The sequence below is a fragment of the Lepisosteus oculatus genome, chromosome 21 (genome assembly GCF_040954835.1).
Source record: "Lepisosteus oculatus isolate fLepOcu1 chromosome 21, fLepOcu1.hap2, whole genome shotgun sequence".
In the NCBI taxonomy this organism is placed as follows: Eukaryota; Metazoa; Chordata; class Actinopteri; order Semionotiformes; family Lepisosteidae; genus Lepisosteus; species Lepisosteus oculatus.
In genome coordinates this window covers 7,793,103-7,855,880 of record NC_090716.1, presented here as the reverse complement: position 1 = coordinate 7,855,880, position 62,778 = coordinate 7,793,103, and the positions used below count along the sequence as shown (strand labels likewise).

At 36.5% G+C, this 62,778-nt stretch overlaps 1 protein-coding gene across 4 annotated transcripts; it reads left to right on the top strand.

The window, feature by feature from the left end:
• The first annotated feature begins 24,134 nt into the window (after window positions 1–24,134).
• On the top strand, window positions 24,135–42,404 carry LOC102696228 (WT1 transcription factor). 4 transcript variants are annotated; one of them, XM_006642518.3, is made up of 9 exons: window positions 24,135–24,985; window positions 29,433–29,555; window positions 30,999–31,101; window positions 33,813–33,893; window positions 36,946–37,045; window positions 38,359–38,509; window positions 39,718–39,807; window positions 40,613–40,696; window positions 41,257–42,404. In XM_006642518.3, exons 1-9 carry the CDS (start codon window positions 24,592–24,594, stop codon window positions 41,376–41,378), a joined length of 1,248 nt encoding a protein of 415 aa, XP_006642581.1. In that variant the 5' UTR covers window positions 24,135–24,591; the 3' UTR covers window positions 41,379–42,404. The 4 variants fall into 4 exon arrangements, with proteins under 4 accessions (XP_006642581.1, XP_006642580.1, XP_015193975.1 ...); XM_006642517.3 differs by having other exon boundaries at window positions 40,613–40,705; XM_015338489.2 differs by lacking the exon at window positions 33,813–33,893.
• The last annotated feature ends 20,374 nt before the right edge of the window (window positions 42,405–62,778 follow it).

Sequence of the window (62,778 nt, the reverse complement as noted above, 5' to 3'; positions counted from 1 at the left end):
AGATAGCTTTTACTGTGGTACAGTAGTTCTACAGAACATACTAACTATTAAATGCAATTCACACTACATGTTTCACACTGCCATTAAATTAACACATTTCGATTTACATGTGAATACCATGTACTAAAATACATGTATTAATTCAATGGCAGAACACACCACGGCTCTTCTTGAGTTTTAAAGGCTGGTAATTCAGAAGTGGTTCTTAAAAATGTTGGGGTAAAAAAAGCCAAAATGTGAGTAAAGCCCTCTCCTGGAAGATAAACTCTTTGAAATAATGCAATGTTATGAAGAGCTCTGGGGCTTAAGGTAACTTTTGAGGAAGACCATTGGACAATGTAAATGTAAAAAAAGTGATGAACAAGAATAGGTTAAGTAACTACATACATTATAGATTGTAGCTTATTCTAGAAGACAATAATGGGAATATGCAGATAACATACATTACCCCTAATGTTTATTCAGCTTTTATTGAATGTTTTGTTTTGTATTAAGATAGTGTTGGGACCATTAGCTGATATTGTTTTATTCCTCACAGTAGTACACCCTGAAGCAAGAGACATTAGTTAGTATCCAGAGAATGTAACGGAGATGAACAGTGAGTCAGCTAAAAACTGTGCTGATGTATCGCACGCATTTGTTTTTGTCAAATCAAAAATGGCCAAAATGGAAGAACAAAGAAAGAAGAATTGGCGCTTTCCAGAGACATTTTTTTTCCTTTCGTTCATGAGAAAATATTAAGTTTTTGCAAATGTTCATAGAATGTCAGATGCATTTCCTGGGGTTATAGGAAACTCATTTTGTCAAATAATGCCTCTTTACTTCAAACGCTGTCATGATGTTATATGCCAGGAAGTCTTATTAAATTGAGGGGAAAATTCACTGTAAGAGGTTGACTGCAATCTGACTGTTGAAACTCTCTCCATCTTTTGCTGAAATACTGCAGCTGCTGCACCAGAAGACATGATTCAATCCTAACATTGTGGCTAAAATGCTATCAGCTCTTCAAAAGCCTAGTAGCAAGAAAAGGTTTCTGAAAAAAGTGTATCTTCCAGAGTTTTCAGGGTTGTGAGGGTATTCTGCATATACAGTATATATTTAATTGAACGTGATTTTGAACTTTGAAATCATTAGACATTTTTTTTCTTAGAGTAACAAAAGCATTTGCCTAAACTGTAATATACCACATGCCAGGTTAGACAAAAACCTGAAATTTATATAGGTTTACTGGGTTATTTGCTTAAAGGATTATGCCAAACCATGTACTTTATTTTACAGTCCCTATTACTATTACTATTACCTGAGGCATGATTTATGTCTTTTATGGAATAGTTTGACTGTCATAAGAACATAAGGTTAGAACTGCTGCCTTAGAGCACCCTGGTGCTGGGCTCAGTTCTAGTATGGAGTGCTTGTCTGTGTGGAGTTTGTGTGTTCCCCCAAGCATCTGTGTGGGTTTTCACCAGGTACTCTGGCTTCTTCTCATCTCCAAAAGAAATAAAGACCTCTGTCCATTGTACCTTTCCATTGCAGTGTTTGTGGCGATTTCACATTGGTGGAGCTGTTCCCATTACAGTATCAACTGGCTAAGTGAGTTTAGAGCAACAGACTCAAATAGTTTCTGCTTCTCTGTGGCCTTTCTGATGTTCTGTTGAGAAAAGGTCTCTGAAAGAGGAGGCCAGGTGTTGTCAAAGTACAAAATACACATTCATGATTCTGTTTGTAGTGTCTTATAAATTCTTCCCAGGAACTGTTATTTCTGTTTTTGGGTTCTTACTGTATAGTGGTCTGGTAAACACAGGGTAGATACAGTATGTGCTTTGTTGAATTCTAACAGGCTTTGAGAGTATGTATGATTGTGTCCAGAAACTGTCATTTTGCTTCCAAATAAAACTATAATAGTAACTGATTTCACAATTGCACATTACAGAGCCTTTTTTCCTTTAAGATTACATAATTCATTTTTTTATTGACTCTCCATGGACCATTGGGAAAATCCTTTGTACTTGCAGAAATCTGGCAATTCAAACTCTTATACAAGGTCACATACTAAAAAAGAGAGAACAGGAGATGTTGAATCAAACTTATACTTCTGAAGTTTTCCTGAAGAATGCCTACAGTTTATTACCTAACCGATGCGTTTTTGCTACGTTCTGTGACTGTGAGTCATCTCTCTCTGGTCTCTTGCTCAGATTACATCTTGCAGCACAGCGAATAAATAACTTCAACCGGTTCACCACAACTAGAGGTCATAGGGGGTTTAAAGTTTACAGGTCGCTTCATTTATCTGGTCTTAAAAAAGTTCCATTTCGCTATTCTGTAATTCTGTCTTTAGTTCAGTTATCAATCTTTTAATTATGAGATAACAGTGTGTGATGCCTTCTGCAGAAAATATTAAAGTAACAGTGATACATCAAGGAAGGTTTTATTGAATTATACTCTGTGAGGACCACCATGTCTGTCCCATACGTTTTTAATTTCTGTGAGGATGTGAACATCACATGGGTACATGATACTCCCACTGCCATGAAATCTGTCACTGCAGCCTATATATCTCAAGGAATAAGTGAGCTCCATAAAGGATGAACCTTTCCAGCAATGATTGAGGGAGCACTGGAGTTAGGTTTTAAGATAGAAGCCTCCTTGCATTACAGCCACCCTGTTGAGGTGTCAGCCCATAACTCTCCCTCCAAGAAGCACAACACCCAACTGATGAGAAGCACTTCTTCACTCAATGAAAACTTGTAAAGCAACAATTTGTTCAGTCATCTTCTCAAAATAGACTTCAATGTCAGTTTGAATTTACTGTACCTGAATCGCGAAAACAGACCTGTCTATGTCTGGCTCCATAAAAATTAAAAGAAAACAAACGTCTTTAGTTATTAGATTTGCCAGTGAACCCGAAGCTTACCACAGGCTTCCACGTGGTCTGCATTCCTATATTGAGGAATGTAGCCTGGCGAAGTTTAAGTTCGTTCACTGCTGAAGGAGTAGGTGTTAAAATCGTCATGGAACTATTTTAAAATGGATGAAAGTAAAAGTTATTCTTTGGTGCTAAAGAGGCTTTTATTTGACCCTGCAAGGTAATCCTTTTCTCATTTTGAAATACCATTTACTATTTTAACAAGTGTAATTTGTTTTGTTCTACAAACCTTCTAGTTAAAGTTTTTCAATTCCCCCAGTTTTGTTCAGTTTATTACAGTGATTGTTTTGGTGCTATACTCTTGACACAATTTTTAATGATTCCTGCTCAAGTCTGCTAAAGAATTAAAAAGAGTTAAGCCACATAATGCTGTTTATTATTTTCAGAAAAGGGGCTTACTCCAATGATGCCAGATAAACAGTCCTTCACATATTTCAGTACTTTTCCTTCAGTGCTTTCTGACATTTCTGCAATCTGCAATACCTCCACAATTTATGTTTTGGAAGGTTATAATTTCTTAAAGCTAAGGAGTCATCAGTAGTCTTCCCCATTTGAGTGGTTCACATAGGGAAGACACTCTCTCAATGTGCAAGTTGAGTCTTATGGTTCAAATCTCACAAGTTCAATACTGGGTTATTTCACTAGTCAGCTGCGACTGGGGTTTCCCAAACTCAGTGCTCTCTGGTGGATGAGTTGGGATTAGTTGGCCAGTCTGAGCCCTCAGAGAAACTGCTACTTCTCGGGTGTCTGTAGGCACCTCTTACAATTGTCATTAAACCTCATAGAGTGTGCATCAGAGAAACCTCTCTGGACCTCCTTGTTCTCTCTGTGTGGGTACAAAAGGGTGTCATTGCTGTTATTCCAGGTTACGTACATGATCCAAACTGGGTAGATATAAACAATTTATCAAAGAAAATAAAACTGTAAGACATGGCAAAGTATTATATTAATTGACTGTTGTTACAGTTCCAGAAATTGCTTTATGCTTACCAACTAAAAATTATATAAGGGCATTCAGAAGGTGATAGATAAAAATAGAAAAAAAACCCTCTTTTTTCCCTTATAGGTTCACATCTCAACAACGAGTGATTTTAGGTAACACTTAAGTTAGTCATGTTTTGTGCTGGAGGTACAAGTGCTTCTAGTGAAGTTTTGAAAATTTAGTGTAACTCAGTCATTATAATTAACAGCAGTGAACAAAGTTTTGGCAGGATTCCAATATGACATCCGCTCCAGGATTTGGAAATAAGGTTCCATAGAGTTAAGTGCAGCTAAAAGTACACTAAGCTTGTTCTTTTTTCTGTTTTAGACAAAAGATAATCAGACCACTCCACAATCATTTCTGTTTATTCTATTCTCTTAGTTAAACATTTCACAGCGCTACAAGAAAAAAGAAAATAAAGATCAAACAAAGATTAAAAATGAATGAAAAAAATAACCATATGTTTGTGGAGGTCAGGGTCATTTATCAAAGAGACAGCAGATGATGAATAAGTGATGTGCTGAACTAGAGGAGTGTCATGGACAGAAAATCTCCAGGAAAGGATATCTCTTCATAGAAAACCAAAGGGCTTGAAAGGAAATGCTAATATGTTCTTTTTTTCGGAGATCTTGAATTGTGATGACCTCTATTATGAAGACACAGATCTCAAACATTGTCCCTTGCTCAGAGCTGCTTAAAGTTTCCTGCTCTTCTTATTTGGGGAAAAAAACACTTGTAAATAGAACAACACATGGCTTTTAAAAGCATAAATAAAATAGACAGTGATTTTTGACACAGAAAATAGATTGTCTTGACAAGGACATACACTCATTCTATATGTTCTCTCACATTTACAAACAATATACAAAAATATACATGACAGGCACATTGTATGATTGTTGTTATTGTTAATAATCAACACATTTTCTGTGTGACTGGAAGACAAGAAACAACAGTTAAAATATTTAAAAGTGTAAACAGATAGAGCGCACTTCAGACTATATTTCAAGATTGTATTAAATAAGCTAACGTGCCTGGTACCGGGACTGGAATTTCTGTACTGCTGTTGCCAGCACTGTTACAGGATGTCATTTGAAGAAATTTATTGGTATTTCTCAGATAATTTGCTCACATAAACCTACATAACGGTTTATAAACAGAAAGGCAAACATCAGTTGTGAAATATTAATTGGATTTAGCCCTTTTGATATATTAAAACTTTAATATATTCTTGTCACATTGTTTCATTTTGAATATTTGATATATACTGTATATGTGCGAAAACATAAGCTATTGCTTTTTACATTCTTAGATGTATTATTGATTTACATGGCTTATACATAGAACTTATATTTGTATGCATTCATAGAGAAGGGATTTTTCCAACCTTGTGTTATCCACTGACAATTATTTAAAATACGGTTGCAGTATGTCAAAGAGACTTTTTGATGTCACATTGTTTAAAGTCTTTTATTTCTTTTTACTATCAAGCTCCTAAAAGTTGCCAATTTATTTGCATTGGACTGCAGCCATGTCTAACCATCTCCCCTCCTACTCGTGCATTTCCAGCAAGATAACAAAAAACTGCCCATGCCATATCAAAAAATGAGGCTAGAGCTGGAAAAGAATGACTCATCCTGGTAGTAGCTTCTTCACCATTTGCATACAGATCACACCAGTGTGCCTGCCATTGTGGCCGTTACCTCAACAGATGGACTGGTGAAAGGCACCTATAATGTAAGAAAACCTAAACGGAAAACCAACAAAGTGTGTGATTTTTAAAATGATGGTAAAAGCAAGAAGTTAGAGGTGTCTGCAGCAGGGACTCACCATTCAGAGACTGTACTTCACTATACTGTACCTTTAATGATGATTCTGTCTTATCTTATAAATTACTGAATGAAAACAACAATATGGATTATTCTGAAAGTATTAGTATTGAGAGCACAGTAGACTGTAGGGCAGTTAACTATATGCATGACACATAAAGCTAAAATGAGTATGTTGCAGTTGTGGACTTTGGAAATCTTACTTTTTGTAAGTGTTTGAAAGTGTTACTTTCTGTGAAATGCTCGTGCATTTTACCTATGTTTTATGTGCTTCTCTATGATTTGTATGATGGTTTCATTCCACGCTTTACCATGTTTGTAACACATTTTTGTAGTGTTTCACTGCTCTGTACTCTGGTTTTACTATAATGCATAATACAATGAACATTTTTAGGACTCGACAAGAGGAAAGCATCTGATATAAGCTGAGGAGCACGTGTTTTACAACTGTGTTGTCTTTTGTAATAATGTTGTGTGTCGAGATGAATGTCATGGATGTTTCTAAATACTCTAGGCTGCTGTTTCAAAGCAGTCTGTCGACTGCCTTACACTGAATCATGGTGGAGCTCTCACATTCCTGCATTGCTGACACAAATAACGTTATGTACCGCATGTACAGTACCACTCTGTGCACAGACGCCGCTTTGTTTGTAACTAATATCTTCCCCCAATGTCGTTATGGCTTGTAACATCACACTGATAACAGTAATCCTGCTTTTTACCAAGTCAATCTGGACAGATAAGAGCTGTGAAAACCAGCTTTACATGTGGCTCAATGGATGTGCATCATTAGTTTAACCCAGTGACCCCCAGACCATGCTGCTGTGATTAATGAACTCCCTGGTTTGTATGCTGTCGCCAGGGTGCCGCTGTTTCTGTATTTTCTTGCTGAACTCTGGAAGATAGCCTATGATATCATTGAAGAGATCTGCAGCTTGACTGATTTAACAAGCCGTGTTATACTGTACATTGCTAACTTCGAATCGAAACAGATAACGCTGTTTGCAAATCGTGGAACTGAAAAGTTTTGGTTTGAATTGGGGTTCAACATTGTTAAACCTCAGAATTTCTTTATACATACTGCATTGTCACCTGACCATGCACCCTGAAGCACTACTGTATGTATATGTGCTTCTAGTTGTTCCGTGATTCATAATGCTGTCACAAAACAAAATGTGTGTATGTTAAATTTATTTACTCAAGAACTTTGTTTCACATGCTGGGCACTATGTACTCGTATTGTTGAGTCTGTGTTGTTACTTCCCCTTTTGGTGAAGAGGAGAGAGCTGGAGAGAGGACAGTAGGAAGGAAGATCAACCAGCTGTGCTGTTGCTGTTGGTGTCTTGCTATATGAATATTTGCAATATTCCTTGCATAATAAAAACATGTTTGCTGTTACATGTGGATCTCTCCTTCATTAACACCTTACACTATGGTTAAGGGAATACAGACGTTCAAAGGCAAAAGGAGGCCATATTACTTACTGAGGTGATACAATATTTGACAAAAATGACTACAGGCTCCGACTAAGACAAAGTGTGAGGCAGGAGACCTATCTTTTGGTGTCAGGCATGTGCAGGCATTCTGCCCATTCATTGTGATAGTAAAGGCCTCCGAGGTCTCGGTGTACCATTGGTTTGATCCATCATGTTCAAGAAGAGCAGCCATGCCAGGCTGTTCATTCAGAACACCTTGACAAATGTTGTATCAGGATTCCTGCAGCCTGTTTGCAGGGTCCAGAATCTAGCCAGAATTCTTTGTCTTTTTGAAACTTGGACGGTTTCATGTTTCAGAGAAAAGAGTGAATATAAGTTAAAATGGGATATCGGCTAACTTAACAAAAAATAGAAAACCAGTTGGACTCCAGATCCTACAGTCCTGGGCAGCCTTGGATATGAAAGTGAAGCTTGTATTCCATTCCATTGCTGAGCATAGGATGAAGACTGCTTGAGCTCCTTTGTTTATTTTTTTTATTGGTAAGGCTTGCCCCCACACCAATGTGATAAGAGCTTCATCAAAGGTGCCACTTTCACTTCCAGATCTTCCTTTTCCCACATTCCCCTCACCCTGTGCTGTTTCATCCCGATTAGCAAGAGCAGGCTCATTTTTCAACGCGGTGCCCCAGGTCTCCAGTTCCCATCATGCAGCCTGGGTTGCAGTAGACAGCTGCACGTCTGAATGAGCCAGTGGTATGCTGGTGGTGGACATCCTAAGATCAAAACTACCAGTGGATGCATCTTCTTGAGGCCCTAGTGAGAATTTAATGAGGGGAAAATGTAGGGCAATGTAGGTGCTCTCCAGTTCACTCTCTGTTTCTGCACTGAGATCCTCATCCACCATATTTTATTGACCTTCATAGCCCTTTTAAAGTGCTAGGAGGCTTAGTGGATGGTCCAGCATTCAAAAAACATTTTTTTAACTGCAAGTGACTCAAATGTGTTTGCACTCAGCTTCTCCCCAGAAGGGTAGAATGGATTCCTGTTGAAATGAAAAGCTCTGGCACAACCATCAATTTCAGAAGTTCCCAGAAAAGCGATGGAAGTCTGTTCCACTGTTGCGAAATGTGTTCTGTGCGGATTTGATTTCTATTCAATGAATGAGTTATGGACAAAAATACTTGCATGCCTCATGCTACTGGCACATTACTGGAGGGCATTGATGAATTTATAAACTGTACTCTGAAAAGAAATTAATTTTAAAATATTGAGGAAGAACATTGTTCTAATTGCTTCATTCACAGCTGCGTGACGGATTACACACAGGTCAACCTTTTATGACCTGCCAGATTATGAGAAAAATGAGGTCAAAGGTTTGCAGATTAAAATCATTGCAGTTCCTGGTCTATCAATGACACAGGATATTTTTTTTTCTCCCCTCTGTACTGTAATGATAAGATTTGTTTAGTTTTCTGATGGTTATGGTAATGGTGAAAATGTATGCTTTAATCACATAGGTGTGAATCACATAATCATTTGTTTTAATTTCTTTACCTTTTAATGAAATAAGTAGTCAGAACCTTTGAGCATTTGTTTTTGAAATAGGTTTCAAAGCTTTTTGTATTGGAAACAGAAGTAGTCTATGTATGCCTATTCCTAGTGTAAAAGCATGCTAAACATATTTTTTAAATTAAAAATGTATCTGAAATGTCTTTTTCTGTACATTTCTGTACACTTATAAGTAGCAATACATCAGCGACATTTCCAAATGTAGAGAGAATTACAAGTAGAGAATTCTACTTAATTAAGTGGCAAAAGAGCTACATTTAATATTAGTTGAACCATTAATTCAGGAAGAAAGGAATGTGCATTACTCTGTTTCACTCTAATCTGTGGAGACAAAGAGCTACAACATTCCAGGAATGTGGATGATTTAGCTTTGAATGGGCCAATCAGTCTTAAATGCATTTACAATGGACTTTTGGCATGATTGATTAGTTTTTTGTCATTTGAGTGTGTTTACATAATGACCATTAACAGACTTTAAGGCCTATGATACTAAAATAAGGAACATAGACATTGATTTGCAAAGATTTATAGCTGGGATTTAATATTTGATCGAAGAATTTGAATTGGAGGCTTTATATTGTAAATATAAAATAAAGCACAGAATTCAGCATGATAACTGTAAGTGGTATAAGCTTATGGAATTACCACAGTTAAAAGCTGAAATCCTTGTATGACAGGAACACGTCCTGTGATCCTTAGCAGTAAGCTCTTTAACAGTAATTTATATTATAAATGATTCATTCACATTTTAGGTATGGATTCTCTGTCATTGGGCACTACAACTCTGCTTTTGGTGTGGTCAGTCTCTATTTTACATTCATAAGAGTAAATGAGTATGTTAATCAGTCACAGTTAGAGATCATTGATTTATTCTACAGAGTCAACAATCAGAACAGCTTTAGTTTTTTATCATGTTGTGTTTTCCTTTTCCTTTATGCTATAAGTCCTGCCATTGAAATTAACCATTTTATTCCCAGAGCTAAACACAAAAATTTAACCACCTGTTGGACACAAATTTAAAGCCCAGGATGTGTTTCAGATTCCCATTAGGTAAAAGTATTAGGACTGATTAACAAGAAGATGCCATCAAACATGCCATCAAAAAGACTCGTAATTTGTGACTAGCTAGGTCACAGGGCTGATGGAACATGGACACATGTACATGGAAATTGATAGATAAGGACACATTGTCTCCTCTTGATTGTGAACAGAAAAAATGACAGGAATTATTCTGTTTGCAATTCTGTGATAAATCCTTGCCTCCCAGCTTCATTACCCTACTCTAAGATATCTGATGGACGTTCTGCTGTTTTGAGCTTGGCTCAGTCGTCAGGCCACTGTTACAGAAAACACAGGGCCTTAGAGGAAGAGCCAGCTGAGGGGAGGTGTGATTGGGGAAGTTCAGATTTTGCTTGAATGTTTGCATTTGTCATGTCAAGCTACAGTTCATCTAAGCAGAAACAACAACAGGGAATTATTAACTGCATACACAATTGGACTCGAAGCAAGGAAGTCAGGAAACAAAGTGAAAACACACATGATGCGAAAAGTTTTCTCTTTGGGGAAAAAGGCAGCATTACTAGAAACGCAGGGCATGGAACTAACTCCAGTGGTTGGGCCATTGCACTGTGCAGATGGACAGATGTTTAACATCTCCGCCTCTGTATTTGCAATAGTAAAATAGGACCAATACTTTCTAGCAGAAAGAAAGTCACACATGAATGAGATTCTGTCTTCAGAAGTAATAAATCTAATTGAATTGTGTTTTTTTTATCAAAAGCAAGACCCACCTCCTTTATTGTTCCCATATTTTGATCCTTCATCTGAAAACAAGCTTGACGTGTTTCTCTGCACAGAGTTCAGGACTTTCTATCTGGCAAGAGATAAGCAGTTTGTAATGATTTGTAGGCCTGGATATTTGATTCCTGCTAAACCGATCCCATATCATTCTAATGCGGAGATGCTATCTTAGAAGAAATGTTCTGACCAAACATAATTTCTGATGTCTGTTTGGAATGAAGCCATCCTCAATGGATTTTCATCCTCATAAACTAAACTCAAGACGGAGGTATTTTCCTTCAAAAGATTAATTGTGTGTTCTAAGTATATATATACGTTACTGCTTACTGATATTGATGGGATTTTTTAAAACATTTTTTTATTGTCGTTCCACATATCTCAAGCTACAAAATAATTCAAAATGATCTTAACTGGCTCAGATTGTAAACGGCTTCTAAAAGGAGATCTTTTCTCTTATAGAAATTACAGCAATGCTTTTTTGTCAAGGACATATGCTGTACTTTTATCCTAATATGTTTTAATTTGCTTGTTTATTTATTGTGTTGACAATGAAGACGCTAATATGAAAAATAGATATACTGTATAGATAATGGTGTACTAATAATTAGATGTTTGTCATACTTCTTTATATAGTTTCTTGTCACTTTATAAGCCACTTTGGGCTTATTGGGCTAAATCCTTATACTGAAATTATTACATTTATTTAGTGCTTATTTTGTACAAGCCCATATTGAAAGTAACCCACAACACTGCCTATCAAGTCCCTATTCTTCTGATTTTTTTACCAAATCAGGACCTCGGTTTAATAACTCATGCTCTGGATAGGATCTCCTACAGCTGGTGTCTGTAATCAGCTTTCAGAGGATATGTGGAACCCCATATCACACCAAAACATATGGTATTTTGTTTGTAAATGTTAGTCTAGATGGAGAAGTACAGTCTGCTGGTCCACCAGCATCTTCTACACAGCATTAAGCTGCTTTAAAGACCAGCTCTATCCTTGCCTAGCTTCTGAGATGTAATGGGATCAGGCTTGAAGGCTACTTTCTCAAATATGGCAAATCCAACCTCTTGAATCACTTGTAAATCTCTATCATCCGAATAGTAGTATTAATTGGATAGTAGTATATAGTGATTTGTTTTGTTATTTTGATATAATAATAATAATAATAATAAACTTGATTTTATATAGTGCCTTTAAAAGTAGCATCTCAAAGAGCTTTATGGTAGGTATAAAAAAGGTTATATGAACAAGCAAATTACAAAATACGTGGATGAACAATAAACTGTGCAAAAGAAGAAATATTTCTGCTTTATAACTTCATAATAAACCTTATGGGTGTATGTTAGAATCTACAGTGAGACGGTTTATCCGATGTTGTTTTAGACATTACAGAACTCTGTGCTGTCAGTACAAGACCGTACTGCAGTAAAGCGTTTGCACTGAAGATTCCTGCAGCATTTGTAAAAAAATAGAGTTTAAACAAATGTCTAAATCCAAAATCACCACTCTCTCAGCAATCCAGCATTCACATATGATTTAAAACACTGCACTGAATTCCTGGATATGTCCTTGGGATAAGATGAGATTCTATGAAGTGTCCCAGCAATTAGGTTTAATTTACAGCCAAAAGTTAAGCAAATCCTACAAGATACATTTTAGATGTCCATGGGAATCACACACTTTCCTTTAAAGATTATCTTTTTTATTTTTAACAAGTATCCAAGGTCATTCATACTGCGGCATACCAAGGTACATTAATTAATGGGTTTGCAGCTGGTGGTACCAAGCTGGCTGATATTCCACAACCTCTTCTCCCATTTCTTGACTGTCTGTTTAGGTAATGTTGGACTTGTTCCCATACATAGTTAAATAAAGAATCTCTAAGAGTTTAGCCGTTTGAAGAGCTGCCAGTGTTTTAAATACTTCAGAAAATCTCTTACAAAACATTTAGTCTCTTTTTAATGTACTGTTCTGTCCAGCATTGTTATAAAACTTAAAATGCAGTATTTTGAATTGTGCTTCTTAGTTTTCTTTTCAGCCATCGACTACTTGAGATCATTAAAGTAATAACAATCTCTCATGAAATCTGTAGAACCTAAAAATATTCATGCATTCCTGTTACATACTTTTGATATATCACATGCAAATAGATTATACAATGCTTTAATATGTACTTGTGGGGTTGTTTAATCATTCCTAGGTAAGTGTGATTTCTTTATTGCGCTTCAGTAAATGCTGCATATGTAGTTATGCAAGTTTGTAATTATGGTACCTTTTCTTATTAGTGCAAGAGAACAATATATACACATTTAGAAGTTGGTTACAGATCTGTTACCTCTAGTCAGTAAGGTAGGAAAGGCTGTTGCTGTTTGCTGTCATTTGCTCATATACACTGTCCTCCAAAAGTATTGGGACAGCAAAGCAAAAATTGTTATTTTTAACTTTGAGCTAAGTAATTGCCTTTTGTGATCATGAGATTTATACAAATGCTAATTGCACTTTCATGTATGTTTTATTTTGGGATAATTCCTTGCAAAAATGTAATTATATTAGAACAAAAGTATGTTCCAGTCACTCCATGATCGTAAGATTTGGGAAGCATTTCAGTGAGTAAAATTCAGTGTGTGGTTGTATATCCCTTTGAGGCAATAACTACACCAACACCTCTGTGACCCACCCAGCTCATCAAACTCTTTTTAGGCTAATTTGAGATTTCTTGAGCAGCCACTTTGAGCCCTTGCTTATCGCTGAGGTGTTCTGACTTTTGTTCATGGCACTTTGTTCCTGACCTTATCTCTCCCATGCTTTAAATGTACTCTGAAGTACAAAGATGAGTTTAGTGAAGAGAAGGTTCTGTTTAGAGGATAAACTGACTTGTCACCTGTTTCAGAGCTAATACTGAGATGGTTACTCTCATTGAAAGAATGCATGAGGAGATGATGCTGTATGTGCTGTACATTATGTCACTGGTGAAGTTTCAGTTTGTGAGACTTAATCTTGGTTTTGCAGTTGTCCCCAAAGATAGTTATTTTTTAGACTTTCTAGGATCAAAATCATGTGGGTGTGGAGTGTTTTTTCTTCGGCCTCCTGCATGGCATTTTTACATTTTCACTTATTTAAGCCCAAACCGTGTTATTCTGGACTTTCACTCATATCACGAGATAACCAAAGGGAGTGAATAAAGAGTCTTTGACAGGCTCCAACATCTTTTTAGCTCGAACAAAAAGAGGCTTCATTCCACCCGACTGTGTTTTTTTATCTTTTATTTCCATTTGGAGCTGCTCTCAGATAAATGGGGTGCATAATATAGCAAGGAATCATCAGCAGACTTTTTTCAACATTATGTGTGAGTTTGTTTTAAAGAAATAATATCTCTGCTGTGGAAAATGAGCACAGTAAAACATTGTTCTGCTGCATCCATAATGATGATGCCTAAAATGAATACACTGGACATACTGTACCCTGTTGCAGCCAGAGCTCATGGAAAGACTTGGCTTATCTGTTTGAATAAATGTTCTTTTTACTCAAGTAGTTCTTTAAAAGAGTGTTTAGCCCATGAAGGCATCAGTGTAATTGTTCCATTTTGCTGGCTGAATAATGTCTACTAGCTCCCAAGCATTGTTTAGATTCCTAAAAATTGATAAGAAAATAAAAAAATGTTCATAATAAATTAATGAAAAGAAAAAAAAATGAATGTTTAGCAATCAGTTTTTGTTCCTGAGACTAAGATATTCTCTGATAACACTTTTTTAGTGTGTGTATAATATGTTTTTAGGGTCATCTAGATTGCATTTGGTGCCGGAGTTCTCCTGGGCTAACGAAGTCAATTGTCTTTTGATAATTTGTTGTTTGTGCACAAAAAATGCATTATAATGGCCAAGGGAGTCATTACTTTTCTTTGCTATTATTTAAAATGCTTCAGTGGACATGTACAAAATGCCTTTGAGTTCCTTGGGGAGGATAAAGAACCTTTTCCCATTTTTTTTTCTGCTACAAGCAAGACATGGTGCACCATTTCTTTTTTTTTTCTCACACCCACTCTTTACATGTCAATGTGCTCGTTACATGTTGTAGGAATATCCTGCAGTATGTAGTGTACTGTAGGAAGGTAGGAGAGGACAGTGGCTATAAGGTGAGACACTCTTTCAAAATGTTGACAAATGTGTGTGGGCAAACTTGAGTATCTGTGTATACAGACATAAAGTTTGTATATAAAAAGGCATGTTTTAATAATCTGCTTTAAATATTCGTGGAGAATCCTAGTTTTTTTACTGTAACACTCGGAAAAGCTATATCTCAGGAAATTCATGTTCCGTCAAATGAAACTTTAGACTATGTATAGATCATTGCATTGTCCCATTCACACTTCTTTCCTTATTGCATTTTATGGACTAAATCTACATTAGCATAGATTAGCATATCGCTTCATAGATACCTTTCAGCAACGCTTTGCAGAAATATGTTGATATTTCCAGTTTCTGTTTCGGTTATAAATGCATCACCAAGCTTGATTTACCTTTAAGTGGTGGGTTCCTCATCGTGACTTTATCTGCGGTCTATTTGTGGGCTACTGATATTACTTTCTTATGATACACATTCATGAAATCGGATTTCATGTAATTCATGAAATCTCGTCCACATGCGATTCTTTCGTTAGAGCTGGAAGAGGGAGGTAGGGGAGGAAGGGTTTTTGTAAGGAACCAAACTGCACATTCATCAACAATCTCATACTTAATGCCGAGATTATATGTTTACACTCTGCTTTATCTGTAGATGCAACAACATGAATCATTGAAGATTTAGCAATGGCTGAAACTGAGGTTCGCATCAAGGAAGCTGGGCACGTCTTAAAATAGGCCATGGTTAGATTTAGCCACTCTGATTCATGTCATATTTCCGCCTCTCTTATCTTGTTTTACTAGTGTATATAAATAGAGATAAATACCATAGATGGCACCATTTTACATGTCTATCTGGAAAAGAACATTGTGGAGAAAGTCTGCTAATATGCCCTATTTTTTGGAGTGCAGGAACTTTTGTTTGTCTTTTTAAAGGCTGGTAAAGAGTTTGTTTTGAACTTTATAACTTTGCACCCGAATCATGCCAGGAAATAGAGTCTCTCAAAGTTGTTTTTTTCTTCTTTCCCAGATAATAGCAAGATAAAGGACTTTGACACAGTGGCTTTTCTTACATGATGAGGCTTTTTTTTCCCCAAGTTAAAAGTTGAATCTAGGGTCAGAAGCTTTCTGCATAACCCCAGACTAGAATTCCAGATGGTGTAGTCAGAACTACCAGCAGGTCTCAGTTCATCAATTTCATGAGCACTGGATATCTGCTCTCCGTATGGCCTGGTCTCCCATTTACAGTGTGCCCTTAATGCAGAACAAATTGAGACCTATCCTCTATAATTGGTTCCAGAATTACCACAATTTACAGGTTGGATGATGTCGTGTTTGTGTGAATTAATTGAAATCTATAACCAAAACCATGAATGAGAACACGCATAACATTAAATTTCACTGGTAGCGATATTGATTCTTTGACATAACATATTCTAGGGAAATCGATATAACTTGGATTCTTCCAGGTTTAAAATGACCACCTACAATATCTAGATGGACGGTCAGACAGATCAATAAATGGATAGATTTGTATAAGCTATGCTATGAATTATAGGCTATATGAATACAAATGAACTCAGTTACACAACCCTAGAAAGCAGAAATGTCTAAAGATACTTCTAATTCTAGTTTGCGTCTATCAGGTCAAGGTTACCGTAGTTCTGAATCTTTCACAAATCTAGAAGACAAATCCATAAAGAGCTTTCTACTTGTTTCTACGGCTGCATGTGTGGATTAAAATACTGTAAATGAATCATACAAAAGTTATTTTTATTAAGTCTGCATGTAAGATAGTTTTGCTGGTTAACGAATACCAGTACTGCTCTCATGAGTTCTAACAAGGATGAAACAGCTCTCCGTGGCTGCTACAGTATTTAATATAATACACTTGGAGACATATTTCCTTCAATCTTTTTTTAACAGATATTATAAATTAAAACAAAACAAATTACAACATAACATCAGGCAGTCTTCATTTCATATTTGCATTTATTAAAAATGAATTAATTACAGTGACAAATAATGTAGACCTCCATATTGTAGAATTACTTCTCATGAAGGAATCCTTTTTTCTCCACATTCTACAGGTACAGAATAACCTTAGAACGATGCTTTTCATTTGCTCTGTGTTAGAACTGTATTTGAAGGAAAAGGCTTTTCCAGAGGTATTTAAAGCAGATGTCTTGCTTTGCTTTTTTATAGCCTGTGTAGTGTGTAAAGCATACTGGGCAAGACCAGAAGCTGAAATAACCTTAAATGAATGCAAAGATGAACAAATTAGAAGGGCAGACAGTATCACTGCTCAAGGACAAAGAATTCAACGTTGAAGCTGCAAATGGAACATGGAACAACATTAGGCTGATGTTAGAAAAAGCCCAAGGTGCTGCGCCTGACTTTAAGGAAATTAAGTTATCTGTTAATATGCATTGTTCCGGATATGAATAAATAAAAAAATGTGCATATTGTGAATAGCTTCCAATTTTCATTTTTACTGTGTATGTGGAAGTTATCTTTTTTCCAGAAAAGAGCACTTAACTTTGAGTTTAAAGCAATTGTATTGAATCAGTAAGTTGCCATAAATTGATAGTTCTATCAGTAATTCCTTAAGGTTAACAGCCATTAAGTGTGTCTTAAATTATGCACACAAAAGCTTCCTATTATTCCTAAAAGAAACATCTTGTGAATATTAGATAACACATAATATTACATAATATATAAATGTTATATATAGTGTAAAGAGAGAGGTGAGTGCTGAATTGGAATGTTTCCAGATTTTTTTTAGAGTTTTAATTTTGCATTGCCGTCTTTCTTCATTTGGATTGAGACTATGAAACATTGTGATAAAAATTTAAGATCATATTTAAGGAATCAAAAACCACTGTGTTAGACCGATGCACGTTTATTTGGACTGTTTCTGACTTGGTGACGTACATATTTAAATGAAATATTAAAAGGTGAGCTGGGCATCTACATGGTCACAGCCCATTAACAACTCAAATGACTTTACATTTCACACTCAGCAGCCAGTTTTGAAAGAGTGAAGCAACACTTCCTTTTTCATTTTTTGCAAGCAAATGAATCTAAAAAAGGGTGAAAGCAGCCAGGAGCCGTATGTTTTCCAGTGCAACTTGATGAAAATCCAGTTTAGCATTCTTCTGTCCTGCTTCAGGCCAAAGACAGGTCACTTCCACTATTTATTACTTTGCTAAGTTAACTCACTGAGGAGTACATGATTCCTGACAGATTGCTGGGCCTTTGCCTGTTTTTACAGTTGTACATTGGTTGTAAGGTTACAAAGGAAACGGAGAGAGGGCTAACTTAAAGTGTTTCTAAATCCCCAGCGAAGATGAGCTAACAGACTCCAACCTTGCTTTCTCTTAGATGTGCATGACAGTGAGCCAAAGTTTAAAGAAGGAGTTGTGGGGCAGTGAGATTCCCTGTCCCTGTGGGTACACCCTTTCTGATCTCTAAATAATGAATTGTTTGGTAAATGTGAAATTCATGCCATGGTTTATCTATACTCTTTGTGCTGTTTACCAGGCACATGTTAAATTTTTTACTTACTTATTGTAATATTTTTACTTTTGCACTTTGTTAGCAACCAGTTTGGGTCATCCAAAATATGTCTGTTTTTTAACAAAATCTGATTTTCTCAGCAGTAGAAACCTTACATGAGTCTGTGCCCATCATCATTCAATCTGTGCAACATTTTATAACAAGGTGTTTGCTGGCTCCTAGCCTCCGGAACAAGAAATATACCAAGTTGAATATGGCACCGTGGTAGTTTTCGTAGCTGAGACATCAGTATAGCTGATATATCAGTTTCATATTTTATATTCCGCCCCACCTTTGTGCCTGTAAATCAGGGAGCATGGATATAATTTGTGTCCAAGAACTCAACATGAAGAAGGAATATGATAAATAAGACATGCCAGAACATATTGAAGGTAATAACTCTAACATGCATCTCTATGGATGCTCATACACTAAAGAGAAGAAAAAAGACACAAAAATAGAAGAAATAGGGGGTGAGATAAGTAAGTTCTTTCAGCTCAAAAAGACATCTGTCCGAGCTCACACAAGTTTACTAGTACAAGGAAAATTGGACGTGCTTTGCACAATTTCAGTAAATGAATGCAACTTTAGAAGTTGAACTTAGAGGTATCTACTCCACCCAGCCCCATGAAACAAGATTCTTTTGGCTGGTGCTAGACCTACCAGTAAAATATGTCTTGTTTTAAGATTAACAGTAAACTCTGAGTTGTCAGTACGCATGAGCAGTCTGGGCTCTTTGGCAGAGTCATACCATTTACTTCAGAGAACATATTAGTCACATGCGCACCAAATCCCAAACACATAGGGCACTCCCAAAACATAGTTCAGGTGGGTAGCTGCGTCAGCATGCGTAGGCTGCAAAGGAACAGATAATAGGTTAATTCCATGCTGAAAAGAGCAGAAAGAAAACACAAGTTGTGTTTTCTTTCTTCTCTTTTCAGCATGGAATTAACCTATTACTTGTTTCTTTGACTCCCAAAACATACGGAGGTACCTGGTGATCATACCCTGGATGCTCTTACACAAAAAAAAGTTTCATCTATGATCACTGGTCAGCAGAGTTTTCATTATATAAGCTCCACATTAAATAAAAACGAAATAATTTACTCATTAGACATTTTTAATCATTTTCAGCTCCTTGACTGTAAGAGGTTTTAAATTTGCTGAGAAATATTAGTAACTGACATGTTTTAGGAGCAGACCAACAATTTAAAATGTCAGCTCTAGTTTGTGATAGTTCATCGAAGAATTGAACCCAGGGCCAAAAGACTAGCTTGGATGCAAACTTGCAAACCCTGAGGTTATGTGCACCAGGATTAGAAAGCTTCAGCTGGAAGAGTGACATCACATTCACAACACCACTAGCTCACAGGTACCTGGCACATTGCTGGACTGATTGCAGGGCACCTACTGTAGCTCTGATTGCAGTCAGCCAATTGTGTTCCTTGGGAATTTTGTTGCTTGGGAAATTGTGTTGCTTGGGAAATCCTGGATGAAGTTGACTAATGATATAGTCGAGTCTCAAACCAGTTGCATCTCAACGTGTGCTCTAAGTGAGAACCGTTACTGAACCTCAGTAGTATATTACACCTGCATTATACTAAAGAAGCACATACTGAAGCCATTGTCATTTGACTTTATCTACACATATTTTACGTGTTTTTTTAAAAGAGCTCACAAATAATCTTTTTGACTCATTTGCAGGTGGCTGTCATTTACAAACTGCACGTAGCGTAGCGGTTAACCATTTTCCCTTATTATTTTAGTTTTGAATAATATTTTTTTTAAAGATAAGCAACTGCCTGAGGTCATTGTAGAGTCAGCACCTGCTGGTGAGCTGTCTTTTTATTAAACAGATAAAAATGTTCCCTTGATATTCAAAACACAATTCGTAGCCCCTCGCCAAAAAGAAAAGAAAAAAGACATCAATCAGGAACATCTCCATTCTTTGCAGGAGTTTGGTTATTTTTAATTTCAACTATGCCATAAAGACAATTAATTTCAACTCCACTACCAATATGGTATTTCATATAAAAATAAATTAAAACCCATTTTACTGGATAAGGTGGAACAGCGTCTTATAACTTTTAATTTTAAACACCAATACTAGGATTTATTATTTTATTTCAATTCTACTTCAATATCAAATCTTTAGAAACATTGCCCGTTTATAGAAAACCACGATTATTCACTAAAGTTTCAATGCATGATCACTGTATATTTACGCTTAATGTAAGATTATGTTTTGTTTATGTTTGAGGTGAAGAGTCTCGTTTATTTTAGAATACAATATTTATATATAGTCAGACGTTCCTGGTAGTGCGGTGAATATGTTGTGGTTCTTAATAAGGAATATTGCAAAATGCACATCTAGAGAGAGTATTTATTTGACCTGCACATTCCTAAATATTCACTAGTGCACTAAATTCATATATAGTTTTGTGATAATTGTGATGTTTATTGTTAGAACGGTGGGTATCTGATTAAAACAATTATTAAATACCGGAGGTGCATTACAAGCTCCTAACCCAAGTGTTACTAAACATGTTTAAAGAAAAATACCGGCTGGATGCTTTTATGTAACGGCTTCATAGGAGCGGTGCGTAAAGTGTCTTTCCGGTGGTTACATCTCAGCAGCTTCAAGGACAAGTACAGTACGAAACTATAGTTTGCATATTGTACTACAGGACGAAACTATAGTTTGCACAAATTGTATATGGGTCTACTTCCAGGAGCACTTAAAAATCACGACTACGACAACAACAACATCAACAACAACAGTAATATTAATACTACTACTACTAATAATAAATGTAAATGACCAAACACAAAGAGAGGAAATGTTCATGTTCGATGTGTTTTTAATGTTTTTTTTATAGTTCTCTGGTATAGACTGTTTAAGAACAACGCGTTCCCATTGTCTAATTTGACAAGGCTTTATCCTCGTGAAATTCATTTGAACAATTTAACACAAGAAGAAGTTTATTCCCTCTATCTTCATGAGTGCTAAAAGCCTAGATCAGAGCAAACAACATCGTGACAGGTGGATTTCATTTTGCGTAAAGCAGTGTTCTTTAAACCTAAAAGGTTGAAAATACTATCGTCTATAGTCACAATCAGAATGACTCAGAAACCAGACCTCAGTCTAGATTCCCAGTTCTATTTTCAAATCCAAATTTGAGATTTTTTCTTTATTTTCTAAACATTTCTATTTATTCTGGATGTTGTTAGATAAATATATGGTTTATAAATGTGCTAGTCAAAGATGTCACTATCAACACCTGCGTAAATTTAAGATCAGTTCGACAATTTAATCCTCATGCATTTTTTATTTTTTGTCATAAAGATGTGTGTATTTAGGATAAATCTTACGCTGTCAAAGATCTGAATAGCGAAGTACCCCTTGTCTTAATATTCGTTCCAAGAAAACGTTAATTTAAATTAAAAGACAATTTTTAGTTGTTTTTTATTCAAGAAAATCGTTTGTTATTTGCCTCTGTGATCATAACAATAATTGTCATTATTAGAGTAGTTGTTACGTTACCATCTTCCTAGACTCAGTGTAAAATACCTAAGACTTTTCTCTCTTGCCTTTTTCATATTAAATATTTAAAAATGAATTTTATTTTTTGATTTCGGCACAAATCTTGTCGTACATCTTCACCGCAATTTTCATTTTTTAAAACTTTCATAAAATTAAGAGCAAATTCTGTTCAGGAGAAAAAGGTTTGAAAACGTCCATTTTGTAACTTGTCACTGATGATGAGGCGGATCTGATAGAAATCATGACCTGAAATTTAGAACTTTCGATAACATTTTATTATTCACCCATTTTCTACTGTTTTTTTGTGTTTGTTAGGTTGATTATCCTTTTTAATTTTGATCTATGTTATTATATCTAATTAGATATTTTTGCAGAAGCAGTCTTTCGGATTTAATAAAGGCTTTTTAAAATTAAAAGGCAATTACCTCGTCTCCATAGCATATTTAGAAATTCATTTTGATGACACGAATAGAAAATCTAAGATGACTGATTTTAAACAATTTCCACCCACATTTTTTTCTTGAAATAATCTGAATTTGCAAATTTTTCAGTTAAAGTTTTAGTATTTTAAGAAAGTATTACTGTATATTTCTTCAAGTATAATTATCTTGCTTGGCTTTACAGTAGATATTCTGTAGATTCATAATAAGGTCTTAAGTAAGACCACATACAATACTGTATGTGATACATATAGTCAAGTAGCATATTTAGTATCCAAGATGTTTTAATATGTAAGATGTATCGTCTTGAAGGATTTAGAGAAATAAATACTGAAATGATTTTGTTCTTTAATTTAAAAAATAATTGAAAGCTCGTTACATCCATTTAAAAATAATTTTGGTATAATATGTCCTAGTCTGTATTAGTCTCTTTTCCTCCACAAAAGTTTGAAAATACTGGAAACATACGAAGTCTGTCAAACCACTGGAGAAAGATAATTCCGTTGAACACGTAAATTGATTTTTGTGCAATGGTTTCGTACATTCTACCTTTTTTAACTGTTAAATGTTAAACACGAAATGCAATAGTACTGGTAAAATAATGTAAGTAATTACGGGTATAATTGATATATAACCATAATAAGCAATCATTTGAAGTCCGTCATGCAGCTTTCTTTTAAACACACAGTAAGAAACCTGGTAATCCTAAATTAAACTTCCTAAATTAATTGCCTTCCACCCGTAAATTATTATACGCACATGTAGAAGTACGTTTTTCGACGTGACAGTAATGTTAATCCTATCTTAATTGAAAGTAATCTTGGGCTACGAAGTAAAATTTAGCAACATACTGTATGTACAGCTGTTATCACTTATAACTTACAGTAACGATAGCTTGTCCCGATTGTTTATCTATTCGGTTGAATGCTTTCACACATTAACACGATGTTTGTATGTAACTTTCAAACGGTTAAATGAAGACCTGTACGAACTCAATGGAGCGTGTGAACTGCAGCGAATATGGTCTGGTACTGTAGGAATGTTCATTATGGGTTTAATATCGGTTTGAAGGTGTCACCTCAAGGAATGCATTGTCATGTTTTTCTTTGCGTTTGACTCTGAAATTTATTATTGAAGATGTCTTGCAACTGCCGTGTGGTTTACTTTAGGTAAAGCTCTTCGCTTGTTGCTGTATACAGTATAGCATGTGATTAATTTATACCTGAATATCCTGTTATTCTATTTTTTTTAAACTAGAGACACACAAACACAGCATCCTATACTCTATCCCAAAGATGCGTCACTAATAATAAGCAATTTTAGCCATACTTAACACGCAACGACTTTGCTTGAAACAAATACAATACTTGCAACACTCTAGCTGTCTAGGTTCTCTAGCGAATTATAAAAATGTAGTGATTTTTGGTTATTTTCCAGTTTCGTTTTACATCTGTATTTTGCCTGAATGATAAATGGCAGCATATTAAACGAAAACACAAATAGCAGATTTCCTGTGTATTTATAGAATAAACAGCACAGACTTCCAAAAAACCAAACCTAAAAAAAAAATCAGCACTCACAAGTGCATTCGCCAAGCCAAGAAATAAATATTATGCGATGTACTTACAAGCCACAGTCTCCTTTTGCACAGTCAGTTTAAAAGTAGGTTTTAGTTGTGCTAGGAGTAAGTGAAAAGATGTAACTGCTGGGGATGAATTATTATTGCCCCTCCAGCTCCCCACACCCCCCCCCGCCCCCCCCACACACACACATACTCACACACACACACTTGCAAGCGCTTTGTGTAGCACGGGCAGGAGATAGTGAAAGCTGTGGTAAGGTTAGTCAGTGAATGGCTCATCCTGGTTGCTCATTGGCCCTGACTCCTCCTACCCCAGAGTAATGCTGTATTTGAGCTTTCGGAACTCCAAAGCAAATAGACACACAGCACCAGAGCCCTGGGCAGCTCCTCTACTCCCCTTACTCCCCAGTTTGGTCCCCTGCCTTGGCAGCCTCGAGCACACACCAGCCACTGCTCACCCATTTGGATCAGCAAGGATTTCAGCGCTCAAGAGCTCCTCCAACCTGTATGGACTATTAGATTAGTGGACAGCGGTTTTCTCATTTTCTTTTTTTGGGGGGGGGGGGTCTGAAGAGAAAGACCTGAATTGAGAGCGTTTCTGCACCGCAGAGTCATGAATCCCTGGAACAGCGACTTAACCCTTTCCTGAATCTTATTCTACGGAGTGAGGAGGCTTTCCCGAGAAGTAAATATATTTGTACGTGCAAATATATACTGTAGACTTCGCACCCTCACCTCCCTGCTTTCTTCGCTTCGTGAACCCAAGTGCGCAGCAGCAGAAATTAGCTCCCAGGTGGTGGGTGCAGATGGGTTCGGACGTTCGAGATCTCAATGCTTTGCTCCCGGCAGTGTCTTCCCTGCCAGCGGGGAATGGGAACTGTGCCTTGCCAGTCAGCAGTGCTCCTCAGTGGGGGCCGGTTCTGGACTTTCATACTGGGACGCCCTACAGCTCCCTCGCCCCTCATTCCTTCATCAAGCAGGAGCCCAACTGGAACTCCGCTGACCCACACGACGACCACTGTGGCCTCAGTGCCTTCACGGTTCACTTTTCTGGTCAGTTCACGGGGACAGGAGCCTGTAGGTATGGGGCTTTTGGGGCCCCAACACCCAGCCAGCCCCCTCCCAATCAAGCCCGGATGTTCACAAATGGACCTTACCTGCCCAATTGTATGGAGACCCAGCCAGCCGCCAGAAACCAGGGTAAGATATCTTGTGTCAGTCCTGCTGAGCATTCTGGAACCTGTCACTGCTTCTCAGTGGACATTCTGACAGATGCAATTTCTGTATTAATTTTCCCTCAAAACACTATTATGAAATAAGATTGAGCACTATGTATTCATTTAATGAGACATTTGATTTTTGAATGAAGTCTGGAAACACTCACTGTCTTAATTTAAGTAAAAGTTGAGCGCATTCTTCAAGTACAGTTTTGTTTTCTTTCTTTATTTGACATTTTCATTCAGAATTTTTTTTTTTCCCTGGCACTCACTTTTGATGAAAAACATCAAAGGCATTTTTTAATTGTTAAATTAAACCAAAAATGTTTTAATACCAATAGGGCTTCAGATTTAACATTCCAAGCATCCGATCTGAGGTTTAAACATGATCAAAATCGTCTACACATTTAGCATTTCCTTTTTCTGGTGACATGAAGAGAATATATATGTTATTGACATACCTTGCAGATTTACTTGGCTGTTTTAAAAATGATAAATAAATATGTTTGCACTATGGTGGCTTCAGTTCTGAAGCTTATATAGGAATCGTAATAATTCTAATAATAAAGGAGTATGCTGGAACCATAAGTGCTTTGCTAGCCAGAAAATAATCTGAAGGAAAGATGTTATGCACTTTCAAACATTACTTCATAGAGATATCAAATGTAGAATATAATACAATTACTTATTTTTTAATAATAGATCTTTTAAGTAGAATTCTAAATATTAAAAAGACAGTTTAATATGATTTCTAACCTAATAAAAAGCATTTACTTAAATGGAATGAATTTTTAAATATTTGCTTGCTGATGCTATAAAACAGAATGTCTGGTGTGTAACATTTATCTGAATTGCATAGCTTGCAAAAATATGTGACACAGCACAATGATACACAATGATAATTCATGTATTAGGAACTATTGTACTGTTGAACTATTGTAGTTTAATCTTAGAAATAAAAGGTTACAGTAAGATACAGTTCTAAGTATTCCAACATACAAGTAACCAGAAACATAATCATTTATTTTACATTAATTTTACAGGTGTTGTTGATAATGTAATAAAGGATTAAACATTTCTTGACTAATCTGGCAGTCTTTATAGTACCTTAAATCCATGTGCAAAAAAGTATTAATTTAATGACTTTAGGAATATTATGCACTGTAAGATACTTTATAATATTAGTACGTCATTTTCAAACCATTCAACTATATGACAAAAAAAGTTATACTGAACTATGCTCAGATTTTATAATTAAAACATAAGTCTGTTGCTGTTCATTAAAAATAGAATTCTGAAAAACTACATTTGACACAAAAGTAAATTTCCTTAAAATTACAATATTTAAAAATACCTTTTTGGAGCAAATACTTGAAATGTAAAGTTTTGGTTAATAGATTACATTGGCGGTGTTAGCACTGTGGTAGGGTAATAAAACACAAGAAACATTTTTAACTTTTCTGACATTTTCATATTTCATCTTTTTTCCCATTTTGAACACGTTTATCATTATGTGTGAGCCATCATTTTTAAAAACAGCACTCTGGTTTGACTATTTTCTACATGCGATAAGTGATAAGGGTCAAAGTTTTTTTCTCTCAAAGCTGTACAGTTTTGCATATCCTTAAATGCTGCATCTGTGCATAAATGATAATGAAAGGCTCAAAAAATGTTTCTTTTGAGCTACCGTCAAGGTTGGATTTAGCATTAAAAACTCTTTCAGAGCGTGGGAATGATTTTACCTTGGCTTATAGACTGGTTTTGGCAGTGTTGGAAAATAAAACTGTCGAAATGTTGCCCATTTCTTTTTCATCTCCCACTCATCTGGGTTTTCCCAATAACTGGATTCTTTCTGAAGATCACAGTGTGCAGCAGATAGACAAATTTCAATTATTTTCAGCACATTTTAATCAAGCCCAACTTTGATAAAGTCCTAATTAAAGAAACCTTGCTATCAAAAGCTTTGCTCTGTGCTCCAGACTCCTTATCACATTCCTTAGGTTTGGACCAGGCAAACACCGGAAAACATGGCCAAAAATCATTCCGCTTGGTGCATTGTTTTGAAGGTCATGAAAAGTCTGTACCAAGCCAGTCAAAAAAGAATGTTGTGCAAATGAAAAAAATAAATCAAAAGACAACTACTATTTCCTGAGTAGCTGAGCTGGTAAGAGCAGGCAGATCAGACTATGAAAATTACAAGGGAAATGTTGAGATGATCCAGAAAGTCCTTAAAAAATGTACTCCTCCCAAATTTGAAAGCCACATTAAAAATATATCCTATTGTGACACTTCCAAAGATTTAGATTATGGTAAGCATTGGGAGAAAAGTATAATAATTATCAGAATATAGAAATAATTCACAGTGTGAATGTATGTATACAGTATATGATGTTATCTTGGTTGTTTAATTTTGCAAAGCAAAGCCCAGAAGATGGGATGAGGTCTCTATGCCTACTGTATCCTTACAGTTCAATTCATAGCTTGTTTCCCAGTACTGTAAACATGTATTTAATTGTCAAACGGCTGAAGTTACAAACATATTGACATATTGCATATTGGTTCATATGACAATATCTTCTTGATACAGCAATCATATGTAACGCTATACTACATTTTTTCAAAAGCAGACAGTACCCTTTATATCTACATATTTCACATATGAATGACTGTGTGTTCTTATTCAAATTTGTAAAGCATTTGATCAGCTCACTTTTGCTAAAAGTCCTTCTTACATGTAGACTCCTAAAATCCTTGACATTTGATTTGCCTAAAATGCAACGATAAGTCCTCAAATGCAACGATAGAGCGATGTTAGAGAATTATTGCAGTATATAAAGATAAAATTCCAGTTTACTAAATAAAAAAGGACCTGAAACTTAATGATACACTGAAGAGCTAACAGATAATTAAGAGAATTAAGGAAAACTAAGAGAATTTAAGGAAACTGTTAAGACACTAAGTAGAATAGTATATGTTTTAGGGAAATTTATGATTCTTAAAAACTTATTTTTACATTTGTTTAGTAATTGCAGTGCTTTTGATTACCAAGAGACATTAATATGGGAGCAAACATTCAATAATCTCTGGATTTTTTTCATGGAATAAAAATATTGATTCTAAGAATATTATTGTGATTTGAGATATAGTCGAGCCCTTAAAAAGAAAAAAAAAGTCATTTGGTCTGTCACGTAATTGTAATATCAAGAAAGTCAGAAATATAATAAATGTGATTTACAGATACAATAAGAAATGCAAAATAAATTTTGGCCAGATAATTGGTTTTACAGAAACCTACTGAATTAGCTCATTTCCATTGATAAAGATCAAGGATTCATGAGTCAAGAACCCATATAAGAAAATATGACCTTTTAATTAGTTTTGTGCCTAAGCTGTTGTGAAAGTGGTCTGGTGTAATTAATGAAGCTGGTGTTGAAATGGCTGATTTACGATGCAGAGTCAGTGTGGGGTCAGGAAAAGACATGATTCACTCCAATTCGGTGGCACCTCTCCTCTTTTCCAAAACTTGTTTGTTTTCACCAAAGTAATTTTCACTCTCCAGTGGGAGGTGATGTTTGTGCTTGAACAGCAATGCAGACTCTTTACATCTCAGTTATTAATAAAATCAGATGACCAGATGGAATCTGTAAAACGGCAGAATTGCATGTTTTACTTTAGAGTGAAACTCTTAGAGGCTACTTGATTTAAAAGGTGTGCCCAACATTTTTTATTTTCTAATAACTTCTCTTTTTTTAAAAACAAGTCATTGAAAATATAAAAAATGTTGCATTGAAGTAGATTTTTACAGCTCCAAAAAAATTGTCTTTGAAAAAGGGTGGACCTAACACAGTGATTATAAACGTTGCTTTTTAAAACAGGATTTTGGTCCTTTTTCATTTGTTTGATATAACTATATGTACTGAAAAGTAAAAAGAAGTAAAAAGTTCCATGTTTAACTAAAATGCTATTTGAATGTGGGTGCAAGTGCCTCTACTGTCTATACAGGCTGCTTTAATCAAATAGTAGGATTGACAATTGTTTAATATTTATGTGTGTTTGTATGTGAGATTTTTACAATGAAAATAGAGGTTTAGAAAGAAATGATCTAGTTTGCTGTAGGCAATGATCAAAATAATTATGGAAAAAACATTTCATAATTTATAATGTACTCAGATTTGTAAAGATTTGGCTTTTTTCTGTTCTATCCATTTACTGTACTGTACAATATGTAGATTTTTGAGAAGTTTATTTTTATACCTTTCATTTCAAGATAAGTATACACCTAAAAAATCAATCCCAAGATGTACTTTTATTCAGTCGTGATGTGCAGAATGTGAATTCATAAAAATTCTATTCTCAGCAAACTTGATCACTGAAACTGCACTGGCTGATGATAAGGATGTTTTTTGAATCACTCCACTGTCTCTTAACAGGTTACAGCACGGTGGCTTTTGATGGAGCTACAAATTACGGTCACACTCCTTCTCATCACACATCTCAGTTCTCCAACCACTCTTTTAAGCACGAAGACCCCATCAGTCAACAGACCAACATAGGTAACAGTCAAAATGTTCCGTCGATCTCTACGATAGCTTTGTAGTGCTCAGGCTGAGCTCAGAACAATTAGTTATATTATCCTGAGAACACTTAAAAATAACAATTATCTCTTTGCATCAGTCATGGAGTAAAAAATCATATTTGCATGATTAGTTTACAGGTATTCCAGGGTATGTTTATAGATTGCTTTGCGTTTCAGCATGTCAGTCTGTTTCTGCAATGCGTCTGATTAATAGATTATATTTTACACTCTTGACTCTCTGGTAAAGAGAGGTTTTTCTCTTTCAGAATGGCATACTGATCCTTTTGTCAATTATGAGTGCATTGATTCCAATCAGAAATAGATTTTATTTGTTTTATATAGTTTCATCTCATAAACAGATGCATACCTGAGTTTGACTTGCTTAAAGTGGTCACACTTTTTCATGTTTCTCAGCCTTAGTCAGTTATAGATTAAGGCTAACTTGGAATAAATAAGACTTTATAGATGCAGACGCGAAGCTACATTATGGGTGTGTTTCAAGTGTCACAGTCTGCCTTGCTGTAAATTCTAAAAACATGAAGCGTGTTCTCCTTCTTCTGGATCTATCAGTGTGGGGAAACCACCATTCACTTTAGGTTTTAGGAATGTTTAGAATCACCCAGGGACCAATTCACAGGAAAAGAAAAGCAAGGAACCTTCATTTGCACTTCGAATGAGAACCAAATGGATTATTTTACCACTTCAAAGAGAGCTCGATTGTTTTCATAGGTTGTTTCATAGTACATGGGATTTTGTTTGCTTTTAATAACTACTTTTCCTTTTGTTGTTTTTAAAACATTTTTTTTCTGAAATGTCAAAAGTAAAAGTCATAATCTTTGCAAGTTAAGGCATTTGAAAGACTATGTTAAAATGGCTCAGAAAAAAACACTCCAGTGTACGTAAATGTTAAAGTAATCCTCATTTTTGTTAGTACATATAATACGTTATCAGTTGTCTTTGTACTTACAAATATGCTATTCTAGAACCTATGCAGAGGCTATTTATGAATATTAAAATATGTAAAATACCATCACAGGTAATATATAATGTATACATTCAGATAGAAACTATGAAAACATTATATGGTCATCATTTAAACCCTAAAAAGAAACATAATGAATGTCTTTTGCTTTGCTGTTGACCACTTATTCCTCACTTATTTATTTCCTGAAGGTATTGCTTCCTATTTTCTTGTTGCAATTGGAAAGGAATTTGTGATTTGTTACTTGGGAGGATGACATTTATAGGAGGTGCTCCTCAAATGAATGATTGAACTTTCATATTAATCAAACCTGCGGCCGCTTCCCCCCAGAAGGTGGGTCGTGAGTGGTGTGAGTGCGGTGCGAATTTTAGCTGGAGGAAGGGGGTACCTGAGGAGATTGTGGGGGTGAGGCGGCTAACTGGGGTGTTGTTTGTGTAGGAGAGCAGCAATACCCCGTCCCTCCTCCGGTGTACAGCTGCCACACGCCCACGGACAGCTGTGCAGGAAGCCAGGCTCTACTCCTCAGAAACCCGTACAACAGGTAACTTTTTTTTTTACAGCTATCAGCGACCCCACCGACTGCTGCTGCCCCGACAGGCACACCTTTCAAATTTCCTTCGGACATGCCCAGCAAGTCTGTTCCACCAGGTTTGTTTGATGGGTTCTAGATTTCAGAACCTCAATCAGACACAGCAGCCAAAGTCGACAAAGTTTGACAGAGAGGTTTGCTCTGCCTGTGTCTCGATTCACACGGTGACACAGTCATGACAACAGTGGTAAAAGGCAGCACTAATTTCTGGATGATGGATTGAATTTGCCTCAACTACTGTTCTGTATTTTTGTTTTCTGCATGCACCCGTGCCGCTGAAAGTACTTGCTTTCAGGATGTATACAGCTTAGATTTCGGAAATTTATGGTAATTTCAGGGTGAAGTTTAATTTCAGGTCCATCTTATCTTCACCTTGCATTCAGTACTGCGGAAACTGTCAAAGAAAGAATGTCTTTCTGTGAGGTTTTTCTGATATCTCTCAGTTTGTGCTGCTAGGTGACCTGAAAACACACACAAAAAAACAAACTGCGTGAAATCGAACTCACCAGCTCATTACACAACCATGACACCAATGCTCATTAATTAATTTAAAGGTTTTGATGGAATTTCCAGCAACCATGTTGCCATTGAATTCTGTGTGACGTCGAGGAAAGAGGGAGTGAGGTAAGTAGGAAGGAAGGGGGTTTATTTCAGACAGTCTGTGTGCAGAATTACAAGTGTAAGACCTTCACTTTAGACTGCTAGAAAAATAAAAGCATTTATCAACTTTTACATAACAAAACGGATGAAGCGTTTGCTAACTCCTACACATTCTGGGGCTGTGTCACTTCCCAAAATAAAAAAAGGTTTCTTTTATATTACCTCAAAAATAACAAAACAGAAACTTTTTTTTAAACTGGAGGGAAATCTTTATTTTAAGTATAATAATATGTGTATTTGTACTGGGTATTTTCTTAAGCGTCAATAAAAGTATAAACATACTTTCACAATGACAGTGAAAGTAATGGCCATTTCATTGTCTATGAATAAAAAAGTAATGGAATTGAACTATATAGGAATACTATTCTTAGTTACACAGTATCATATCCTGTAAGTGTTAAACCTGTACCTGAAGCTTGAATGGCATAAATTTAAAGAGGAAAAGGAATAATCCTCCACAATATAGCTATGTCTGCTCAAAGGTCAAGAGCTGTAAGCAGCACACAGCAGGCCAAAATAAACTCCAAATGATCTACTGCTGATTTCCTTTTGAATTCCTTATCCCGATGACTGTCTAGATGTCCTTAAAATGGAAAAGTCGTTACTCTATATAGTGCTTTAATAAGTGCTTTGTTATTTATATGTAAAGATGCCAAACTCAGTACTTAGAACACATTCTTTGAATGCCAACAACTTGTTGTTTTCAGCAAGAGAACATAAAGATTCCAAAATAACAAAATTCTATTGATAAGACTGCTTGAGTCATCCACCTTCTCCCATAGAAAAAAAACAGTTTTTTTCCCTCAAGTTCTGCTTCTCTCGCCTCGTAAACAACAGCTCGGTTCTCTTAGCTTCATTTTTTTTAAGCCTGAAGTTTTTTTGGGGGGGTGTCATGTTTTTAGTTTGACCTCCTCTCCCACCCCCTCTCCTTTTCTGGTCTCGCCTTACATTCGAACAGGTAAAAGTGACGGAGAGAGGTAACCAAACAAACAGAGTGAATAAATGGATTGTTTGATGAAAAGGCAACGGAGAACAAAAACCAGCCGAGATCGTGGAGGAGGCCCCACATTTATAAATGAAGTGTCAAAATGAGAAGAAAGTTGAGAAAATCTCCTGCCATAAACAGTATAACGCTGGCACTTCTAATAAAAATCGGGCAACTGCAGGAATTAATTACTGCAGCATTACAGGAAGAATTTGTGGAATTGCTCAGTGCAGTGGCACCGACCAGCACGAACAGCTATTGCAGAAAACGGCAGGAGAGGGTAATAGTTTCTGAGCAGATATGCTGGATATTGCAGAGACATAATAGCACTGGAGACAATATAATGGATAATAGTGTCCATTACTTCTGACAAATGGGTATGTGCATATCTGAGGCATATTTGAAGGTATTAATCCTAAAACAAACACATTAAAACTGTTTCTTCACAGGATCATATTTGAATAAAGGATTCTACTTTGTAACTGGTCTTTGAAAGTTTCTGTCAATGAAATACGGGCAACATTATTATTTCTTTCTGTAGTGTTTTGCGATACACTTGATGTATCTGTGCCCAACCAAACAATTTCATTTCTTATGCTGTGTTAATTTTTATAGGTTGTGATAGCTTCACTGTAGGGAATATTTTTGTCAGATTACCTGACAGTCCTGTAGCTGGGTAAACACCACATGCCAAGTTAACTGATGGTCCTGGTGTTAGAGTTTTAATAATAGATAGGTATTTCAGTTCGAAGACTGGAAGGATTAGAATAATTTATCATTTCCCAGCAAGATTTTTCTCTTTGTCTGGCACATTCATTACTTGTTACCCAGGATGTATCCCTTTCATAAGCTATTTTTCAGTCTTAACATGACTTTTGTCTGATTCTCCTGTGGTGCCAATTTATGCTCAAATTTTTGTTGACTTTTTTTTCTTCCGCTGGTAACCCCCTCTGTCCTTTGTTTTGAATTCTTCAAAGGAAATTTAGTTTGTTTTTATTATTTTTTCCCCCCCTGGCAGTGATAATTTATACCAAATGACCTCACAGCTTGAATGCATGGCATGGAACCCTGTGAGCACATTGGCACCAACAATTAAGAGGTAAGCAAAAAGCAAAATGTGAAAATTGTCATAAATTAGGATTATAAATTACTCAGCTGTTGAAATCCAAGCCTTCTAATTTCAGTCCAATATCATAAATTGTCTGCTTTAGAATGCATTAAATGACTATAGGCATTTTTTTTCAAATTATTTACTTCTTTGTAATTTTATTATATAAAAGAGATCAATCCAGGTTTTGAAAAATGTGATGTTTTGGCAAAATGGAAACTGAGGATGGCAGAAAAAGGTGACAAATGAGTATGTGGGCAATTTGAAAAGAACGAGACTCTGAAAATACAAACTAAGACAACAGTATCTGTCACAATTACAGCTAGTTGCCAGAAAAATGAAGCAATTGCAGCATATTACAACTGCTTATACTGCAATAGAGAATTTTAAAGCTTTGTCCTAGTGGATATACATGTATGGGAAAAATAGTCTTGGTTGCCAGATTAATTAGGATCCATATTAACTCTTCTGTTTAAACAGGCAGCCCTGACCATATTGTCAACCACATTGTAGGGCTGCTTGTAATCAATACAGAAAAACACCCCCTCTAAACTGCAAAGTTACATGTTGAAGGTTACACCTTCTCTCTTAAATCATATGAAATTCAGTCGACCCACAGGAAGTTGTGCTTTTCTTAAAAAGGAGGAGCTGTCCATAAATATTCACATCCTTTGGTGCAGTCATCCTTCACTCAGTGACCCCTCCAAAAGAAACTTTGTTCGTTGCTTCTGTTAGTAATACTAGTTGTTCTGTGGTTTGTTACTAATCGGTCTTGTGTCACAAAACTGTTGGCATTATCTTACCCAATCCATCACGCGTTTCTTTGACCACAGGCATGGCAAAGCTATCAGTGCCTGTAATCTTGAATGTTTTCCATAGCTTTAAGATATGTGACACTGTGGACCTTGATTTCTTGTCTGGCTATCCGGACCTGATGAATGTAATTCTTTGGGGATTCTGCACTACATAACTGTTGACATCTCATGATAGGTTGTCTATATTCTTTTCAAGGGTTATCATCTGAAATGCCTCTCTTGTATTTCTACTCTGTTTGCATTAGCATTTTCCTAGAGCACAGCTCCAGCTCTGTGAATTGGCTTCAGGCTTTGTACACTAAAAGAGTCAGTGTGTGCAATTAGACACTGTTTTGTCTGTCTTGAGGAATATATCCTGTGCAGCAGAGCGGCAGATCAGCCTTGACCGTGGTCCAAGATATAATAGCAAGGAAGAGGTCATCCCCAGGGAATTGTCAAACGGATCAGGACACAATGGAATGGCTAAACACACGCTACACAGACTTGCATGTTATCAAACTGTCCAAACGGCTCTCAGCAGTTAGGTTTGCAAAGTATTTGACCTACTGACACCCAAAAGTATAGAAGAGAAATGGCAAAATGAGTAATCTGTAGTTAAATCAAGAAAATTTTGGGTTAGCCAAGCTGTTAACTCTGTGGAAAATCAGTCCTAGACATGGTCTCATCTCTGGGGATGAAAGCCAAAGAATTTATGTGTCTTCTCCAGATAATAAATGCTGCAGTTCCCAATATCTTAAGTTGCATTTGACATGAACCTGAGGTGTTTATCTCTGAAAGGAATGAATGAAGGATCTGTGTGCACATTTTTTTTCACAATTTTGATTGTTGCTGTAAAGGAGGTTTCCCAGAGCAGCTGTATGTGAAGGTTAATGTTTGAAAAATATCAATGTTTAAAAAACTTTGAATGCTCCTGTGCATATATATATATATTGATTCATAATAAGTACATATTCAGTATAACAACAGTAATCCTTTTCTTCTGTAACCATAATGTTATTAATGAGGCCCTCAGAAGAAGTTTAGGAAAAAAGTTGGATGATGTGGGGAAAAATAGGAATTGTGGATTGGATGAGTGTGTAATCTAATTCTTGCCCTCTTTTACTAAGTATGTGTTAGAATCCTTCCTCTTGCCATTGCTGGCTCTCTCTTAACTAGCACCATGTGAGTCATTCACTGATGATAAGTAGATGCTCTATAAGCAACATGGTTACTGCCGTGTGTATGTGAAAGAGAAAAATAACACGCTTAGCAACTGTGTCAATCTGAGGTCAAATTGGAGGCCCTCTCTGTCATGTCATGGGTATAAATTTTGGTTTGATATGAAATTCCCATCTGTCTTTTTTGGAGCTCCATCTCTGATTGGTACGGAGAATTTATTGCTGCAGAGAACAAAGAGCAATTTCCACAAAGCTGAAGAACTGTTGTAGAATAGAATCTGCAGAATTGTAGCAGTCAATGACTTGGACTGCATCTGTAAGTGCAATTCATAGCTCTGGCAGAGTTCCTACAAAACGTGTCCGGATTTGAAGTACAGTAGTTGCTGTGTGTGTTGTAGGGGGTGTGACATTTCCCTAGTGTAGCCCAATATGGTGAGGTCAAGTGTAAAAATGGAAAAATTATTATTTACATTGTGGGATATGTGCTACTCCTTCCCAATGCGTATTTCAACATAGCGTTTTACCACTGTTCTTTTTTTATTTAATGGGAGCTTAACCCCTACTGTTTTACAAGCAAATGTTTTTCCCTTGTCCTGTGACTGGCAAGGAAGAGTCCCCTCAGATTGTATAACCTCGTTACATTTCAGGCCCTCCACATGTTGGTTCATGAGGTCCTTCTAACAAAAAAAAAACATGTGAGCAAGATCAGAACAATACAGGGATACCTGTAGTTCTCCGCCCAGGTCACATTTACTCGAAATGGAGCAGAAGACTGCATTTGTGAGGTCAGGACACTGTAGCCATATGACAGACTACAACCGTTAAGAGTAACACAGGAGGTGAAAAGGGGGTTGTAAAAGGTAATATTTAATTAGTGTTGAAGAGTCATGATGCATCTAAAAAATGCCTCTTTCTAGAGGACGAAATGAAGAACAATCAGATATTAATTAACCGCACGGGTTTTGTGTGTGTGTTGTTGGGCTACTAGAGGGAAGTGGATTGCCTGAAACAATAAGCTGGTCACAAATAATAAATAAATAGTTGCTTATTTTTTACCTTTTTTTTTTCCAGCCACACAACCGGCTATGAAAGTGACCATAACACACCCATGGTTTACAGCTGCAGCACCCAGTACAGAATCCACACACATGGAGTATTCAGAGGCATCCAGGTTAGTAGCGCTGCCAAGTGTTCAAGAGTTCAAGTAAAGGTTACAGACTTGCTTCCAAAGGCAATTCCATCTATTTTGTTAATACAAGAAGAAACAGCCAGAAGTTTGTTTTGTGTTGTGGTTCCAAGGTCAGGACAAAGAGTACACAGAACTCAAGTGCCAATGGAAGTATATACATTTATTACAGTGCTTTGAGCATTCAATGCTTGTTTCCCATACTATTAGTATTTTTTAGGGTAAGGAAGAAATATGACTCAAAGTAAAAGTGATGCAATACGAATCATTAAATAACACTGCCAAAACAGTGGAGACATTTAAAAGGTATTTCAGTAAGAAAAAAGCAAAGAGGAATTGCTTTCAAGAGATCCATTAGCAATAAAGATAGGGTTTCCATTTTCTTGCCAGAATTAATAAATCAATAAGCCTTAATTAATGCCGTCAAGATTCTGAAAGCAGAGATTCTCCAGAAAGAGTGTCTGGAGATATTTTAAGTGAAAATATTCACTTTAGCCTTTGCTTTTCCTCAGTGCTTTGTTCAAGACTGAACCAGGCAGAAACAAAAAAAGTGCGTTTTAAAATATTTAAAACCTATAAACAGCATACCGAATACAGTATTATTTATTTGTCTGTAAAGGTATTTTGTTTAATCTAAAAAAAATTGGGACCTACACTTACTTTGCTGGTAAGATTCTCACTGGGATCCCCAGATAGACTGTGCTAGAAAGCCGTAAAACTTTTTTATCATTTACCTATCAATAACTTCTACAAGCAATAATTACACTGCTAAAGCATAAAAAACCCATTATGTAAAGCTGGTACTAATTAGAAGCAGATGGTGCTCAGTACAGGCTGAAATAAAAGAGCTGTGTCTTTAAAAGCCCTGAGAAGATTAGGCTTTGAGATATGGTCTGCCTAACGCGCATGAGTAACTGTTAACATTTAAATGAGTAGTCGCTGATATCCAGAAATTTAAGTGAGGTGTCATTCAGTTCAAGTTAGTAGATAATTCTACATTGCTACTTCCTTAAAATAAATAGATTTTTCAGAGTCCTATCAACAAGTGATCAGAAAACAATGAAATGTAATAACATGAGCAGGACGTACTCAGATTAGTTCATCTTAACCCTTGGATATGCTGAAAAGTTAAAAAGAATATTATTATTTCATATATTCGATTAACAATATATACATACCAGCTAGAGCAATGCAGATCTTAAATGGCTGCTTTTTAGCAATTGTATAATTGTGCTAGACTACATATTGTAAAAATGAAAACTTCTTTTCCTGGTCACAAATCCCAAATCCTCCTGCAGGATGTGAGAAGAGTGCCTGGTATTACTCCTGCCATCGTGAGGCCATCGTCGGAGACCAACGAGAAGCGGCCATTCATGTGTGCGTACCCCGGCTGCAACAAGAGATACTTCAAGCTCTCACACCTGCAGATGCACAGCAGGAAGCACACAGGTAACCGTGTGAAATCGAGTGTCTCTCTCTCCAGTGAACAGACACCCTCCCTTTGGCTCAGCCCCACTGAGCGCAGAGTATGCTGGATTCCAGGTTACAAATAAATAAAAAAATTAAGGCGGTTACTTACACTGGTAAACTCATCAACGATGATGCACATGAAGAGTGGTCAGACAGTGGATCATGTTCCTCTGATGGATTTTGTATGATTGCTGTGTCATGTCTCTGACTCACATTTCCATTATTCCCCATTTGAATGATGATTACCGGCACCGTCCCTGGATATTTCATTCTTCTTCATATTCTTTGTTAGCACATTTATTTCTCTGGCACAGCTGCAATTATAGATTGATATTTTATTTCTTTCTTTTTTTTTCTGTTCTTTGTGCTCTTTAAGTCTATCCTTTATTTGATTTAGTAAAATCATTTAGGAATAGTTGACTGAAAAAGGAATTCAAGCTTTCTCACTTAGAAAATATAAATTTAACAATGTTGTGCTCATGTTATCAGAAAATCTATCTTAAAATCCAAGTAATCAATAATAATATATTACAGATATTATAATAATATATTAGAGAATGAAATGGTCCTGTAGCCATTTACAGTATGACTCAGATGGTTTGAACTCTGAAGGGACAGAAATTGTTAGTTTGGATACATGTGCTCATTATTGGAATTCTCTGACATATCTCAATCCACGTTGTGGTTTCTAAACTATTTCACTACCCCCTCAATGGTCCCAGATGGAACAGATGTACGAGTGTTGGGAAGAATATCTTCATTTTACCAGTAAAATGAGAAAAAAAGTAAAATGATATAATTTACTGTATGCCGGTGGCATTCTCGGAAGATCATGAGGAAACATTTGAGAAATCACTGAATACAGATTGACATATGAAATAATTGCTGTGTCTAGCAGATTAACTTTGCTATCTTTTCTTTAGATTCTTAAGAAAATGATTTAATGTGAAAACGTGTAGATTGATAATACAAGGAGACTTGATACTCCCTGGTTAGACCATTTCTAGAAATACTGTAGTTTACAGTGATTAAAGAAACATAGAACTGCCGAGTTGGTAATTTTCCAATATCAAGATGAACACTCACAGAGGTATTTTAAATGATACAGTGAAAGACAATAGAGGGTGTCCGAGCAGGATTCTGTCTCCCTGCTGTAAGTTAACAGCTGAACTGCTGTTTCTTTGCAGGTGAAAAGCCCTACCAGTGTGACTTCACAGACTGCGGGAGGAGGTTCTCTCGGTCCGACCAGTTGAAGAGGCACCAGAGGCGACACACAGGTAAGGATGCTTGATCACACAGTGTCTCCGTCAGCTGCGGAAAAAGCATCACCTTACAGCTCGCTGTGGCCTTACCTCTGGTCTTTACTGAAGGTTCTACTCAGCACTAAAAAACTTCTTTGACACCAAAACAATAAATGTTTAGGCAATCTTCAGAGCAAGATCAAGCCTACATCTCCAGTTAATGTAACACGCAGAGCCAGTATCTGCTCCTGGTACAAACATTTTTGTGGCTTTTAGCAGATTAATTTCCAACTGGAAATGATCTAAAATCACAAACTGATTAATTATTCAGAATTGCTGAATAATTATGTCTTTTACAGAAATTAAAATTGTTAAGCTATTTGTGGGTAGGAGGTACGACAATAGATGTCATTGAAAAATAAGCAACATTCAACAACAATATTAATGATACTTTACAAATTAGCGAATGTCCTTGTTTCAGTCAGTTTTAGTTTCATATGTAGGACTGGATTGATCAAAGACTTTAAAAAGTCCTCACTATAGATCTCGTCATTGTACCATTCTTAACCCTAATAAAAAATACTGAAACATAAATTGAGTTACATAAATAAACAACATTATTGAAAACAGAAGACATTAAGAATAAAAAATAGGGACTGAGCATGGAGTAAAATCTTCTATTGGTTCTGATTTTATGCTGTGGGCCTTCAGGGCACCCAGCAGTCATGCTGAAGGCTGAAGAAGTGGTTAAGTGCAATTCTTCAGACCTCTGGGAAACCTGAATGGCTTGTCTGGCGAACCATATATTCCTGTCTTTACTCCCCCCTGTTTGTTCACATAGGAGTAAAACCTTTCCAGTGCGAAACCTGTCAGAGAAAGTTTTCACGGTCTGACCACCTTAAGACTCACACCAGGACTCATACAGGTAAAACAAGTGCGTAAACTTTTTTTTTCCACATTTATTCATTCTAATAAATACATTTATTAGATTTATTCCAATGATAGAATAAATTATTCTATTATTCTAGTATTCTTATTTTATTCTATAAATAATAGAATAAAATAAGAATAGTATGTATTCTAATAATATACATTTATGTACGCTGGTTTGAGGGCAGATGCCATATGAATTATACTCATGAATGTGTAATAATTCACATTGCTAATATCAGTGTATGTAGTACAACTAGAATTTGTGTCAAAGAAAGTCTTCAGCATATGCAAATCAGGGCCCTTAATGAATCTAAACTGATAAGCAGCACCATATTCTGTGGTGTGAACCAAGCTGCATTTTAGCATTTACATTGAGGCATGAATTGCGATCCAATTGAATAACAGCATTATATATAATATTATACGTCTGCAGCTTTTCATGGCTGGTAATATAATTGAATTCCAAGTCCAGACTGTAAATCGCTTAAAACTCCAGCCGAAAGTGACACCTTCAGGCTCTACGTTTAAACACCTGTTTTTGTCTCTCGACAGGTGAGAAGCCCTTCAACTGTCGATGGCCGAACTGTCAGAAAAAGTTTGCGAGGTCTGACGAGTTGGTCCGGCATCACAACATGCACCAGCGGAACTTGACCAAACTTCAGTTGGCGCTCTGAAGATGGCGACAGGCCGGAGAACTGCACAGGACAGCTGGGATGAATATGGAAACAAGGCTTTCAAACAGCGCTACATTGCCAGACCCTGTGAAGGATTTTAAGCCAGAGTATCTTGGCAGATATTCTTTCCATGTACAGGAAGGCCTGGGCTTCATGTACACAGACTTTTAATTAGTATCTACACTACTTCCTGATAAACCAATGGAAATGCATTCAATTTTTGTATGAGCATTGTCAGAAACACAAAAGGGAATATTCTGTTGTTGTAGTTGTTGAAATGTGATCTAGTATATCTGATCTTTATCTATTGTAATCAAGCTAAAACTAAGTTATTGAAAATGTTCAAATAAAATATTGCTTTTGGCTTAATTATTACATTAAGGGGAAGTATGTGAATTTGAAACCCATGAAACTACTTAAGGGACACCTTTCTGGAAATTCTGTTTATTATGCAGAACTATTCAAAGTGTGACTTCTCCAGTGGTCACGATGGATGACTCAATTCATAAAAAAAACTTTTTTTGCAGCACATATTACTGATGTAGTTGAGATTGCAAAGGTTGTATTATATGAGATTTTGATGAAGTTAATCTGTAGCATTTGGAATTTGTAAAATATATAAAAATGGTCACACTGGCTATGTGGCTAATTAGCTGTGATGTAAAAAAACAGAAGTGCTGGTCCACAGTTTCCATTTAACAAACTTTCAATGGAATAAGTGTAACTTAAATCTTTCAAGTTTCAAAAAGAACTGTAAAAAACCTTTGATAGCTTCAGGAATGATATTTTGTTTTCTTTTCTGTTTTTTATTATGTATTTACATCTTTTGTTTGGAATTATTGTGTATATATCTGATATTAACATATTGCTCTCATAAAAAGATGTTTATTAACTAAAGACTGTATGATAAGTAGATGTATCACAGTTTGAGTCGTTCCCTACCTAAATGTATTGGTAACACTAAAAATGTATCTTGCGTTTGTTATTTTTTCACCAGGCTTTGAATTAAAGAACACTTAAAGTGAACTGTTAGCTCCAGCAGCTGTGTTGGCTCAATCATGGTATCAAGTTTCTACAGCCCTTTCTAATAGGAACTGGACAAAGCTCTCAAAAGCCAGTGACCAGTGCTTAACCTGACCAGGTCCTGACCACAGTTAATTCACCTGACATTAATCACAGAAGAGCTAGAGAAAGGTTCATTCAGGTTAGCTTTCTAAATAAAACTGGATAATTGCATTATTTGCAACTATTTTATCTCTCTCTATATATCCTTCTGGAATTCTTGAGCAGCATACAAAACTGTAAACCAAAGAATTGAACATTCGCTCTTTGTCACCTAGACAAGTTCACAAGAAAATAAAAATACCTGTTTTCTTCTGCAAAATATTAAGTGTCTTACGGAAAAGTGTTTTACACCAGACAAAAACAATTTTATTTACATCTGATGCATTGTGTCTAGTAAAATGCAACCCTACTATATAATATATACACTTTTAAATACATGCTATATATTTATATAACATATGTATGCATGTAAATATATATTTAAATATAAGTGTATAATACGGACATTTTTAAATCTGGTAAGTCCTTTCTTCAGTGTTATGATCATAAAATATACCGTTTGTGTAATTAAGGGAAACTAACTACACATAAAAACCTATTTTTGTGGCACTGAGCTTTTTGACATCATTTTAATATGATGAATTTTTCAGATTTCAGAATGTTCAAATCCAAATGGGCAACTGTTTTAATTAAGTTTTAATTAAAAGTAAGTGATTGGCTATGGAGTCTCAAAAATGAGCAGAATCCAATTACCCCTTGTATTGTAAAAATAGCTGTGATATTTTGTTTTGCCTTTAAAAGAATGCCAATCGTTAAACTGCTTAATCTATGACAAATAGAAATGGAATTCTGAGACTTGTTCTTTTAACACTCCCAACTCTAAACATTAGTACTGTGTGAATGTGGTTACCTTTCCACCCAATTGCTCATGCGAAAAAGCCCGCTATATCTCGGAATGACAGCAGTTAATCTCTGTCCAAGATTTCAGTTACAGAGCACTGCTTCCATAGCTTTGAAGTGGGGGTACTGTTTTTCGTTTGGCTTTAACTAGAGACTCACACACTAACCTATATGTGCAAGATGCATATGTACAGTAGATATATACTCGGAACTCTTTTCAATTGATTCTGCATAGAGTATTTCAGACCTTTACAGTAAATAAGTGGTGAAAACATTCTTCAGTGGTCTTTCTGCCATGTCTTGCAGGAAGAGACACAGATACAAACACACTTATCAGTGCTGTGGTGTGCTACACAAATTCATTAGGACAATACATGATATGGTGCTGAAACAGAAGGTTAGTTTTCTCTGGCCACCTTCTGCTTCTGAACTTTGCAACTGATAAAAAAAAGAGCCTGGAGACTTCATTTATTTCTCCCGGCCATCTGCATCCAGTCAGGAGTCCTTGGTATTCGAAAAAGCTATTCATCAGAATCAGGACGATACAACTTTCCCCTCAAGAGGGAAAAAAGGAGACAAAAGCGAAGATGGTTAATAAACTTCATTCAGGGCCAAAGGCCAGCCCTGGTCTAAACAATTCACTGGTAAAGTAAAATACAGAAGCATTGAAGTTCTTCCTTTGTTTATTCAGTGGGTACCTTCTTCATCTTTGTGTTGTACTCTTGTAACACATTTGCCTCTGCTGGTCTTTGATTATTGCAAACCATTCATTGTGAAAAACAACAAACGTATTCCACCTTAGATCAATGTGTAAAATGTATAGATTTCTGTCAACTAATTCAATGTAAGGGCACCAGAGTAACATGTTAATATTTTTAGCAGAAAGTCCAAAGGTGACAATTGTTATTTCATTGACTGGGTGTAATCCATTTTGTTTTACTTTGGCAAAATAAAGTGTTTATGGTTGTTGTATATAATACCAACTATTTTAGAGTTTTCTTCTTATGTAGTTCAAGACTTTCAGCTATTGAATAGGTGTATTATTTGTATATTACACCGATGTAAATATTTACTGTATATGCTGTACATCAACAGCTAAACATATCATTCAAATATGCCCGCATGTACAGTATATAAGCATAACTGTTGTGATTACTCAGAAACAATGTGCTGGTTATTATATTGTCCAACTAGACAGATTATTGCAAACCAGACATGACAACTACTGTATATACTGTAAATACTGTTTAGAAATAGTGACAAAGCCTTTTCTTAGTGGATGTACACAGTTTTAAAGAAAAATAGAAAGGTTCTAATGCTGAAGCAAGCATGTTTACTGGGCATCAGAAAATGAACATTTTATTAGTGATGGAGTGTGTTTAAAACTATAGAAATAAAAATTTAGTCTATCTAATAGTAAACTAAATTGATTAATCTCAAGATCTGCCTGATATATTAAGAAAAAAAGAATAAGACAAAAAAAACAGTACCAATATTAAAAACATCCTCAATAACCTAAACTCTAATAACTTAAAACACAATAAGTGTGACTTATCCAATGTTAACACATGTAATCAAATATCTGAAGACTCTTAACATTATATAAATGCTATATAAATGTGTAATAAGTGCCTGAAATGCTGTTTTATTAGTATAATGTCTTTCCAATGGCCAGTAAAAGTTACAGACACTTAATTTCTATCTATCAATGGTTGTTAGTAAAGACGAGAAAACTAAAAGGACTTCAGGCTAAAATATTGTGATATATATTGTGAAATAATGCTCAGTTGATTGAGATTTAACTGTTCTCTATTGACCAGACAGCTGTTCAAAGGGTGTGACAAATTTATGATTCAACAGCATTTTCATTTTTCTCAAACCATTTGGTAATTTGTGGGAATCAGCCCACTGAATGATAAGATAGCTGAAAACAAACACATGCACGCAAATGAATCAAATGAAATGGAGATCGCTGTGGAATTTTTTTCAGGAATGAGTCTAGAGAGACACCATGAGCCATTAAAGGATTAGAACGTCCCAGAGTCAGGGCCCAGTGCAGAGGATGCAAAGTGTCAACCTGTGTAAATCACGGACGATGTCGGCAGACCTCTTTGGACAAAGGAAGTCTGTAACAACCCTGGGCAATAAACTGGAGAATCTATCAGGTGGCGAGAACGAGACAGAGACCTTAACCTCAACCAGGGTGAGCAACTGCCCTTCTCAAAAGGCTGTACCCTGATAACTACTGTGCTGTTTTTATTTTAAAATGTTCTTACACGTCTCCTCATCCGGAGGACAAAATAAAATCCGAAAAATCCGCCACTGACAGATCACATTTTAATCCAGATTCTCGATGAAAAACACACTCATATCACACCAAGGCCTCTTGTTTTTCAAGTCATTGAATTGATTCATTATTAAATAGCTTTTATTCTCAGACAGCAGTTCATGTTTTTATAATGATTGAATGAAATACACTTGCTTTTACAATTCGAGTTTCATTTTATATATTCATAATCTGGGGCATTTTAATATATAACATTTGTTTTTAGATATAATGCTTCCCAAACCATATATTGTTTATCATAACTCAGGCAGTTATTCAGAAAGTATCTATATTGTGTTTTTGATTTCAAATTGTAACCTTTACTCTTTTATCAAGAATAAAAGCATATAACACTACAATACTGCCATATTTATAAGCTTAAAACCAAGCATTTTACCCGGTCCTGGCATTGTTTAACTTCCCCATTAAACAGTCTAACACAACACAATATACAGCTCTTACCAACTCGATTATAAGATCTTGTACCTATGTAGTAATTGGAATGTAAATTCTTCTTTGTGGAGCTGTTCGTGGAAAGGTCCTTGATAATAAGAAACACTTCACTAGTTCAGCATGGAGAATATATATAATCGTAATAGATTTATTTACTCAGTTTAGAAAGGGGAATTCTTATCTTTTGGCATTAAATTTGTAACAGTCTAACCCAAACACTTGTTTTTTATCCAGTCACTGCATCTGTAACGTTTAAAACAAATCTAATATATCATTAATAGTTTACAAAAGAAGAAACAGGAAAGTATAGCATAATCCTGAAAAGCCAGTCCTCTAAAATGGGTTCTACTACTATCATTATATCATGAATTTCAGCTCCCTGGTACGAAATGGTGCGCTGCTGTCAGAGAATGTTGCCTTGCCTTCTCAGAGGAAGAGTGTCTGAGTTGTGCAGATTACACAATATCAGACTCTTATTGGGCACGGTTTTCGCAACACATAGTTCTTTTGTACATTAAGGTCTGATTTGTTACTGCATTCTACGAGTGCGTACCAAGCCGTGACCTCACCTTACGACAAAAACGGAGTGCATTATATTCTGACATGATACAGTACATCTGCTGAGGTCTTTTAATCAGGAGTGTGAGATGATTTGTGTGCCAGTCCCTCTGTGAGCATGGAACCATGTACAGTACATGGCACATCTGATTTTGAAAAGATCCCTTGCAGTTAGAAGACTATTAATTATACACATTAATCACTACGACGTAGGTGCTCAAGACCCAGACCATATGGCAGAAAAAAAGCACATACAGTAATTCTCACCAGGTCCACATTCTGTAACACTGGCTACTGGTATGTCGAAAATACAACCCAAGCCAGCCTTTTGATTATCACTACTCTACTTCACTTTGAATGTGATATATACACAAGACAGACATGCTGTTAATTCCCAGGAGAATAGGGGATCTTAAATAAGATGCTGTAGTTTTTAATAATGGAGGATATTTAATGAAATAATAAGTGATGTCAGCTGGGTTGCATTCTTGTTAAGCTTTTGCCAGTTCCAGTGATATGACTGATTAAAACAATGAACACTGAACTGAGTTCATGACAGAAGTTTTTTTTTCTCAGTATTTAGCAATAAAGTTTATCTGGGCCATGATTTAAGTAGGCCACAGTACTTCATTACTGGGGTCACGACCAAGAGAATTTGCAAATGCTACGCAAATGTCAGTAAGGTCTTAGGTAAATTTCAGGAAATTAAAGTCAACAGCAGCCCACAAGGTAGTTGCAATTAGACGATTAGTAGTGCTGGCTTGAACTGTCTTTTTTTCAGTTCTAACCTGTTGGATCAGGAAAAAGAAAATATCTTATGAGGATGAGGTTTTAACCTGTGGGGGAAGCTGGGGAGGATAGATACAAAACAACTTATACAAGAAAGACAATTTGTTTTAACCCACATGGATTAACTAAGTGAAATCTCAACTGCGCTAAAGACCACGGTGTTGTGTATCTCTTTTTTGATGGAGGTCTACTGGTAAAATTCTGTATCGAAATCACTGCCTTAGTAAATTTACATCTATTCCAGGCCATACTTTTACTTCTTGGAGGGACTTTTTTGACTCTTTGACTGTGATACCATTTTCAAAAGCGTTCTTCTTCGACCCCTTTTAAATTGAACAGTGTACCCGAACGAAGTGCTCGGGACTGATTACTTTCTCCTTAGATTTAAATATCACGTGGCGAAAAAGCCGGCACATTTGTCGCATGTTGTACAAACTTCAGGTAAGAAGTTTATCTTTGGTTTATACAGGTAGGAAAATATGTTTGAGATCAATGTGGACTAAGCAATACTGTACAGATATTACGTGTGTATATTTTAAATTGTTTTTTTTTGTTAATTAAAAACCACAAAATTACACTGTCATTCAATCTTTTATTTTATCTACAGTACTTACCTTATTTGATAACGTTAACTCTATGCTGTGCTCGTTCACCCTTGTTAGTGGAAGGTAGGGTTTAGTGAATGGAATCATTTAAAACACAGGGTGTTACTTCTCTCAATGACTCCTTTAAGTAGAAGTGTAGGAAAAATTAGAAACTACTACTTGCAAGAACGAATTGATCATTGAACTCTTTCTCTTACAACCGCAATAGCATCAACAGCTGTGTGCAGGCATACTAATTCCCGTTGTGAAAACCTACTCCGGGAAATCTGACTGGAAGTGGCATTTTCCTAGCACAAGTGTTCTGAGCACTGTGGTTGCTCATACCCGCAGGTTTCTCATAAGGATTACTTGAGCATGAGTAGTTGTTACAGTAGATCAGCTGTTACCCAAACAGATAAAGACGCGAACGTGATTATCATTATGTTCCGTCCCTACCTATACTAGAAAAAAAGATCCGAATGCAAATATTGTGAAATAAACTGTACTGAAAATGTTTAAGCATTGCGGTTATGAAATGAACACCGGTTGTATCTTGAGTGTTTGAAACCTTGGGAATTATTTAATAGGGTAGTTTGGGAGGATAGATGCAAAACAATTTATACAGAAAAATACAAATTCTTAAAGCTAATCCTCAAACCCTGTGGTTTCAGACGATCAGGGTGTAGGTTTTACGGACTTTTCTCTGCAGTTCTGCAGGTAACATGAGTTGGCTGCTGTGTCTAACAGTAATTGCAGGCTTTCATAAGGGCAATACACAAACTTGAAGGAACTGTGATGGAGTACAGTTTGGTTTTGTCCTGTGCTCTGTATTTGAACCCCTTGACTTTAAGATGAGTTTAAGTAAAACATAAACACTGAGCTGAGATCTTATACCTGTATTTTTACTGCTTTAGATTTTAAGGTGAACAAAATCAATGTCTAAAAGATCATGTAATGGGAGATGGCAACTGTTTGTTATACTTTGGATATTTACAGTATCTTCCTCCCACTTTAAATATATTTATAATTTAATTTACTACTGTATTTTCTTGATAAGAGGTATCGTTTGAGTCAAATGCTACACATTTTAATGTGGTAGCTATGGTGGCGAAGAAAGTCCCTGCTTGTCTTCCTTGATAATAAACGACTCTGACAGATGAAAGCAAACATGTCCAAAATGGTGTCAGACCTTAAAAGAAAGACACTAGTTGTTGAGACAGAGCTGGTCTGATTTTTTCTGTGGTTGCTCTGTTTTATATACACCTTAACAGCGGCCTAAAAAGGTGGTTATTTACATAAAACTGGACAAGAGAAGGAAAAAGAGGGAACCCTTTCACTAGAAAAAAAAACGTCTCATCCCATACTTCTGCAGCTGTATTTGTTTTAAACAAGAAGGCCTAATAATTTATCCCCAGCGGTAAAAAAGAACAAAGTGATTGAAATTACCTTTGATTTAATGGCTTTTAAAATTCCCACTTGAAGTGGAGAATAGCTATTTTCTGTTGGAGTGCTGTTCTTTCTCAGCACTTGAGGACTGTTTCATATACGGAATATTGGTGGCGGGTGAATTAAGATTGTGGTAGCTGTTATTCTGCAGCTATGAAATAGGGAGTGAGTACGCTATCACTTATCATAGCTCGCGAAGACGAAAGCACTATTTTAGTGTAAAAAGACTATTTTTCACCAAAGTCATGTTCTCCAATGAAAAGCTGGAAACCTTTCAAGATTTTATTTCAGTGTGAAGTTTAAATTGATATCCTCTGTGTAAGATTCCAAAGGACATTTGTGCTTTGCTTAAGAGTACTCTCACAAGACAAGCTTTTTCAGATGTTTTAAAAACCCTGCGCTATGACCAGGTCCTTAAATGTTCCATTGACCTTCAAGTGACTTAATTTAACGATTCTAGTACCTCCAGCTGCCAAAGCATTACATGTCTCAGGTTCTCTTCATGCAGGGGAACAGATAGCATTTTTTGTATTAGAGTTTGCTAAATCCCAATAACACCAAAGCAAGAAGATGTTGTGCTTACCTGCACAAAACAAACAAATTCACAAAGGGGATAAAATCTTAAATACTTATGTCTAGTACATTTCTGGAAAAATAACAAAACCATCCCTTACCTGTAGTTAATATCTTTAAATCAACTTACAACCTATGTTGGATTATCTTACTCAGAATTTGACAGGAAAGGTGTCTATATACTGTAGTACTTCAATTTCCTTAGATAACAAGATTTATTCATAAATCACAGAGTGTGCTAAGACATTTTTTGTTATTCCACAGCTCTGTTAATGAGGGATTGCATGGCTCCAAAGCTCTGCCATGCTGTGCTAGATTTCTGTCTTCAGATTTGTGCAGTTGTGAACTAATTACACAACAAAGAAAAGGTAGGTTACAACAACAAAGTGAAGGTACTGTAGGTTCATATGAAGGTTTGAAAATGGCATCATGCTACAGTGTGAGATTATACTTTTAAAGATATAGATCTGGGAATTTTGTCCCTGCAGACATACCATTTATAATGTTTTGTTGTCTTATTGTGATATCATTAGCGGTTGTTTATCGGAGTGCGTGACTGACAGGCTTAATGACTCTTCTCACTAGTGAGAAGCCAGGTAATTGAAAACAAGCAGAAAGGAGAGACTTGGATATACCTCTCACTGGCATCATGGGGAGTTCAGCAGGGTGGTCTGCTCTGGTATACTGTGTGAATAGAGATTTTTCTTTTTACCTCCTTCAGCGTATATATAACAGTTTTATTGACTGTGGACGTTAAGCGAGTAAATCTCTCAGTGGAGCTTTCTGTGGGTTTACTGCAAAGTCAATGGAACTAATTGAGCTTTCGTCAGTCTTCATGCTGGTGAAGTTGCATGCTGTACTGGGACAGTAAATGTATATTTGATAGACTGCCAGGTGAAAAATGTGTCACCTTTTAAAAAAGGGATGAAATTGGCATTTACTCTAATTAGCTATGAATAATAAATGAAAAATGAACAGTTCGATTCAACTAAGGGATCATCAAAAGATTTTAAATAAAAATAATGATGCAGGCCCAAATTTGTTTTGTACTTTTGTAACATAAGAACGTCTTCATTTTAAAAAAAATTCTAGTGATATCTAGAAAACTGTTTTTGTGTACGTGTGGACTGTTGTGACCTCTAGTGGCAAGCTGGGATGTACAAAACTCTTCTTGGATAGTGTTGGATAGATCAGTGATGTTGTACGTGAAGGCATGTTTCAAATTTCAAAAGGATATGTCAGCCATTGGTTGCTAGACTTATTCCTGGGCTAAAAGTCACGTCTAAATGAAAGTTATTAACTGAAATTCAGGATGGATGACAAGCACAAGTCCATTACATACAGGTGTACCTAGTCCCCATTGTTACAAAATGATCTACATATCGAACATAAATAAGTCCCTTCACAGTTCTCAGTTCTGCCCCAGGCCCATCTCCACCTTGCAGTCTCCCCTGGGTGCACTCACTCTGAATGGGGCCCAAGCCTCTTCGTCCGGGGCTCAGAAGGCAGCCCATGAACCAGGCTGGATAAGCCAAACCTGTCCCACCAAGTATACCAAATACTTACAAGGCATTTCATTTTTGGATGTTGTTGTCGCTAGTGGAACATGAGTTGATGAATAGGTTAGGGAAGGGCAAAATCTTCCACAGCACCGGGCAAGTTCAATTCATGTGCAGCAGGATCAGTGCCACAGCAATGATCTGAATCCAAGCTGAATCAGGAGAGCCTGACAAATGGGTAAAAAAGTAAAATCAGAAGGTGAAAGAAATGGCATTCTGGACAGTTAGATTAGATGTATGAGGGTCAATCTGATTATGTGATCATAGAAATGGCTGATAGACAGCTAAGCATGTTCTGACTCTGGAATCATTTTAATGACACTACATGTCAACAGTGTATACTTTAAATAACATATAATATACTACTTAATATGCTTTACATTATTTAATAATAATTCCTTACACTTCACACTCCACAAAGCACTTTACTGGTAATGGGGATCCCCTACACCACCATCGATGTGCAGACCCACCTAGATGATGGACGGCAGCCAGAGTGCGCCAGTACTCTCCCCACACATGATGGAGCCACCTCAGAGATGGGGATTATTAGTAGGCCATGAGTGGTAAAGGCCAGTGGGAAATTAGGCCAGGACGCCAATTTAAATTGATTCTGATTAAGAAATGTGCTAATTGCAAAGGATACAATCTGTTTGTCATTGCCATATTTAAGACTACAAACTATAGCTAGGATATTCTATTACTTTGTCACTTTATTAAGTCGTCTTATATGAATGTGTTATATAAACCATTGAAATAAAGCATACGGGTTTTAATAAACAATTGTTAGTGCCATCTAGTGGCAGCAACTGATATTGAAATTGAAATTATTTGCTACTAAATTTTTCTGCGTGGACAAAGCACTTGTAAGACGACCTGTGAGAGCCTGACAAAGGCCTAATACCAGGCTCTTAAAATGTCATCCATTTTCATTTTGATTCATAGTGACTAGCGTGTCTATTCATGAAGCCGCAATGAGTCAGACTGCTTCGGAATGAGGGTCTCGCTTCCCACATCTTCTGCGTGTGTTGTTGCTCTTGTTCTGCCGAAACGGTCGGACCATTGGAGCGTGTGGACTGACATCTGTTCACAGCTCACTTGCTTTACCCAAGGACTGGGGATGGGGACAGGTCTCTGTGTCTGTTTACCTTGGAAACCGAGAGCAGTTTGTAATCTGCCAGCCTGCTTGGAGGGGCTGTGGTGTCTGGTTGAAAAACATTGAAGTTACATTACGGGGTCACATTACGGCCTGCAGAGAGAGCTCGGCCTCCCAGGCCTGCCGGTCACCAGCGGCTGACTCTCTGGAATGTGATGGGAGCCAGCAGCCAGGCCGGGTCCATCACGCGGGTCTCAGATTGATGATGTAAACCAGCAGACCTTAGCAGGGCTCCAGTCCATCACCGTGGCGGCCAGAAATCCCTCTCACCGCAGAGAGTGGCGGGCACCGTCAAAAATGAGATTAGTCCCACACTGCTTTTTTACAGATACTGAACACTTTGTGTATTATCTATAAGTCATGAGGTATTTTAAACGTCTTTATTGTCTTTTTGTTGGGTTTTACACAGTTATGTACGTACAGTATTTAACATTTAGTGACCAATAAAATTAAATATTACTGACCACTAGTTTTGACCGAAGAGAAGAAAATCTTTTCAAGCACTATCTAAAACGTTTTGTTTACATTTTATAATGAGACATTTTGCCCATTACAATTCCTCAGTTTCTGTAGTCAGATATATTCTAGTTTGAAATATGCCAACACTGTACAATACCACAACTGGATAAGAGAAAACACGACTTATTGTGAAATACATTTTTTTAGTACAGACCACATTTTCTATACGATGTATGGATAGCTCTGTTAAAAATTAAACACTACCCTGTGTTTGATTTGTACACATAGCCTTGTGAAACCCAAGAAGTGAAATGAGAGTGTCCTGTTGCACTCCGCATCAATTTTCTTTGCCTAAACAGAATGTCAGCACAAGAACTGTAACAGCAGTTCACCAGTGTCTCAGCAGGTTAAAGGGCAGTGATTGGGGTGTTTCTCTAATTTATTAATTGTCACAGGAACATTTAGATGAGAGATTAACCCAAACAAGAGGGTAGATCAAACATGCTGATGTCGTAATGATGATGTTGTTGTTAAGAAATGCCCACCAGGCTGACGAATCTTCGTACTGACGTCCACGTTTTTGTATTTATTAGCTGTCTGCTATACTAACATGACTTTGTGAACACTGAGTGCGGTGGAAAACTGTGGCTTGTTAACAAATCCCTATGTTTGTTAACATATTCACAGCATTGGTGGCACAAGGAATGGATCTCACCTTAATTATTCTACCAAACTTCTGAAGACATTCCTCAGAGTAGTTGTTGCAGCTCTGGACTTCAGGACAGTACACTAAATCTTGCTGTTTTGCCATTTTTATTTTTTCATGTTTGTGAAAATCAAGAGCACAAAAAAAAGCCTTGGATGAGGTCGATTTTCTCCTTTCCTATGTGGCACATGTCATGATGGCTTTGTGGCCTCATTCAATCACACCCAGGCTATAGACATGATCGGGCTGCCTGTGGCTGGTCTAGAATTGTTCAGAACACACCCTGATACTGTAAGGGCTCACATAAGGCATGAGTTGCAGTAGCCTGCAGGCTAGTGGAAAAGGGCTGTGCAGAGAACCAGCAGTTCTGGGGTGTTTCTGTCATTAGGCTTAGCGGATCTTAGGCAACTCCATCTTAAAAATCCAGTTTGAGGGCTGTAAAGATGCCTGTAGATATCTGTGGATTCAAATTTTCTCTTAAATTGCTAATAATCTCAGTTAAAGGATCAGACACTTCACATTGCTTTGACAGTGACTACACAAGCAAATGTCAGAGTGTACTCCTCACATGCTAATAATCAATAAATATACCCATAATTATTCGTGGAGCTGCCCAAAACTGAAAGAAAGTACAGTGACATAAATTGTGCATAAACCTTTGCTAAACTGGAGAGTGAGTTATATTTAGACATAAGGAGTATACTGTACTTCTACTGGTTGCAGAATTGTTTGAATATTTTTAAAATATTTTTTTATTACATTAATGTGTTATTATTTTTTCACTTACTCAGAAATGTAGTTGTTGTTTAGTTGGCTTTCATCCTCTTTGCCACATTATTTTTAAGAGATAAAACATTTTAATATTGTATTGAATATTTGTAGTTTATAGACTTTTAAATGTTGTATGACTGGGATGTGCTTTAATAAAAATTAACAGAGCACTAGAACCTGTGAAATGTCCAATTCTGTCATTACTCTACTGTTTCTTAGTCAATACAGTTAACCCCCAGAAATTTCTATCTGGTTGGTATTATAAATAATGAAATATTTCACAGTTTTTAAAGATATCTTTAAATCTACTTTGTCTCTCATACTTAATTCTCATATTTCTTAAAAGAAAATGAGAACATCATTTTATCAAAAGCAGTTAAATGTAGTTTTTTATAAGACATTTGCTCTTTAAAACAATTCACATAATTTAAATCCATCCACGATCAGAAAACCACTGGTTCCTGGGAAGGGTTGTGGCTACCTAGAGCCTGGCCAGGAAGCTCAGGGCGTAATGTGGGACTACACCCTATGTGAGGTGCCACTCCACTGCAAGGCATGTCACCCACTCACTGGCAATTCAAGAGACACCATTTAACATAGCCAGCGTGTCTTTGTAAGGCAGGAGGAAGTTGAGGAAAACCCGTGCAGTCATGAGGTGGGCATTAAAACTCCATTGACTCCAGAAGGTGCCCTAGTCTGGAGGCAAAACGGGAACAAAAGCTGTGTGGAAGCAGTGCTAACCACCACACTACTATACTGTCCTATTGAAATACATATAGTTATTTCAAAACCTACTATTGTGGACAGAACCAGAGGATATAGGCCCATATTGCACAGAGCACCAATGTTTTAGAAACCTTTTATGGGCTTCAGTAAAATAACATTCCAGAAATTCAGGCTCTGATTTCCCCACGGCCTGTTTGCACCCGTGACTCAGGAGCCGTTTGCTGGATTACTCGATGGAATAGAAGCACTGGAGGGGCACTGCCCCAGTCCAGAAGGAGCTGTGGGCCTCCAGAGCAAATGCCGTCCCTATGGTCTATCTTCCTGACCAAGCAGGACTCGGAAGCCCTCCTGTGGATACCTTCGCAGCTCTGGGGGGCAATGATTTCAAATGTATGCCTGAGGTTCTGCAGGCCTGGCCTGGGATTAGAAGAGTCCCAGTCTTGGGAACCCATACCGAATATCTCCTGTGCCATTCCCAGTGGAATCCCAGCAGCGCTTGAGCACAAGAACCAGGAATGTAAACCTCGTCTTTTGAAAGCCGTCTTTCCAAACACTTGCAATGTTTACACTTGTCCACATGGTGGAGGTGTTTATCTTTCTTTCTGGGCTTTGGCCTTCCTCTGCCTGGCTTGGTGTGGTCGTGCCATTCAGCAGGGGCAGGGGCAAGGGGAGGTGGGTGTAGTATCGTCATTGAACGCATTTATAAAATAAGCAAAACAGGAGAGTGGGATTTTAAAAATGTATGATGTGGACAGAATTATGTGTCAGTTTGTGTGCAGTTCAATAAATACATAAATTATTGAGTAACAAATCTGTAAATAAATTATTACTGTATTTGGCCTAGAAGATTGTTGCATGGTTCAGCATCCTCAAGCTTATCATACATACTGTACAGTAGCAACCTCAAAATATACGCAGACAGCACACAGGTAATTTGCTTCCAACTTGTCTAAATAAAAATTTAGCACCCAATACTGGATCATGAGCTCTCAAATCAGCTTTTATTTTAGAAAAATAAAAAACATATCCCTTAGAAATTGAGTAACTTATTGAAAACGTCTATCACTGAAACAGTAGAATGGTGGAAATATTATAGAGCCGAAAGTAAAGTTGGGTGAAAATGACATAGTACCCAGGACTTACAGTAGACATTATCTGGAATTTTAAAATGGATACAAATAGCAAGGAATAAGTCTTTATAGTGGATTTGTGAGGAGAAGACCGCAATCTTCAGTCAGTTAAAATAAATAGACTCTTTTGTTAAACCCAAGCAAAATAAGTTTTGTTTTCACCATGGTTTGTTTGGGTAAAAATAAACCATTTTGTTTTCTTTTTTTATTGCATTAAATGGAACACGTAGATATTAACTAATTTAGATGGTGAAAAAAAGGTTTTCACAGAGTGTAGCTGGCTAAAGATTCAGGGTCTAAATACCTCACAGTATTTTTTCTTTTGATTCAGAATATTAGAACCAAGTAATATGGTATCTATGGTATAGGTGCAGCAAAAGGTTATTAGATAAATCCTAAACCACATAGAAACCTGTTGAATTTGATGCTGAATCCTCTATAATTAATTGGGTTATTCCCATTTCAGTTTGATGTTCTGTTTTAGAGCTGTATTGTTTAGAAGAAAGCAGTCTTTTCTGAGGCAACTACCATAGAAGAGTAGCATTCATTGTCTTGCAAGCCTCCAGGACTATGAAAAACTAATTGGCACCTTGTTCAGGGAACAGATCTCAAACTCTGCCGGGGAAGGGGGGTTAAGGTCGAAGTAGAAAATTGAGCTGATGAAAGTGGGAGAGTGGAGTAAGTTAAATAAAGTAGTCTTCAAAATTTCAAAATTGCTCTTTTGCCCATTAACTGTTTGAAAGCTTTAGAGTGATTATTACATCAGGAAGAGTTTGCATAACTGGTGAATGCTTCCCCTGTGTATACAGTATAGACACGGTGGTCAGTAATTCTCTTTTACTGTAAAAAAATGGTCTTCTACAGTATATTACTTTTATTGTGGTGTGTCACACCCACACACTCTGGTACGCAGGGGGAAATACTGCATTCATTGGTATCCTTCTGTTCCACTTCACTTGCTTATGTCAAAGAGCACAAGGGTTAATATATAATACAAATAACAAAAACTAATGAAAGGTTGGCAGATGCTCTGGCATATGTTAGTGCTGCTCTCTTTAAAAACCTGTAATACTGTATTGTAATTTTTTGTTTAGAAGTTCATGCCATCATCTGACAAGTGAGATAGAGGGAAGTTGCTGTGTATTCTAAACGGGGATCTGTTTGTGCTGTGGTGGGTGGGAAACCAAAAGGTCTTCATGTTGCACTTTTTTTCCTCTACCTTGCTGTGTTTTATTTTTTATGGCTTTTCCACTTCTTTGCTTTTAGTTTAAATGAAAAGGTCAGGTTCCTGAAATATACCGATCCCATGTTACAGCAGCTGTTGAAATAATACGTGCATAACCATGTCAGCCCTTCTTCAGGTTTGTTTTTAAAACAAATGGATTAATGTCCCCAGCTCGGAAAGAAAAACTATCAAAAGTGAAAAAGAACATATGGCAACTTCATTGAAGGAAAAAAAACAACATAAGGAGCTCTTGAGCAGCTCAGCAAGCAAAGGACTTTCCTGAGTGCAGCTTGAGCACCGTGATCCAGGCGACACGGGTTCGAGCCTGGATCATGGCACCAGCCCTGTGAGCCCGGTATTCTCCCAGCAGCAGTGCACAATTGGCTCAGTGTCTCCGACGAAGGGTAGGATGAGCTGGCTGGGGTTCAATTGCCCTGGTTTACTGGTGCATTTCATTTTCACATCCCTCCACCCATCTTCACCTGTGCAGCAGCTCCCTGGCTCATTCCTCATTAAAAGATGTGTTAGTTCCTTATGGATGGGTTGTTAATATCCTCAATACCCCCAATAAACCACACATCTTTTCAGTCTTAGTCTCATTTATGTAATTCAGTCAGAGTGTGATATTATAAGAAAAATATCAGCCTTTTTTTTCCTACAATACAAATGTCAATTACAAGCTACACAAAAAGAATCGCTTTTTTCATCAGCTTTAGCTTCGCCTCTTGAATATTTTGAGAAATACTCAGTACGTTAATGGCATTGAATTAAGAAAATGGAATGGGAACATTGAGATTTTTTAAGGCTTTTACTTCTGCACGGCTTTAGAGTGCGCAACACAGTCATGTGGATTACTCCAACACTGATACAGTAATTCTGTGAGTCTTAATGTGGCTTAGCCTGATGTCAAGTAATTTGTGTAGGCTGCTTTTTGCAGATTGAAGTATGCACTTGCTATTGGGATAATGAATGATATTCTCCTAATTTATTATTGCTGCTCCAAGTTTCCTGTCATTACAGAAACTGCATATCAGCTGCACTCTGTTTTCCAGGTGGAAGTATGCCTCTGGCTCTTGGCAAAAGAAGTGTAAATAAATTAGTTGGGAGACTTTAGTTATAATCTTCTGACTGAGGACAGAAAAAAACTATATATTACCAAAGAAATGAGAGCTGTCTTGTAAGTGCATCTTGTAAGGGGTGAAGAACTGTTATTTTCAAGCTTGAGCAATTTGCTTAAGAAATCGTAAGAAAAGGAGATAATGACAAGGCTGCACAGGGGTTAGACAGGGAATGCCCAGCTTAAAGGCGTGGTGTAGCAGCACAGATTGTGTCTGTGTTAGGACTGGAGTACAAAGCATTGGAACATGGTGGTGTATTAGGTAAAGAGTGTGAGCAGTACAGAAAGGCTGCACAGGAGAGCCCATCATATCAATAAGGATGTATTTTTGTAAAGTTCCATTGGTTCTACTGGAGATAACACATTCCTTTTGGAGTAAACCAAAACATATGGTAAAAACAACACGAACATACAAACTCCACACAGTCAGATGCTCGTACCGGGATTGAACCTGGGACCATGAAAATGTGTGGGTTTTTTTTTTCAGAAGCAGCACAGTTTTCCTTGTATTTCCGTTTTGTGTAAATTACATTTTGATGTGGTAAAGCTTTTTAGAATTATGATGATAATTATTCTAGATTTTAAATATTAAATATATTTCTAACTTCACAAATTATAATTCTTTAAATTTATTAAATTATCATTTAAAAAAATCAGTTTGTTGAAAATCGTGTTTGCTAGGTTTCAGTTGTAGCGAGACCTGTTGCAAAATAATTAGGGATCACTTAATTAAGAGCACTTAATTAAGCAGTTAACCATAACTAAATTTTACTCTTCGGAACCTCATAGGTTCCTAAAATCTTCTCAGTTCTTGTCTTTTGGTTAACAAGATCATTAAATATATACTTTAATATTTTAAAGTTTGAATCATAGTTATATTATAATATATATGTATATATTATATATAATATATGATTATATCCATAACAGTAAAGGATTGAGTATTGTTGCTCTTTTAGATATTCGAACTGCTGAATGTAAATATACATTTTTTCTTACTAGCACAATTACCTGTACATTGTGAAAAATAACAATAATACAAATGAAAAGATGACAAAACATCTAAACAAAATAAAAGTACAATTAGTGACAGAATCATGAATACAGAAAATGTAATGATGAGTGCATCCTAAGGTCTGTGTTAATTTAATGATTTCTTTACTCAAGATAATGGTTCTGAGTAGTTAAACACAGCTGGAATGTTTGCAAGGTTGTTTAAAAATCCTCTATGAAAGTTTGAAAACTATATGTTTTAATTTTAAGTCTTTTTTCCTCTCTTTTGCTAGGATAAAGATTGTTTGTTCTGCTTCTACAGTGGATGTTTATGGATGAAAGCCTCATTTTCTGCTGATGTTTAATCGCTGTAAAAGGGGTAACTGTTGCTTTAAATGTTCAGCCTTGAAGAAACAGATTTCAGCTTCAGGCTCCACATGTGTTTAATGTCCCTTAATCTAACCCAACATATTAAGAGATTTAGCTGTAATAAGGAATAGTATTATTGCCAAAAGCAGCACTGTCAAAGGTGATTTTAAGCTAGTACATGCCATTTTATAGGCTTATAGAGCATTGTTATAATTGAGGTGAGGTTTCCTGTGGTGAAGTGGATATAGATCTGAATTCCAGTAATGAAATGTTTTTCAGTAAGTCAAAGGAATCAATCCTCACTCACAATTTTTGTGATCTTTTAACCTTTATGGTGTAACGTCAAGTTTAAGACATGAAGCATTCGACCATAGATGACTTGTTTTAGCCTTTCTTTGGTTTGACAAATTCCTGCTGTCGGACAGCAATCACATCACTGATTCATCAGCTGATAGTAACAGTCTATAGTTTTCATTAGGTTTATTGAAGTATGTATATATTGTATATGTGTGTGTAAAATATATTGTTTTAATTAATTTGCCTTTTCCTTCCTTCCTTTGTGATCTTTGTGATCTTGAAAGGAGAGAAGTGGCCTGGTCTCTGTCTTTAGAATGACTTTCAGTATGACTTAAAAAAATGCTCAATACAATCCTACAATACAGTACAATTCAATTTATTACAAATCTTTTAATCATGATAATCAAGTATGCAGCACAGTGAATGTCTTGTGTTTTCTTACACAAGTAAAATATTAAACATAATTAAAACCATTTCCTCATAAATTTGTAAATCAGCAAAAGGTATGTACTCTGAGACAAGAAACAAAATTGTTCAGGAAGTTCCTACAGTACTAACTTTTAAAGCAAAAGCAGATTAGCCTCTATAGGCCAGTGCTGAGTTTTCCCAGACTGTGTCAGTGCCTGACCTCCATTTAGGCAGGTGAACTGTATGTACTGTTCTAAGAAAAGCCACAAAAGCTCATTACCAAAAAGAAAACATTGTTTTTTTAAGGTCATAATATAATACATACTGTGACTGTATTCCTCAAGTGGATATAGTGTGATGACCTTTTTAAAAATAGTTTCATATTTTAAAATATGACTCACTCATAACCTTTTATTTCCCAATCACATCTCCAATTAGTTTATTGCATTTTATTTAATATGAAAACATGTCACATTTCACAGTGGCTGTTGTCTTGATGTATTAATGATGGTTGCACCCTTGGCTTTAAAAGGCTATGAAATTGGGACAGCATTAATGACTTTAGGATTGGCTAAATTTTAGGTCAAAGCCTGTAGACAAATTAGTCTGAAGAAATTCACAGCCTAAATTGCTTTTAAATATATCCCACTCATTGTGAGAAATAGTGAACCAATCCTGTCAGCCTAGGGTAATTTTTTTATACAAATTAAGTGTTTTCCTATTATTTTTTTCACTTAATCGAGAATTATTCTCCTGTCTTCGGGGGGCTTAAATAGTGCAGCCTGTCAATAAGATTCACCCTTGTAACGTCTAGATAATCTGTACAAGCCTTGAAATCGTTTCTGCTCGGCAATATGATTAATACAACAAAAGCTATGAAAAACACATGGCGCTTTTAATTTACAGATGACTCTGGGGCACCGTTATCTAGTCCTTTATGTAAAATCACTCATCACTGATCCTTCACTTAGACAGCACAGGGATGTTGAAAGAGAGAGAGAGAAGGCCACAGGAGGAAGACTAGTAGATGCCTAGTCCCTATTCTGGGAGTGATCCAGCATAGATTTGGATATTAATTAAATTTATTAAACAAATAAGGCAGTGGAGCAAGGAGCTAGGGGTCCATCTGCTAGCTGTGTGAATTGATCTCTGTGGAGATCCAGACTGAATGGTAGTTAAAGTTCAGGAGCGGAGCAAAGCAGATGGGCTCAGGTCCCTTGTGGGGAAGATTTGGTGGCGGTCCAACAGCTTCCTTCCCCTCCAGCCTTTTTTCTCTTTCCAATCTGCAAGGAGGGACGGAGCAAGGGAGAGAGGACGGGCGAGAGAGTGAGAGCGTGTGTGCTGTCGCCCTTTCTGTGGCTGGCTTGTTTATCCAAGTGCTGTTTAAGTCTGATTGATTCCTCCCGAGCAGAGAGTCGCGGCTGATCCGTCCCGTGTCTGTGTTGTAAACCTCAATCAGAAGATAATTAGCAAAATGTAATCCCATTGACTTTACACCCCACTTGTGTATGCTGCTACATTTCAGCCTGCAGCTCAGAGGCTGAGAGAGCTGAAAGGCAACAAGATCACAACATGATCAGGTCTTATTTTATGCACCCAGCTTTGATTCTTCAGTAATACCATCATCCTCATTAATCCCTTTGCTTTATGTAGCAACAAATCTTTACAAAGGTGGCATTACTTTCTATCTTCTTTCCTAATAGTTAGACTGTAGTACAATAATCATTGATGCATTGTCTGATTCAAATATAATTTATGTATGAACTTGATCTGTTTAAACTTAACACTGT

What these genes read in the sequence shown, in the direction of transcription:
- LOC102696228 (XM_006642517.3), top strand. Translation starts at nt 24,592, where the DNA reads ATGGGTTCGGACGTTCGAGATCTCAATGCTTTGCTCCCGGCAGTGTCT. An exon ending in GCCAGCCGCCAGAAACCAGG is followed by an intron (nt 24,986 to 29,432) that starts GTAAGATATCTT and finishes GTCTCTTAACAG; the next exon opens with GTTACAGCACGGTGGCTTTT. An exon ending in GACTCATACAGGTAAAACAA is followed by an intron (nt 40,706 to 41,256) that starts GTGCGTAAACTT and finishes GTCTCTCGACAG; the next exon opens with GTGAGAAGCCCTTCAACTGT.